Raw genomic sequence first — 72089 nt, 5'->3', positions numbered from 1 at the left:
GAGTGGCCCACCAGTTCTTGAGTAAAAGGACATCATGCTTTTGTGGTACCAAAAGAAGGCCAATGATAAAAGACCCAAAAGCAAGCCTTGAAAAGCAGTCTCTCTCTTGCCTGAGAGTTAGTCAGGCTGCCGGGGGTTTTCAGGAAATGCCAAGAAGACCCGAAGAGAACACAAGCCAACCGAGCAAGGGGGTAGGGTTGGAGACAGTGAAAGCTAAGTTGGGGTCAGATCGTGTCAGCATTCAAAGACATCTGTGGGTGTTTGGTCTGTATCCTGTAGGCAGTAAGAGGACTTCAAAGAATTCTGAGTGATGGTATGGCATGATCAAATCTGTGGTTGACTGCGATGTGGGAGAAAGAGTTGAAAAGTAAAAAGCGAGGGGCAAACAAGCCAGTGAAGTGGCTGCTGTAACGATGTTGGTAATGTGGGACAGACACATTATTTAGTGGACTGTAACCTTGATTTATTACCATTGATAATTAGCCTATAATTTTTTTAAAAAAGTATCAAGAAGTTTCACTGGTAATTGTTTTCTCAAGTGTCATTAGGGACATCAGACAAGTTTTATCCCTGGTCATGAGTTAATAGCCAATGATAATTCAGACATGGGTCAAAGATTTTGGTGCAAAATCTGAAGAATTTTGCTGCCAGCCAACCTCTCTCTGTGCCTTGCCCTTGGCCTCCAAATTTCATGGTCAGAGATGTCTTGGCAATGAGAAAGTCCCGAGTTAGGAAATGTTAGAGTTTAAAATACAACTATTGGTGTTTCACCTGAAGGCTGGGAAGTTTCACAGCAAGTGCTTTCCTTCTAAGGAATATTTATGGTTTCAAGGTTAGGAGTAAGAAAAATCTGAACACTTGGATGATGTAAATAGAGTATGGTATTGATAGATGAACACTGTGTTTAAGTGGTTACAAGGCCTATTGGGGCATATATTCCTTTCTACTTTAGTTATTTAGCAGATAATGATAGACTTTTATTAGGTTTTATGCAATGATCACCCAAAGGAGTATTAAGAGAAACATGATTCAAAGAATGATAGAACAGCATGTTGGAACAGACAATAGATATGACTTTGATATCACAAAGATCATGGATCTAGATAAGGCACTTAAATAATAATGAAGGCTTTAGATTCTCTTGTTGAACGATTCTGTTAAGCACTATAAAATCCCAGGATATTTTGGTCTTTACCATGTGAAGTTAGAAGAAATGGAATCAGAAACATCTAGGCTTTGCTTTTATACTTAAAATCATTGAAATTCTATCTTCTGAGAATAAAAAGATTTAGATTCAAGTGTTTAGAAGGACCAGTGTGTGTGTGTGTGTGTGGTGTGTGTGTGTGTGTGTATGTGTGTGTGAAATATTAGCTTTAGTTGGCAAAATACTGATCTTTGATGAGGGAGACCAAAATTGTTTCAAATTATATGTCACAGACCTCAATTGCTCTGCAGAACTATTTTCCAGTTTGGTGAGTTGTTTTATTCCTTGATTCCTGTTTATGCTTTTCCAATCCAGCAAGGGAAAATGAAATGGATCCTATTCAGCCAGAACCCCGTCCTGAAGTCTTATGAACTCAGTGGCTCATTAACAGTGCCCCAGCACAAAACAAACCAGTCTTTCTATTGGAAAATTTCTAAGCAGGCTTCATCTCCACTCTGTTCTATTAAGGGGACCCATAAGCATTTTCAAGGAGCATGGATTTTATGACTGCAGCTTGAATGCAGCTGTGTCTTTTCCAATCTACAGCCAAGAGACAAAATGCAACATGAGATTTTTAAACATTCCAAGGCCCATCTGCCATGTAACCCACTTATCTTTGTGGCTGCAAGTTCTTTATTGATCCAAAATGGTAAAGAAAAAAAAAAAAAAGCAACAAAGGGGTAAAATGTAGGGGGAGAGAAAAGCCATAAATCCATTCTTTTGTTGTTCTTCCAACAGCATCTGTGAGCAATTGTCACAATTACTAGTCAAACTGTATTTGACTTGTTGCCAACATGAATTTTCCAAAAACCCAATGTAAACAAACTCTGCAAGTACTTCCTCATTTGCCAAGCCAGTAATTATTTACTTTGTTTGGGCCTAGCATTAATGTCAGCTCAGCTTTACAGCCTGTAATGTGTTTGTTAATGAAACCGTGAGGTCTAAAGCTACATATTAACCTTGCCACCCTTCAATTTTGAGCTCAATAAAGTTGCACCATGGTTTTGTAAACTAGTGTTGGGGGACAGGCAAATGATTAATTATATTTTTCCTTTTTCTTTTATCCAGGCAAATTGTTAATCTTTAAACCTGCCTCTCATTTTAAAGTTAACAAACCCAAATCCAGCCACCGAGAGATATGATATCATGTCGACAAGTCACTGGGGCTCTTGTGATGCCATATTTGGAAGTCATCAGCGATGGCGTGTGCACTCATATTTAGTAACCTTGCGGGCGCTGTGCACTTCTTGAAAAGCAGAGAAAATTCCTCAGGGAGTTGGGGAATATCAATTTGGTAGGGAAGTGATGGAATGCATGGTTGGGACAGAGTATTCATTTTGTGGAGACTAAATGAAAGTCAGGTGGTTTGAGGATGTCTGAACAATTCGGCTAGCAAAAGAGATAAAAATTCCTGATCTGGGTGAGGAAGTAAAGAGGTTGGGGAGAAGGAGACTTAGCCTAAGGATATGATAGTTTTCTTCCAGACACAACAGAATCTGCCTTTGTCTCTGGTCTATTAGACATATATGGTGCAATGCTGGTGACTTAGAATGCAACAGAGGGCAGGTAAAAGCCCCATTCTCCTAGAACTCATATTCCAGTGGGAAATTACAATGCCAGATAATAAACAAAGAAATAGGCAAAATGGTCTCAGATCATGAGGACTTTACAAAGCCAGTGAGACAAAGGGATGGGACATGAAATCTCTGATGAAGGCACTTTTGATGGGTGGCTAGGGTAGGCCTCTAGGGGAGGGGGGGGCATCTGAGCTGAGACTTGAACAACAGGATAAAGCCCTATCAGAGTGTATGCGGACCAAAGTTTTCAGGAAGTAGCCAAGCAAGCACTAAGAAGGGGAGAAAAAGGCAATGTGGGTGCGCCCAGGAAGGAGGAAGAGGGGGTGAGGGGTCAGGGAGGAGATGGGCCTACGTATTGCTCTCCAACAACTCTGGATGTGAAAGGAGAGAAGTGATAGGGTTTTGGGGTGACACCTTCTCAGAAGATGAATTCTGTCGAAAACTAATTGGCAGTCTTGATTTGTTTTGAGGAGGGACAGACATGAAGGGTAAAGCATCTGGCTAATACTAGATAAAAATTCCCTGGAAAAAATATCACTTTTCATAAGCTCTTTCATGACCACCTCCTTTGAGTATTTGAAGGTTTAAAAGCCTCAGGAACTGTCTAGAAATTTGGCTTACAGATGAAATTTAGTTCTTCACTGTGGAGCTATGACTATTTGATTTACCTGACATGGAAATTGACTCCAGATAGAGGTGTCTGCTTTATCTAATGTAAAACTATAATGTTTGAGGAAGTTAGATGATTATTTTCCCCTTTATCTCCAGAGAAGGTGTGAATAAATCCCCCCAAAGGGATAATTTTGTTTAGCATCAGAAACTGATGGTTGTGTTTGATTATGTAGTTCTGAGCTCAGAATAGGCATTTTATGCAAAAATCAATATGAATTATGGAAAGAATCTAGCATTTTAGTTACACAGTGTAAGGGTTTTATAGTTAGCTACAGTGAGGAAGGAAACTACAGAAGGCAATTTCAAGACTCTTTGAGGAATCCTTTTTTTCTGGGGAAACACTTTACACTTAACAGTGTAAGTTGATGAAAAATGCACAAATTGGACATTCTCAAAATAAATGGTGAGAGAGAATGTAAAGAATCTTATGAATAATGTCAATTCCTTATGAAGAATTATATTTTAACTTACTTGTATGCCAAGAGTGCCTGCATTCATATCTTGTGGATTTAATTTAACATATTTATTTTGAGGTAATCTTAGCTTATGAGCTAAAATTTTCAACTTGTCATACCAAAAATATTTTTAAAACAACAACCCTCCAACCCTAGTATACATAAATCAGGAACAGAACCGAAATTCGTGGATAATTGGATTGAGCGCTGAGGCTTAAAGATGAAGGAGACAAAAGCATGTCCCAAAGCAGCATTTGATAGTCTTAGTCTTATCTGTGGATGTTTTACACCAGGCGTGGAGGCAGTATTTGTTTGCAATGATTTGTGCTATTTGTGGTGACATTTTATTTGAGCTAGTATTCTGTATCCAAGCCAAAACATTTACGTATAATGGCTTGTTTTTCCTCTCTCCCTTTGGTTCAAAAGAGATACTAAGGAACATTGCCTATTCTGATGACCATGTTGGCAAACCAAGAAGGTGGATTTTGATGCAGGGACACAGGCTGTAGAGCAAGGATGATAACAGAAGACAATGACATGTCACGGGGGCTCTGTGACAGCTGTAGCCTACTCGGGCAGAAACAGCGCTGTGGGCAACCTTTGCAGATGGAACGTACGGAACTCAGTAAACTCAAACTCACTGGATTTGGGAGTCACTGAAAACTGACTGCCTCCGTGCTGATACTTCTCATGTAAATCTTGAAAATCCCCACTGGTGTCTGAATGTTTTAAAAGCATTGTACATTGTGATAATGATCACTGGAAGATACACAGTGAGGCAGGCTCTTCCGTGCTGTTTACGGCTGGGCTCTGAAAGAGCCACTGCTTTCCCGTTAATGACCCTGAGCTACACGTGTTTTCATGCATATCACTGAGCCAGGCTCTACAGATGGGCACTGAGTAATGCTCAAGGCATTTCCCACTTTTTTCTTGTCCACAGCCCTTCCTATCTTTTTGTCCTCCCTCCTCCTCATTTCTAGCTGTTGTTTCTGAAAAGTTCTTTTCTAAGTCAGTGGTGACAATCAAGTTGAAACTAACATGAGGAGATGTTGTTAGGCTCAGTGGTCAAAGAATTAGTGTTTTTCTAAAAAATGTTAATTTATACTGATGATAATAAACAATTTTCTGTTTGTTTTTATAAATTTGTTTTTGAAATTTCTACCCATCTCTGTAAAGTTAAGAGTATGGACAAGAGAGAAAGGCTCAAACACAGAGAAATGGGAAATCATGGTGAAAAAAAAAAAATCTGTTCAACAAAAAGGCTTGCTTGTGTTCGAACCTTATTTATGGAAACCAATGACGGTACCCATATTTAAACTAGGTTAAGAGTCATCCCAGAATTATAACTGACTGTATGAAAGGCAATGGCTTGACTTAATTGGTGTTGCAAACTTGAAGAAACTCCTGGAGGTAATACAAACATTTCTTGTTTCTCTCTTTCTCTCTCTTTTAAAATTCTTGGGCCTATGTCTTTTATTAAGAAACCCACATGTCACACATGTGGTTTAATTACCTCAGATCAAAGTTACGGCATTCTCTATCTTGCTCACCACACGCCCTAGTTGTATGTTCTCCTTTCAACTGTCCATCTGCCAATCTATCAACTCACTTTCAGGAAGTGCCTACTTTGAGAGAAGTACGGCGGATATAAGAAAAAGTAAGACCCAGCCTCTACCTTCGGGGACTTACGACTTAGTGCACACTTGCATGTACTCACATATGTGCTCACACATACACTTGCACACACACATATATTGCTGAAGTGTTTTATCTGCCAAATGACAGCCTTGTTTATCTACTTGTCATCTGGTGGTCAGAGTGTGAAGAAAAACTTGTTTTCAGCCTTAGGCCCAGAAAGTAACAGATTTCTCTGACGAGATATAAAATAGTAATGAGGATTTGAGACAGAATTCCCTTTTCTCTTTCGAACAAACAGTATTGAACCTATTGAGTAAAAAAAAAAAGAAAAAAGAAAAAACAAGTTAGGTTTATATGTCTTCAATTATTCAGGTCTCAAAATAACACTTTTGTTTAAGTGCTAAATAGGTTATAATGTTTCATTTTGAATACAGACATAGACAGACTCCTTCCCAATACTGCTTCTCTAAAACCTTTAAAAAACGGAAGGAACCAAGGTATCTCAAATCCCACAGATATGTACACGGGTACGTGTGATTTTTCATAGTCTTTCTCTATATAGCTTCTGAATTGCAATTTTGAATAAAAAACCTAGCTGTTTTCAGTATTAGTAACCCAACATCCTAGATAAAAAATTCTTTTGCTCTTTTTGGAGAGAGGTGTCTTTACACAGAAATGTTTGAGAAGTACATTTGTTTACACCTTGAATTCTTACACATATTATTTGAAGATACTGGACTGAGTATAGTCTTTAGCTCACATCATGTCCATGCCTATTTACATAGATTCAATGGCTTCTCTGTGTATGTGCGTATTGCGGTGGGGGTTGCGGGCATTTGATTTTAAAAGTTTAAGTGTAGGGCGCCTGGGTGGCTCAGTGAGTTAAGCCTCTGCCTTCGGCTCAGGTCATGATCTCAGGGTCCTGGGATCGAGCCCCGCATCAGGCTGTCTGCCCAGCAAGGAGCCTGCTTCCCCCGCTCTCTTTGCCTGCCTGTCTGCCTACTTGTGATCTTTCTCTCTGTCAAATAAATAAAATCTTTAAATAAAATAAAAATACAAATGCTTGGGTTTATCCCAGCATTAAAAAAAAAAAAGTTTAAGCGTTAGTGGGGTGCCTGGGTGGTTCAGTCCTTTAAAGCATCTGACTTTGGCCCAGGTCATGATTCTGGGGTCCTGGGATCAGGCCACGCATGGAGCCCTTGATGAGTGGGGAGTCGTCTTCTCCCTTTCCCTCCGCCCCTCCCCCCGCTTGTGTGCGCGCGCTCTCTCTCTCTTTCTCTCTCTCCCACATAAATAAATAAATAAATAAATAAATAAATAAATAAATAAATCTTTAAAAAAAATTTTTAAAAAGGTATTATTTATTTATTTGACAGACATCACAAGTAGGCAGAGAGGCAGGGAGAGAGAGAGGGAGGAAGCAGGCTCCCTGCCGAGCAGAGAGCGCGATGCGGGGCTCTATCCCAGGACCCTTGAGATCATGACCTGAGCCTAAGGCAGAGGCTTTAACCCACTGAGCCACCAGGTGCCCCCAAATCTTTTAAAAACATTTTTTAAAAAGCTTAAGCATCAGCTCATGTCTGCAAGATGAATAACTTCATAATCATGTGTCTTATACTGCATTATAATTCTACTTTTACCATCAACATGACAGTGAGCTCATTGAGCACAAGGATTGTCCATCACTCATTACTATAGCATCTAACTCTGTGCCAAAACATAAGAAAACCTTGACTCAATAGGATCTGAAACTAAAATACGAAGGGCCACTCATGAAGGTGGCGACAAAGTGTAATTCTCAATGTAAACATATTTTTTTTTAAAGATTTTATTTATTTATTTGACAGACAGAGCTCACAAGTCGGCAGAGAGGCAGGCAGAGAGGGAGGAAGAGAAGCAGGCTCCCTGCCCAGCAGAGAGCCCGACGTGGGGCTCGATCCCTGGACCCTGAGACCACGACCTGAGCCAAAGGCAGAGGCTTCAACCCACTGAGCCACCCAGGCGCCCCTCAATGTAAACATATTTTTGAAATGCGAACACACTTTCAGTTCCTGAGAAGGAAACTCTCTCTGGGGAATAGCATCTACTGAACATACGGAACTTGAATATTTGCTACCATTTACTGAGCGCTTGAATTAGAGTCTGCATGCCAAGTGCTTACTTCTATCTCATTTAATCCTCTCGATGACTGGATAGGTGAAGGCAATTCCAGTAAAAGAAAAGAGCTCTGTGATAGCTAAATAGGAAGTATCCATGGGATCAAGGAACTTTCTCCTTCTTACTCTGTTACTGGTTTGTGTCTCTGGTAACAGAACAGTACCTGGCACCAGCGATGGATTTACCAGAAAGGAAGACTGTGCTTGGAGCTTGAGGGGAATTGAAATGTGTAAGAGAAGTTCTCTACTCTGGAGGCCTGGATAAAGCTTTCTGAACATATCTGACATTTAAAAGAGCATTTATAAGCTGGGGGAAAAAATTCATCAGGCTATTTGGGATTAAAGCCAGACGGCCATGGGCTGAGAATAAATTCAAGCTGCAGAATGTATAGCACATTCTTCCAAGAAGTTTGATGAAAAGAGTAAGAGAGAGGGCAGTCATCTAAGAGAAATCGGGGTTGAAAGGTTTTTCTTCTTATCCATTTTCTCAGTAAGGAAATTGAATTCTTCACTGGTAAACTGAGAGCAAAGAAATGATGGAGATAATACAGTAAAACTACAAGGGGGGTGGGTAGAAGCCAGTTATGGGAAGAAGCAAAAAGATGAGAACAAGATCACGGATATACAATTCTATTTCAACCTTTTTGAAAATTTAAATCTCCTTTCATTTTATATGTCTATTTATACCCTATGAGATATCCAGTGGAAGGGTTTGCTTAGACTTCTAATCCAACATTAAGTTTATTATTTATTATGATTCCAATGACTTCTGCAAGAGAGTTAGGATGCTTTTAAATAATATTTTATTAAAAATAATCACTGTTCCCCAAATCAAATAACTCAATTTAAAAAATGGGCAGAAGACATGAATGGACATTTCTCCAAAGAAGACATGTATGTATTTCATGTATGGCCAACAGATACATGAAAAGATGCTCAACATCATCAGGGAAATGTAAATCAAAACTACAATGAGATATCACCTCACACCTGTCAATGGCTAAAATCAATAATACAAGAAAGAAGTGTTGGTGAGGATGTGGAGAAAAAGAAACCCTCATGCACTACTGATGGGAATGCAAACTGGTGCAGCCACTATGGAAAATAGTGTGGAGGTTCCCCAAAAAGTTAAAAATAGAACTACCATACAATCCAGTAATGGCACTACTGGGGATTTACCCCCAAAATACAAAAACACTAATTCAAAGATATTCATGCACCCCCCTATGTTTACTGCAGCATTATTTACAATAGCTAAATTAGGCAGCACAAGTGGCATCAATACATGAATGGATAAAGAAGGTGATATATATATATATATATATATATATATAAAACCCAGCACCCTCATATGTGGAATTTAAGAAACAAAACAAATAAAGGAGAAAGAGAGACAAAGAAATGGACTCTTAACTATAGAGAACAAACTGATGTTTACCAGAGGGGAGGTCAGTGAAGGTTGGAGAAAATAGTGGTGTGGATTAAAGAATACACTTAACTTGATGAGCCCTAAGTCATGTATAGAATTGTTGAATCATTGTATTGCACACCTGAAATTAATGTAACACTGTATTTTAACTACACTGGAATTAAAATTAAAAACTTAATAAAAGGGGATGCCTTGGTAGCTCAGTCAGTTAAGTGTCTGCCTTTGGCTCAGGTCATGATCCCAGGATCCTGAGATCAAGTCCCACCTTGGGCTCCTTGCTCAGTGGGGAACCTGCTTTTCCCTCTTCCGCTCCCCCTGCTTGTGCTCTCTCTCTATCAAATAAATAAATAAAATCTTTAAAAAAATAAAAAATACAAACTTAATAAAAAAATTTTAAAAAAAGAGTCTCAGAGCAATATTAGCATAAAGTTTCCTCATATGCTAGGGGAATGAGCCAGGTTAGGTTAAGCAGCAAAATTCAGTATTGAATAAGGTCAAGAAGACCATTTGCCTCAAAACCTAATGTCCCCAAAGTGCATATGGATCATAGATTTAAATAAACTGCCGTATTTTGATAAGGCTGGAATCATAAGGGACGAACATGGCAGCGCACAGTTGTGGCCTGGGAGCGGAGACTGAGTTCCAGTCCCACCTCTGTCACCAAATAACTGTGTGACACAGAAAATCATTAACCTCTTGACTTTCATTGACTCATGTATTGGGTAGAGGCCATTGTCCCAGCTGATATCTGAGGTCATTTTGTAAATATTACAGGAGCACTGATGTGACTGGAAGTCAGAACAACAGTTTGATTTTATTTCTTGCATTCTTCAGCAGGCAAGCCGGGAAGCATCAGTCAAACCCCTTATCCATTCCGTTAGACCATCATTGCATAAGAGGGTAATATGCAGAGTCCAAAGAGGGTGTTTCTGTCTAGTGTGTTGGGTTCCTTCTAGCCCATTGAGGAGGATTTTGACACTGAACTATGAATGGGAAAACAACATAGCATGAATGATACACCAGAAATGCAGTTTCTTTCTGGGGAAAATTGGGTGTAGTCAAATCCCCCAGTTGCTAATGATGAGAATGGGCTGGATCCCGGGGAGAGGAATCTGGCCTCAGGGCCCTGCTTTCTGCCTTCTTATTTAGGAGAGCCCTGGAAATGTGCCCTGAGAGCTCCAACTGCAGGACAGAAGATAGCAAATCTGATGAGGCTTCTGCCTCACACTGTGGAGTCCTGCCCAGGTCCAGACCACAGGGAACAGCCAAAGCCACTATCTCTTGCTCTCAGTCCATCCCACCCATCCACAAATGTGCTGTAGAGAAACTCTGGCCTTGTGTGCAAGGACAACAGGGAGGAAAGATAGAGACTTTCTCAGACTTGTTGCCTAGACTCCTGAGTAAAAGTAAGGTGGGTAAGGATTTGCCCAATAGTGGAGTTTTGGTGTAGGGACACAAAAAAAAACCAGGACTAGAGAGGTGGATAAAAATAATAATAGGGACACCTGGGTGGCTCAGTTGGTTAAGCAGCTGCCTTCCGCTCAGGTCATGATCCCAGCGTCCTAGGATCGAGTCCCACATCGGGCTCCTTGCTCAGCGGGGAGCCTGCTTCTCCCTCTGCCTCTGCCTGCCATTCTGTCTGCCTGTGCTCGCTCTTCTCTCCCTCTCTCTCTCTGACAAATAAAAAAAAAAAGAAAGAAAAATTATAATAGTAATAATAATAATAATGCAATAATAATAATAATTGTTGATACAAGTAATACATGGTTCTTGCAGAAAATTTAGACAATATAGATGAGCCAAATAATTTTGTATTTTAAATTCATTCTAAATATATTCATTATTCTTGCTCAATAGGAATTATGATGATCATAATCACCACTGAACCAGTCTCTCTCCACCATTTATCTATATTTTGAAAAGTTCTATTCTTTTTTGTAAAACAAAAATGGTGTCATATATCAAACTATTCTAAATCTCTTCTAAAATCTGTTTCTTAAACAATATTTTTTAGCAACTTTTCATGTCATTCCACATAATTGTCTCATCATTTTACTTGCTGAAGAGAATTAAATTGTATGTATTTATTGTAATTTATTGAGTCATCTCTTACTGTTAGATTTTTCAGTGCTTTTAGATTTTCATATTGTGACCCACCATCCATGACTATCTTTAGAGTACCAGGAAGTAATTGTTAAGTCAGAATATGCGTCATTTTATGGCTTTTGTAAAGCTTTTTCTGATGGTTCTCCATAGAGGTTGTGCCAATTTACACAATCATCAAGAGAATATGGGAGCAGTTGTTGCCCACACCCTAGCTAATTCTTGGGCTTAGCATAAAAAAACCCTTTTGAATATCAAATTTTTTGATGCATTCTTCATTATAGTCCTACTTTGCACTTTTACTATAATATTTCTAGTGGCTCTTTGTCATTCCTTGCTCACTTACTTATATGGTTGTTTGATACATTTTGCATTAAGGTTAAATTTCTCAGTGTGTTGCAAGTACTTTTTAAATATTATATATTGAAATATGAACCATTTATTAGGCATTTATATTCGGTAAATATTTCCCCTTTTTGTCATTTGCAATTTACTCTATATGATTTAGGTCATGCATAAGTTTCAAAAATTTGATATATTAAGCCTTTTTCTTTATGGTTTCTACTTTTCCTGTGAGGCTAAAGGCTATAAATATTCACCTCATATGTTTATGGTTTCACTTCATATATTTGAATCTTTAAACCATTTGGGATTAATTTTGTTGTAGGGTATCAGATGTGCAGTTAGAATTTAAGATTATTTTTATGTTTGGCCAGTTGTCTAAACACTATTCATTGGATAATGAATTCTCTTCCTCACTGATTTAGGTGTCACTCTTACCATATATTAAGTTCTTATAAATACTGCATTTTAGGTCTAACTATTGTAATTTTCCTTCACTGATATGTCTGTCATCTCTTGTACTAATATTGCATTTTTATATTATTGTAGATTTATAATGTTACTGGATAAGACTCCCTCATCTTTTAAAATTTCAAAAAGTTTTGGCTCTTTTGACATATTCATTCCATCAGTAACCTCACAGTTGTTTCTGCAGTTAGGTCATACACTGGAATACTATTTAGCAATAAAAAGGAACAAAGTACAGGCTCATGCCATACCAAGGATGAACCTCAAAAACATTATGTTAGAGCCACCTGGGTGGCTCAGTGGGTTAAGCCTCTGCCTTTGACTCAGGTCATGGTCTCAGGGTCCTGGGATCGAGTCCTGCATCAGGCTCTCTGCTCAGCGGGAAGCCTGCTTCCTCCTCTCTCTGCCTGCCTCTCTGCCGACTTGTGATATCTCTCTGTCAAATAAACAAATAAAACCTTTTTTAAAAACAATTATGTTAAGTAAAAGAGCCAGACACAACTGTATGATTCCAGTTATATGATATGAATAGATAAGGCAAATTTAAAGAGATGGAAGGTAAATTAGGGGTTCTCTGGAGGTGAGGTGGGAAAGGAAATTAACTGCATGAGAGAAGTTTTTGGAGTGATGAAAGTATTTTCAAACTGATTTAGGCTGATGGCTTCACCATGCAGTGAGATTACTAAAAATCATTGGATTGTGTGCTTGAAATGAGTGAACCTTATGATATGCAAAATATATGTCATTAAAATTGTTATGAAAAAAGAATCCACTCTGAAAACTTCATCAAAAATTATTACTATGTTTTGTTTGGAATGGGACAATACTTATGTATTAGTTTCGAAACTGACATCTGGAAACATTGTTTTCTTTTCTAAATGATATTTATCTCTCAGGCAATATTTATATTATTTTCTTATAATTTTTCCATTAATCCCTTGAACCATCAGGTTTTTCATTTGTTTGTTTTACTTTTAGGTGGTTGTTGATGATATTACCCCTATTAAATAGAGTACCTGGTTATTAATAATATAGTAGGAGACTGCTTGATTTTTATGTATTTATTTTATAAATAGTCCCATTAATGAAATTACTTATTAGTGCTAACTTTCCAGAACACACTGAAAGGTGTGAGTTACATTAACAATCTGACTGACCTCTGGCCCAGAGACTTTAGAATGACAGCTTATAGATCTAGCCATGAGTTGCATAATTTCACTGTGAATTTTTCCCCAAAGTTGTTAGACAAAGGTTACTTGATCCTGGTGATTTATCAACATTCAGTCTGTCAATTTGGTTTAAATTTAGACTATCTACTACCAATATCAGCCCTTAAACCTCTGACCTACCAACTTGAAAATAGAGCTTTAGAGCAGGAAATTTTATAACAGCATGTTTAGTAAATTAACTATCTAATGTATAACGGTGATTAGAATTTCATTGAATTCAAGCATATGTCAAGAGATCATAATCAGCACACTGGCCATCAGGTAAATTAACAAACCATTTGGCTGGGAATAGTATGATTAGCACAGAGATAATCTACTCTGTTACTGATGGTTATTGGACATGAGACAGTTATCTGATATCTACATGTTTCAGTAAATACTGACCAAACCTTTGCCACTAAGAAAAAAAAAAATGAAGATTTTAGTTGCTCACACTTGGTTGCTGACATATTTTCTGTTTAAATGTACTTTACTGTACACTCTAATTACCAGATAAAGGTATAAGAGAAGTTAGAAAGGGTAAGTGGTGGTAAATTTACAAAAATGATTTAAAAAAAAGAGAGTCTATTATCTTGGATCTCACTTAGATGTATTAGGGAGTGCTTGAGAATGGAAGGGAATTTGGGCAAATTGTAAAGCTCTGGGGAGTGTAGCTTTAGAGAGATAAGGTTATGGGAAAGAGGGTCAGAATAGTGATCTTAACCTCAGCCTTCCTGGCACATCTAATATATTTAACCTAAAGAGTTTTAGTCTATGAATTAAGTAGGAAAAGTTTATATTGCTGTCATATTTTGGGCCCACTAGGCCATTACATTCTCCTGCTAGTATGCACATTTTTGTAGCGGTCAGAATTTTTATTCCAAGCAACAAACAGTGACCCCAGAATACTTGAGCAGAAAAGATATATATATATATATTTTTTTAAAGATTTTATTTATTTATTTGACAGAGAGATCACAAGTAGGCAGAGAGTCAGGCAGAGAGAGAGAGAGAGAGAGAGAGAGAGAGAGAGAAGCAGGCTCCCCACTGAGCAAAGAGCCCAATGCGGGGCTTGATCCCAGGACACTGAGATCATGACCTGAGCCGAAGGCAGCGGCTTAATCCACTGAGCCACCCAGGCGCCCCAGAAAAGATATATATTTAAAGGATATTGTAGCATGATAGTCCCGCTTGATTAAAGTTATAGTGACTTTCACTGACTTATCACTACGTGTTGTCATAAGAGAGGCATTTCTGAGATCTGCTCGTCCCATCCAAACACTTTCCATTGTATGGCAGTTACAGAACATTTCCCTTCATAGTTAGGATTATCATCCTAGCCAATATTGTAATCCTTAATGGTTGCTGTTTGCCTTTTGGCACGAAAGCTCCAAAATTGCTAGACTGCAGTCTTAGCTTATTATTTAGTTGCCGATGCTTCATGGCAGAAGCATATATCTCAGAGGTACTAAACCTCTAAGCCAGTAGAACCAAGAGTTGCAAGGATGGGGTAAAAGGTTTTTAATGAGTCGTCACTTGGGCAGGCAAGAGCCACAACTTTTATGTCCTTTGCTTGGTTTCCAGATGCTTGGATTTGGCTATCAATGAGACAGCATCATCTATTGTTTCTGTCTTGGAGCATGTATTTCTGTTCTGTGTAAGCAGTCTCTGTGCAATGAGACTGATGATGGAATGTAGCCTATGGTGCATCTTGTTTTGCTGCAAAGTTTGTTCCTTATTCGGGAGCAATATTGCGTAGCATACTATAAGGGAGTATAAGTATTCAGAAACTCCACAGATTCTACAGCTGGATAGAGCATGACAGCCTAGAAACACTCACATCCAGATTAAGTGTCTAATCTGTGTCACAGATTGGATTCTGTGGGAAGTAGGTTTTGAGACAAATTTGTATGTAGCATGTTTATTGAGGAGTGCTCTTGGGATCATCACCTATGGGAGATTGAAGGAATGAGATTGGAAGGGACAGGGTGAACAGCAAGGCAGCCACAGCAAAGTCCTTGGTCAATCCCTATAGGGAGTTCTGGAGTGGAAGTGGGGTCCTAGGTTTGTCCTGAGTTGGACAAACAGATGCACCTCAGTTTGTATCAAATGTAATCTCAATTCAATCCCGGTAGGACTGTTTTAATACTCAACAGCTAATTCTAAAATGCATATGGAAATATAAAGGGCTAAGAGTATAACAGAGATTTTGAAGAAGGGAAACAAGGTAGTAGTACTTGGTATTCTAGATATCAAGATTGAAAATAAATCTACACAAACTGTGAATTGGCCTAGCTAGAAAGAAGAGGTGGGAGAAGGATCCATGGGTGCACGGACACTTGATATGTGACAGATATAGCTTAGTAAGTCAGTGGAGAAATAAAGGCCTTTCCATAAATGGCACTTCAGGAATTGAGTAGCCACATAAAAAAATAAAATTGGACCCTTCCTCATATCATACACAAAAATAAACTTCCAATGCATTAGAGAACTAAATATGAACAATAAAACTGCACAACCTTTGAAGATGCTGTAAGAGAACGAATTGCACTGTTCAGATTGGTTGGTGAGCATATGAAGCAATAGGAACTCTCAGGCTGCTTGTCAGGGTGGAAATTGGATTCATCCAGTTTGGAATACAGTTTGGTAATATGTATTAAAGTTGATGGTAGGCATACTCTATAACCCAACAGGCCCACTGTTAGGAGCAACATTTGTAATAGCCAGAAAACCAGAAGCAAGCCCAGCTGTCCGTCAATAGTAGAGTAGTTAAAAGACTCATGGTTTAAGTTCATACTCTGGAATACTATACAGCAATGAAAATAAACTACAACTACATGCAACCTCATGGATTAATTTTAAAAACAGAATATTAAGCAAAAAGCAGCAAATACAAAAGACACTATACAGTATGAGTCCATGCACATCAGGTTCAAAAGCCAGGGTTGTGACTACTTCCAGGGGGGGAAAAAGAGTTTTGATTCCCAAGGGACATATGGATGTTTCTATGGTGTTTGTCATGTTCTCCCTCAACCTGTGTGGAGTTTATGTGTGTTTGCTTTAAAATTATTTGTTAACTTGTATAAATATTTTTGTACTTTTTCTTCTATGTAGGTTATATTTCACGCAAACACAAATTTGGAAAGCAAAGCACCAAAAAAGAGATGTTTGGGCACCGACTTGTGAGTTAACGTTCACTTGCACTTTTTCTGAGCTTTAAGGGAAGACAAAACGTATAGCAGTGGCCTTTTGACTCTGAAATCTCTCTAGGAAGTTGGCATCCCGGACAGTTACTCAACCTGAATTGTCCAAGCTGCCACAAGCTAGGAATGGACTTTATGATGCCTTGATTTCAGTAATTATGCATATTTATATCCTCAGCACCTAGCTCAGTGACCAGCATATAAACACTGCTTACAGTTATATTCTCAATGGATGATTACATAAATGAATGAGTGAAGGAACCGTGCCTGTTTCTGAAGCCTGCTGACTGATCGCAGAGCCTCCTTTCAGATTAACACCTTGTTAGAAAACTTTTGAAAATAAATATTAAGACATAATGACCTTCTAATCTTTGGACTTTGAAGTACCTTTCAGAATCATATATGGACCTTTAAGAAACAAGGGAAAACAGCCTCACCCAAGAACCACTGAATTTGTTTGTTGCGGTAGGACCCTACCTTTTAAGAAAGGTCCAAGAATATTTTAATACATTTCTCCGGTCAGACATGAGGTGTTAAGAATGGCAAATAACCAAGTCTGCTCATCTCAAAATCTCTGAATATTTGGGATTTCTTTTTTTCCTTTTTATGTGTATCTTCTGATAGATTTCTGTAAAATATACCACGGCAACTCACTTTCTACCTTTTGTCAGTTACAGACTTCCATTCAGAAGCCAAATGGCTCTCCATGGTAAGCAAATATGTAATTAAGATTTACTTTGGTTCAGTGAAAATACGCATTCTTTCTATGGAAGGCCCCAGGCTAGGTTCAGAGAAGGCAAGGTTAGATATGGTGGATTTCTTAGCAAATTTAGCCCAATTTAAGAGGCATGCTTTCAAATTTATTGAAGATGGTACGTAAGTGATATTCTGTGATGTCTTCTGCCTCAGGATTTGGGCAATTCATGCAGTTTACTTGAGCCTTGAAAGTGGATTTATAGGCGAGAAAAGGAAAGTGCTGAGAATTTTTTTTCGTTTAACATCCTCCCTTTGACCACATAATAGTCCAAAAACTCACACAAGCAATTCCATATGGAGATGAGGAATGTCTAGCCAAAACAAGTTGTTCAGCTTATTAGCCTTGGGCTGAATAAATTACTCAGAATATCTGGCGTGGTTACCCCATTTAAAAGGAAGGGTGGGATGGCTGTGTTTGCCTTTTCTTTCTCTCCCTAGAGTTTTAGATGAGAAAACAAACGGTTAGTGGGGCGACGCTGCGGGCCAGAAGCCCCGTGCTTGCCTGTTTTCTCGGAACATTTGAAAAGCCTCACAAGTGCAACAACGCTGATTTCTTTGCACTTGACTGGCTACAGAGAAGGGCACATTGCACAATTTTCACTGCCGTCTAGTTTCACATTCAATCCTTCTTGGGCAAGACTATCAAGTTGCTTTGGTGTGAATCTTGGCAGAAAAAACCTCTTCTCTCCAAGAATCTGAAATACTGTGAAAGGCAAAATAAATTGGCTCCAACTGTAAGCTCTATTGTACAGGAGATGCAAGAGAGCAGAAGGAGAATTAGAATACATTTTATTTTTGAGATCTTCTAGAGATTAAATTTAAAATTTTTTGTAAGGGGTAGGGAGTATAAAATTGCATTCAAATCTAATTGTAATGCATCTGAGGATTTTTTTTTTTTCCCTCTCAATCAGGCCTGTAGGAAACTCAGTTGATCCCTTTGTCTCTAGTTCAAGTATTAATTGGAACATCATGCAATTATTTTCCCTGCCCATTTTGGCATCATTCAGATTCACAAAATAAAGGACGAGTCATTTAGTATTGCTTTTTCCACCAACTCTAACTCGTTGTGCCCATATGTTTAATCTTTTTGCCTTTCTGTTTTTTTCTCTCTCTCTTTCTCTCTTTCTCTCCCTCTCCTTCTCTCTCTCCCTCCCTCCTGTCTTTCTTTTTAAAAAGCACAAACGTTCACTCTCAGATAGATGTTAAGAGAGACTTTGAGATTTAAAGATGTATAATATAAAACCCCTTTATAAAAGTAGTTCATAAAAGTGAATTTTCAAAAATTTCTAGATGACCATAGATTTCCATATTTCCTGCTTTTTTCTTTTTTAAGCTATTGGCTGTCTTTTGAGAGAGACCATCTAGTAAATAATTCTGATTTCTGCCGCTTGTTAACTTGGCGAACCCAGCATGACACCCAAATGGAAGACTGGTGGTAGAGCATGATAAGGTAAACTACACATTCACTAGCCTGCAATGTAATTTTATGTCACATCAATCCAACCCAACAAAACCCAAGAGACTGAGAGAAACTTGTAGGCAGCAGTTAAGAACGATTGTGGCAACCACCCACAACAGGGCTCATTTTGTGTGGTTGCAAAGCATTTTCATGGTATACAATTTGCCAATAATTGCCTTGATATTTTGACAGGTCCTGACTTGCATATTTGTAAATATTTGTGGTTGCTAAGTTACCAGCTATACTTACTTGAGTTTGTGGACCATGTCATTTTGTGGCAAAAAGAGATGTTTAGACTTCACAGCAAGGGACTTCCTACCTTCTAATGGATGCCTTCTTAGGAGTTTCCAATAGAAATCTTTTATACCATGGTGTGAACTGAAAACTTCCAATGCTTTTAATGGATGAACATTTCTGGCTTATTATGTTTTCTGTTGTTGTTATTATTGTTATTGTTTGTAATATACAGACTGTTTCTGTGGAACAAGATCAGATCATCTCTTATTCTTTCTTTCATTCATTAATTAATTTAAATGTAATTCTTTAATTTTTGCAAAACCCTATATTAGGTTCTTTGGGCAGTTTGAAGTGACCAAACTTCTCCAAAGAGCTAAGAGGGACGATAAAATCCATACAAATAAATCAAATACACGTATAACCTAATTGTTCTCAGTCCCCTCTGGCCAATGAGGCCTGAAATCTCTCACCTGCTCCCATGGGGATTCTAGACCAGCATTCTTTCAAGCATTTCTAGGAAAGCCAAAAGAGTGCTCCCCATGTATTCCCAAACTGCGTTGGCAGCTTTAATTAACTATGAGGCATCTATGAAAACTTTCCTTTTGTGCTAGTTTTCCTTTCTTCTTTTCCTGAAGCTCCTGGAGAAGTCTTTACATTCTTTGATTCCTCATTCAAGAATGTTATCTGCTTCTTGTGGTGATTAAGAGATGAACACATCAGGAAAAGCCCTGGACGTGGGCTTGTGTGTGTGGGTGTGTATCTGGTGGGGGAAGTTGGTATTAAAGAAAGGCAAATAAGATGATTTCAGATAGTGACAAGAGGTTCAAATAAGGATAAATAAGGACAAATAAGGATAAATGGGGCTGGTGGAGGTGTTAGAAAAGGTAGTCAGAGCAGGCTTTTGAGAGACGAGAAGTTGCTGATAGTGTCAGTGTCTTAAGAGAATGCCAGTTGCCTGATCCAGGGTAGCATGGGTACCTGTTTCTATCGCTGCTAATCCTCATATTGCTAGAATAGTCATGGATTGTGGACACACTCCCAATTTTTGCCACACTTTGTTATCCAAACTCCAAATAGCCCATTCATTTCTAATCTCATGATGTCTTTGATCAACATAACTCCTTCAGCTCTGGGTCCCTTTGGTGTCCTCATATGTTCTTCTTATTCCCAGATGCTAATCAGGCTCTGTGGGGACAAACACCCATACAATTTAGGGACCCCTTCGAGAGAGAGAAAACACAAGCACACAAAATTAGATACAGGGAATTGGAAAGGGACAGGATTACTCTTCTTTCTGTCCAAACACGAGCCCCCAGGCAGAGTAACCCATGCACATAGACCACCCAAGGGAGTCCTCTGCCCTTTATTTTGACATTTGCCATAATATGCACCTTAACTTGATGCCCCGCAGTACACAAATAGAAAGATTTCTTCACCATATGGTAGACAAGGGTGAGGTGAGATAGGAGTTTAGAAGAGGGAAAGATTGCATTGTGGTGGACACTTAATGCCAAAGGTGCTATCTGAGCTATATCTTGAAGGGTGAGTAAGATTTGCATGTTCAGAAAAGATAGAATGACTTTATGGAGTGCTTCTCTGTGAATGGTCCTTCCATCTTCTACATTACCCTTCTAAGAACATTGCAGGATGAGATGCTTCACTGTACAGATGATTAACTTAAAAGCCCCAAATTACATAAATATTGCATTGCGTAAGTCACTTAACTTGTTTAAGCCATGTTTCCTACTCAGGCCCATCTGAGTTCAATGCTTTTTCCATTGTCCCAGGCTGCCTCTCATTTTGAGTAAAGGCCTAGGATTGCAACAACCTAGGAACAAGCGTGGGGAACAAACAACAGAGGGGTTGACTGAATCTCGGGAAGTAGTGATAGACAGAATTTGGAAAAATTGTCCAGGATCAGGTTGTTGAGGGTTTAAATGTCATTTAGTGAGTGCTGTTTTATTTTCTGTTAATAATATAAATAAACAATATCACAACTAAGAGTCAAGTTCCATCAGCAGAAGCTCTTGTATGTGTGAATAGAGTAATGGTAAATCACTGTGAAAACACAGTTTGCACTCACTTCCATCAGGGCTCCTCACATACTATGATTTTAGGAATGCCGAAAAAAATAGCCTTCACAATTTTACCAATTTTTGAAATACCACACCTCAAGTTTCACCTTTGCCTGGCTGTTTAACTCTTGCCTCTGAAAGAGGCAAACCATGAATGTATTAGCCATTGTTAGCTTCTTCTCTGGGGGCAGCTTTAAAAAAAAAAACGAGGAAACCCAAAGGTAGAGGGTGAGGGGAACTTAACATCATGGAAGAAAGAAAACTTCAGGACACCTGGGTGGCTCAGTGGGTTAAGCCACTGCCTTTGGCTCAGGTCATGATCTCAGGGTCCTGAGATCGAGCCCCACATTGGGCTCTCTGCGCAGCAGGGAGCCTGCTTCCCCCCCACCCCGCCCCGCCTGCCTCTCTGCCTACTTGTGATCTCTCTATTTGTCAAATAAATAAATAAAATCTTAAAAAAAAAAAAAAAAGAAAGCGTCACAACTTTTTGTTGTATTTTGCCCTCCAATCCTTTGGATCAACCCATTCTTGCTCTACTCAAAGAAGACAGTCCAGAGCCAAAGCCACAGAGATAAATAGCGCTGAGTTTAGAGTAAGGAGCTACTACTTTGTTTTGTTGAAACCATCTCCAAAGCTTCTTTTCATTTAGGGCAAATCCTAGCACGGGGAAACTGTGGAAAACAAAGAGGAGGGAGAAGTCTGGTAAGTGGAGGATGACAGCAGAAGCCCTCCCAGCAACAGATCCTGTGGTCTCATTGCTGGTGGGCTGTCAGCATCTTCCCAGCTGTTTCCTAGCTCTTGCTGGGCGTGTCTGGGAAGCTTCATACACTTTGATTCAAATTGCATTTTGTTATTCTCCTTCAGAGCTTTCTCATCTGGGATCCCATGGGGGAACTGGCAGAGGCATGTGGTTCTACTTTTAAGACTACAATAGATGTTGAAAAAAATGTGAAAAGAAATGCAAAGACCAGGTCTTGTGGCAGAGAACCTTTGGCCTACTTGGTAACTTTAAATGGTGCCAAGCTCCATCTGGCTGCTCAGCCTTGATTTTGTTGTCAACTAAGAGTAAACAGCATTCCACAGAGTTGTGCAATCTCTTTTGAAACAAGGAAAATTGATTGGACTTCATGGAGTCACTAAAATTACAAAGAGGGTGGAGGTTCACAAAAGTATGCATAATTATACTTTAGTTACTCTAGAACATGACCTTCAGAGATCAAGGGCCACATCTTTGAATGGACCACTGAACCTAGTATAGCATCTTGATTTAAGTTTGTGGGGTGAGTACATAAATGATCAGATTCAAACCCTGATCGAAATGAGTTTTGGCATGGAGTTCTGCAGTGGTCTTAACTGTGTTGATGCAGATGTAAGAGTCTATCACATTGTTCATAAGATAAAGGCATACAACATAAAAAAAATCTTAACTGGAGCTTAATTCGGGGTTTTGATTGTAAGTCAAAAAGAAATCCACCCACTCCATCACTTCATGATGATTATTGTCAGACACTTGCCGTTACAAATGGAGTAAATATGGTGAAATGATCTGTGAATTTCATTTTTGCTACTTTGCCATTCAAAATGCTTTAGTGGCTTTCCACTGTCTCCTGGAAAACACCAAACACATGGGTTACTCCATCTTGGAGTAACTGCTTTTCATCTGAAGGGCGATGTTCATTCAGACAAACATGGGTTCAAATCCTATCTTCTCTTACTTCCCAACTATGTATACCTTGGCAATTTACTTATCTTCCTAAGCCTGTTTCATTGTCTAAAAAGTATTGGGGTGGGGAAGATCCATTCTTTATCAGGGATTTGATTTTGAAAGATTTCATATGACAAAGCCTAGAAGAAAAGGACCCAACTCAAATAATAAATTCAAAACTTATATCATAATCAGTATCAGCTCTGTTCATTTGACATTAACTACTGATTGTTTGAAAATTAGTTATTCTTCCATAATAATAGGAAATAAAAATGTCTACTATTTACTGAGGTATGTAGTAATGATCGCCACAAGTACTGGCTTTGCTGTTTACTAATCATATAACTGTATCTTTTTTTTAAATTTTTTTTAATTTTTTTAAAAGATTTTATTTATTTATTAGACAGAGATCACAAGTAGGCAGAGAGGCAGGCAGAGAGAGAGGAAGGGAAGCAGACCCCCTGCTGAGCAGAGAGCCCGATGCAGGACTCGATCCCACGACCCTGAGATCATGACCTGAGCCGAAGGCAGCGGCTTAACCCACTGAGCCACCCAGGCGCCCCATATAACTATATCTTTATTATTCCATGCATCTGTTCCTTTATTGACAAAATTAAGGTAAAAATATACCAGTTGTTTAAGTTCATGTAAGCTATCGGTTGCATGGGAAATATTTGATAAATGTTAGCTACTATTAACATATTTACTATACATCAAGCACTGTTTACCTTACCTCATTTAATTTCACAATGACCAATGAAATAGGCATTACTATTCCCACTTAAAGATTAAAACAAAGCAAAACTGTAATTTATGAAAGTTAAATAACTTGTTTAATGACACTATATTAAATGGTGGAACCAGGATTCAATCTCAAATGTATGATTTCAGTGCCCTAGAAGTTGTGCCTCCAGACTCCTGATTTTATTGGTCTGGAGTAGGGCCAAAGCATTGATACATATTAAAAATTCTCCTACTGATTCTATATATAGAGAGATGTTGTTGAGAAACACCAAACTTTTTGGCCCCTGCCTCCCCACCTTCCAAATGAATTAGAACCTCTAGGAGTAGAATCTGGAAAACTATATTTTTAACAACCACCCCGGGGTATTCTAATGATCAGACAGTTTTGGCTACCATTTCCCTATGCATGTTTTTCTCCCCTACCAGGTGATCAGTTGCTTAAGATCATGTATATTTGTCTTTCTTTGTCTCCATAGTGCTTATTTCAGTGTTGAATGTTTGAGAATATGGTAAGAAGGAGGTATCCAAGAAAAGCTTAGAGTTTGGCTTTAGAAATGGCTGAGAGGGTGACATAGATGTGGTGAACAGGTAACAATACTGAACCATTTCAAGGGAACTATATTCCTGGGCAGACTATTGTCCTTTTTACCATGTCCCCACATGGTATTTGCTTGATGTGTTTGGGTAGTGGGGCTCGGTGGTGGGAGGGAAATAGGCTCTCTGGTATCTCTTACAAAGACACTAAGCCCATCATGAGGGTTCTACTCTCCTGACCTCATCTAAAACTAATCACCTCCTAATTACATTTAAATACCATCACATTGGGAGTTAGGACTTTAATGTATATGAATTTTGAGGGGACACAATTCAGTCCATAGCAGAAATACTGTATTTTACTAGCATTTATTTTTTAAAACTTGTCAAAGCATACACTTAAATCTATGCATTTAACCATATATAAATTAACTTTGATATAACAAAATTATACCATCAAAACGTTCCCTTAAATCTAAGCATTCAACCATATATAAATTAACTTTGATATAACAAAATTATATGCATATTCAATATATATATACCTGCATAATTATGTATATATACATTCAAAATTACATACATGTTCAACTTTGTATTTATGTGTACTTTTATATATCTATATATGTATGTATATATATTATATATATATGTGTATGATATAGTCAAGGAATTAACAAAATGAAAATTTAGAACTAAGGAACTCACTCATCTTTAGGTTGAAAGAATCTGTCAAATGTAAAACAATGAATTAAATTGACTCACACATCTATACACATTTTGCCCACACCTCAAAATTTCAAGGACAAAGATAAAATTTCAAAAGTTCCCAAAGAGCTTTCATATCTCAAAGGAATGAAAATCAGATTAACATCAGGCACCACACTGGCAATGCTCGATGATGCTCAACCTAGAATTCTATACTTAGATGAACTAACATTCAAGTGTGTATGAAAAATGAATACACTTTTAGATGTCCAAGAACTTAGAAATTTTACCCCCCACAAACTCATTTTAAAAGAATTACTCAGGATGGTCTGCCACCCAAAAGGCAAACACTTTAATAAAAACAGGGCATCTACACACACACATACACACACACACACACACACACACACAGCCAATATATAAATGAACCTACATTTACTAGAAAATGTAAGGAAAATAGAAAAGTAAAACCTAGAATTAATGTGAAATACTTGTTAAGGCAGGTGGTATAATTGCGTATCTGGAAAATGAAATAAAGTCCATAACAGAGTTCAGTATAAGACTAATAACAATATCAATATCAAAACAAACAAACAACTCCAGTAACTTTCTTATATACCAGCAATAATCACCTAGAAAACAAAATGAAGAAACATCCTTTTTATAACATTAAATAAATAGAAATAAATTTAAGGTATGTTTAGTGTTTATACAAAGAGAACTAACTCAACTGAGGAACATGAACAAAAACATGAATAGAGAGATACCATTTTCTTACATAAGAGGAATCAACATTATCAACATGCAACTGCTGTCTATATTCACCAACAATTTCAACTATATTTCTCCTCCCCCCCCCAAAATGCCAATGACACAATGTCTTAGAAACTTTATTAAATCATCCTGATGTTCATATAGGGGAAAAAAAGTATAGACTGTATTATAAAATTCTTCAGAAGAATGAGTAATGGAAGAACTTAGCCTATCAAATATTAAGATGTGTTTAAAAATTAGAGTCATTGAAAAAATGTGTTGTTGCTAGAGAGATAAACATAACTATCAAGGGAACAAGACTTGTGGTATTTTAGATTATTTGGTGTTATAGGATGAACTGTGTCTCCCCCCACAAAAAAATTCATATATTGAAATATTCACCCCCCCAGTACCTCAAAATGTGAACTTATTTGGAAATAGGGTCATTGTAGATATAGTTAGTTGAGTTACGATGAGCTCATACTGGAGTACAATAAGCCCCTAATATGAATGTTATCCACATAAGAAAGAGGAATTTGGACACAGACACACACAGAAAGAAAACGATGAAGGCAGAGAGGGATGTGCTGCTTCTACAAGCCAAGGAATGTCAGAAAATCAACAGAAAGTAAGGGAGAGGCATGGAACAGACTTCCTCACAGCCCTCAGACTTCCTCACAGCCCTCAGAAGGAACCAACCTAGTTCCTTGATCTCAGACTTCAAGCTTCCAGAACCATGAGACAACACATTTCTGTTGTTTTGGCCAGCCACTTTGTGATCCTTTGTTATGGCAGCCTTACAAAACTAACAGAGTTGAAAAAGAATGGACTATCAATAAATGATGCAATAACTAACTAGTCATTTGGAGAAATAAATTGGATATTGCCTTGTTCCTCACACTGAATTCAATTACAGCTGTGATCAGTTTTTAATGTTTAAAAAGTATTGGAAGAAAATATTGATAAATGTACTTTATAATCTTAGAGGGAAGAATATTTTAGCCTTATACCAAATTCCAATAACTGTAAAAGACTAGTAGCTATCAAAATAGTAAAATTTTAAAATACTGATAATAGAAAGCATTGGCTAAAGTTTTAGCAAATTGTACTTCAATACACAGGAGATATTTTTCATCTAACAGAATATAAATTCCATATATAATATATAAGTAATTTAAATACATATATAAATATGATATATTATGTAATTACATATATCCTTTAGTTCAGTAAACACACACACATATGTATATATTCTTTAGCTCAGTAAAGCTATAAAGAATTTATTACAAAAACAATTGACTAAAGATCTAAGTGTATATATATATATATATATATATATATATATATATATATATACGGTATATATATATATATACATATGCAGCATTATTTATGAGAGGATAATTATAAATAAAGGCTCATCAGTTGAGATTGGTTAAATACATTATTTTCCATTTGCAAAATGGAAATGTCTTCATCCATTAAACATGTGATACCTTTTTGTTTAACATTATAGAAAGATCTCCATGACAAACTGTGAAATGAAAAAAGCAGGTTAAAAAGGGCATGTGAAGTATGATCTCACACGTGTACTACCCTAAACATACATGCACGTAGAAAAGTCTAGTCATCTGAAATCTAGAAAAATACTGAACAAAATTATAATATAGAACAGAATTATAGTAGCAATGGAATGTAGGGTGACTTGTAATTTTTGTACTTTTCTATATTTTTTGAAATTCCAACATGAGTGTTCATTAGTAATAATTTAAAGTTATATTCATTAGGAACTTGATTAGGAAAATAATTAAAATGTATCTTAAATAAGCAAAGATGCACACATCTTTGCATGCAAGGATGTTTGCTTATACTTTTGACAATTAGAAAACACCAGAATATGTAATAGAATTTGTTACAGAAATTATAGCTATCTCCAAGTGACAAAAAGAGTGTATATTGTATGATTACAATTTTTGGGAGACATATATATGTACAAATACTGAGAAAAATAGAAAGATATATAATAATATCTTGTGTTTTTTCTTCTGAAGGATAGAACAGTGTTACTGATATTTCTTTGAATTCTTTATAGTTGTTTGGACAGCCTTTTGTTGTCCCGAGGGCTATGTGTGTGTATTCAAACAAACACAGAATCTGTATATATTAACAAAAAAAACCAAGTCTGACATAAGTTCCTTTTTCCCCTCCCTTCCCAGATCTGTATTCCTTTTGCCACATGTTGCTCATGTAGAGACAGTCCTTTCTGGGGCTCCTCTAGTGAGAGCTCCGTAAGAGTGCCCTAGACTCCACAGAAATCAAAGTCGTGCACCATCCAGGAGACAGATAGCCATTTCCAAGAAAAGAAGCTCTATTTTCACCCTTCCTTACCCCTCCCTTTCTCTTTATTTTGGTACTTTTGGAGATTAGAGATTTTAATTGTATGACTTGTGAAATGCTGTTTTTCTTCCAACAGCTGTGTTTATGGTATATAATCTATTACCTGCCTATATGCCAACATTTAAAAGCATTCTGATGGATAATACTCAGCAAGGGATTAATCTTTTCCAGTGTCACCGTCTTGACCTGCAAATGTACATTAGTGGGGGGTATAATGCCTGCTCTGACATTTGTTTGCAATGTATCCAAATACATTCTGGAATGCAAGCACATTCAGGTTTCCTGGCATTGAGACAGACAAGCAAGTCAGCACTAAGACATATAGTTCCCATATGTCAGGGTTAAGGGAACTAGGACTTGCAGAGCCTTTCCACCCAGCTTTGCACTGCGTACTTTCACGTCGTCCCTCCCTCAACGTTTCCTCTGCTACACATCAACTGTACAACCCTAAATACAGCGAGGTCATAGGGTATAAGTAAGACGTCCTAGGACACGTTTGGGTCTCCTCTTGTGTGTTCTCTGCACATCATCTGGTCAGGATCAACCTAAAATATAGGTCAGCAGAGGATTGTCTTTGGGGACCTGCCCCACTTTGCACCCTGCAGCTTCTCTGAAATTTCAGTTTCCCGTCCTGGCTTTGCCATCTACTGTCTGTGTGAACTTGGATTGATTATTTAATATTTAAACGCTCTGTCATGGTTATCCTATTACCTATATCACAGGGATGGGGGAAAATAAAACAACTGTGTAGTATAGACCTGACACATAAGAATTATTCCACACAGAGACAAAAGAACACCTCCTGTTTTGAGACTGATTGTTTAGAGACATCTAGGAGTATTTTATTGGGTGTTTATGATTTCTCTGTTAAGATAAAACTATTCTAGAGAGGAGCAGTCCTGTAAGCTGGGAATAGCAGATGATTCAGGTTAATCAACAGTTCCTTGAAACTAATAAGGAAGGATCACAAAGTTAAGTGTAGAGGAGGACCAAGAAGCACTCGTTTTCACTAGGCAGGCGATCATCAGTTATCATTTAGCTTGGCTAATGTTTTCAGCAAAGTTTCTACTAATGATAAGCAATAAATTTCTCTGTAAAAACAGTTTATATACTATTTTATTTACAGGCCTTTAGTCTTGTGGCTCATAAGCAATTTTCATCTCTTTTTATTAAACAATTTGAAAGGAGAATAGGGCATAAACAATACCAAACATTTAGGTCAAACTGTAATCGTTTTTCCTATACTTAGTTTTGGAGTTTGAACTTAACCTTCCTAGTTAGGAAACAGAAAAGGGGAATGGAACAAGTATAAACATTGAGGTCATCCAGATCTTGGATCTGATCTTGCTTTATCACCTTATTAGGTGACTCTTTTGGGGTAAATCTTCCTGATCTGTTGCCTTGTCTGTTCAATAGGGATAGTTTTATCTGTTTCAGAGGATTGTAATAAATACTAGATGAGATAAGATTCATGTATCACAGAGTTTGATATGTTGGCAGGCAAAAATGATAGTCATTATTATCTAATTTTTTTGCTAGCTGTGGTCACATCATTCATACACTCCTCAGATATGTTTTGAGAGGGAGAAGGAACCCCAGCATGGGCCAGTCAGAGTGTGAGATCCACTCTAAAGGAGTGGTGTGAAGTAGTCATCTGTTCATTGAGGGACTAAAAAAAGATTGCCATTGTGAATAATTACAAAGGCTAAATATTATTTTTCTGCTTAGAGAGAATTTCAAATTTTGATTTATTTTTGAGAGGGACTAATATTTCAACACTGATCATTGAACACGAATACCACAGAACAGTAGGAACGCACCTTCAGTAAAACAAAGCTTGATTTAATGGCCCATTGCAATGAGGGAGAATGCACCACAGATGTCTAAGAGCAATGGATTAGGACGGATTCCCGGGACTGGAGGTGATTTGGGAGCAGGTTCAAGAAAGCAGGGTTTTGGATTGGATTGGATGCTGTTAAGAAGTGGTAATAGTTCTATATTTGGGTATTTTATTTTACAATTATCATGATTTTTAAGATTTTATTTATTTATTTGACAGAGAGAGAGAGAGAGAGAGAGAGCACAAGTAGGGGGAGCAACAGAGAAGAAGCAGAGGGAGAGGGAGAAGCAGATTCCCTGCTGAGAAAGAAGCCCCATGAGGGGCTCGATCCCAGGACCCTTTGATCATGACTGAAGACAGATGCTTAACCGACTGAGCCACCCAGGTATCCCTATGACTGGGTATTTTAATACCTGTATGGATGATAAAAGGCCTAATGCAAGTCTAAAGGGCAATCAATTGTATCAGCCTATAGAATAGGGAGATTCTCGGTTGTTTTTGTGGTTGAGGCTTGTGTGAGAAGTTTTCTTTCTGTCTCCATCTATTGCGGTCACAGAGTGGCCTTGTCTGAAGTCGGTGTTCTGTGAAATTGTTTATGTTCAACCGGAGAAGGCCACAGCCTGGCTCTGAGAGCCAGTCCAGCTCCTGGTGCCACTGAGACCTAACTGATGTACAGACCAGTTCCCAGCCGCCCGGCGCTGCCTTCCTCTCTCAGATTCTCATTCTCTTACAGATCAAGCAGGCATTCCTAAGCAGTTATTTCAAGTTTAACTGCCGACAAAATTGTACCAGCATCAGGATTTCCCCAACTTCATTCAGTATTGTATAATTAACTTAATATACTTAATTAACTTAATATTTTTCACCATTTCCATTCTAAATTAAATGAATATATTTTATAAAAAACTTTAAATCATTACTGTAAATGGACATTAATATTACTCAAAATAGGAGGTGGAAATAAGATGAAAGTAAATAAAATCATAAAATAAACAATATAATGAATTCTACATGAATGACTTTGTCTGTTGAAGGTTCAGAGGTTGAAGCCTGATCTCTCCTTATTTTACAGGAAGGCTTGAACTTACAGAGAGGTTTTAAAACTATAACCAAACTGAGAATTTATACTTGATATAATTTGGCAGCTTGAAAAATACACAAAAATGAAATAAATTTATTACTGTAACAGCTACAATTTAATACCAAGTCTACATGCTATCAAAAACAATCACACTTGCTACCTACTTTTTCATAATTGGATATTTCTTACATTTTGAGAAACACTAATGTGTACATTCTGGTCATCTGACTGGCTTCTTTAGTCTAAAATATACAACCATAAAAAAATTTGTCTTTGGTGATTCATAATAGTTGCCTTATCTAAAACAGAGTGACCTGAAATCAAACAGAATTGCTCCAATTCATTTTATTAACTGTTTAGCACAAGTTATTTTGCCCATTGAGAGAAGGACCTTGTATGCATGGAGATTTATGTAAAACTTGGTTTCTCATATATATATATATATATACACACACACACACACACATACATACACATACCACCTTATAAGTTCTCTTTGCTTACAATTGTCCATGCAGCAATGTCTAGAGGAGCAAAATCAAATAGTGCAAAAGAAAGGAAACTATGCCAAGACACAGGGTATTCGGGTCCCCCTCCTTCAATAACTATCGCTGGGACACTTGCTTTCATTTTTCTCATCACTCAAGCAAATAGAAAAAGCCGAACTCCTGTCATTGTTGCAAGGATGAAATAAAGTGATGAACTGAATAATAATATTAGTTACAAATAAAAATCAAGCGCCAGCCACTCTAGGCAGCCTGTGTTGCACTCACAGGTCTATAGCCTTAGAACTATTTTTCAATGAAAGATTCCACGTAGCACTTTGGACCACACAATGGTTAACCGGAGCATGTAACTTTTCATGATCATCTAAACTCTAGCTGTGGATTGTGGATCGAATGCTAAGTTGTTTTCCTATCTTTTGAACTTCGAAGGCCTTTTTCCAGATGGTGTCATGCGGCACACTGCTTGTGTTGTAGTTCCTGATGATTTTGAAAGCTCATTCCATCCGAGATGCTCACCACCCCACAAGGGACCCAGAATAGCCAGCCTTCCCATATGTTTCTCCATCCCTGCACTCTAAGTTCTTTTGCTGCCTCGCCTGCATAACAAATATAAATATGGTTCTGGACCTGGATTTCTCCCAGATGAGCAGACTTCAAAGCAAATGTGAGGTCTCCACCAGAAGACTTTTCCTTTGTCCATCTGTGTGCCCATTGCCAGCTACGTGTCTGGTTTTCTTAGCATTAGAATGACGAAAAGGGGTGGCAAAAAATAGGGAGAAAGTGGAGAGCCCGAAGAGGTTTGAGCTTGTTTGGATAGAGCTGGAAGTGAGTGGAGGAAGCAAGACAAAATTAAATTTTCCATCTGGAACAACAAATTAGGTTGAGAGTGACAAATTTAGTGCAAGTTGCAGGTTAGCAGCGACATGGCGTCAACACATATGCTGTAACTTTGCATGTCATTATTTAACATGCTAATATATCACTATTATATGCTCATTACTGGCAGCAGCATCACACCGAACAAGAGATCATTATTTACTTGAGGGCCATGTCAGTGACTGATGAGGATTGTATAATGCAGCAGCTACCCTAGGTTTTTCATGTTGGAAATGAAACAAGACTTACTATTTTATGCTTGTGTATAAGTTAAACTTGAGATATGATGGAGTGAGGTAGAATGGTCTTCCAGTTCTTTTGTGAGGGCTTTAATATCATTCCAGTCTGAGTACTAAAATTCATCTACATCACCCTTCCAGTTATGATTTTTCATTTTGTTTCCCCCTCTTCATTTTTCTTTTATTTTTAAATCCCTTTCCCACTTTTTGCCTTCTCTCTCATGTTCTTTTTTCTTTTTCCTTTATAGTCTCTTGCTCTTGGACTAAGGAGTATTCCCCTATAAGGGCTATATTTCTTTCCATTTTTAAACAACCTACAAGTATTCATTGACTATCTGTTAGGAGATCAGTGCTCCCCAGTTATGGGCTTTATTCATGGCCGTTGAACCTAAACTGTCTTCCTTCAGAGATTGTGCATAATGAAATCATGGGATGGATGGCTTGCTTTAATGTAATGGTGACTCTTGGTAGGAGGTATGACAAAGGGCAAAAAGTGAGAGCCAATAGAAGGAAAAGTTCACCAGACTGTGACCTTGTAAGTAGGGCTCATTAGCTTTCTTGTGTGCCATTTTGTAGCAAGGTGCCTGCATGTAGAAAGTGCTTAATAAATAATGCTTACAAAAAGAAAGCTATTTGCATTTTATGGAAGATGTTCACCCCCATTTTCTAGAATAAACAGATACATGAATGGGTTGAATAAATGACTGAAGTTTCTTCACATTTATTTTTTTACCCTTATTTAAGCCTTAACATCTTTTCCATTAAATTAGGTGAATTTGAGAAGAGTTAAAATTTGGTACTAACTACGTCAAAGCAGTCTTTCTCTTATCACTAGCCCTTATCTGATGGGGATATGAAGCAATCCATCACATTGCTTTGGGGAGTGAGTGCTGAAAGATTATCTTTGAGTATTAACAGTTTAGTTATTACCACAGACTTATAGAATCTATTATCCTCTTCTGCATCTTCTTGATCATATTTGGCTATGAGAAAAAAAAAGACTTGTCGAGAAAAATGTATTTTCTAGGACAGTATTTCTTTTTACAATTTGCATATTATCTTCCGTTAGAAGCACACAAGTTGCAGATTTGCTATAGGACTAAGGTCCGGTAGAGTTGGATGGAGGGTAGCCAGGACCATTTGGGACTATAACCTCAAAATCAGAGTCCTACAAGTTTCTCTTCAACCTGATATCTATAGATTCCTGTTAGGTCACTTAATGTTGGAAACTGAAGCTCAAGTAGAAAAATTCAATATGGCACGTAAAGTTGACATGCATTTGGAATGTTAACTTATTTATGTTTTTCCTTTTGTTGGTTGTTTTACTTTAACATGTTTTCAATTTAATACTCGTATGTAACCATTTATATATAGTATATTTTCTTGGCCTCATTACTGTGATCACCCTTACAGAAACATTTTTCAGTAGTTATTAATCTAAATGTTTATTGATATTACTGCTATCAAATCTTAATGGAAATACTTTATAATTTTATTTGAAAAAGCAATATGTGTCAAAAAGCAGATGATTAATGGCTTATAAACAAGTTAAAGAAATATATTGTTCATTTTGAAAAATGCAAATCCTATATGGCTCTCAATGGATTTACTGACAATACTTCCTGCTAAGATTTTACTACTGGAATAAAAACCTTTTTTTATTGTATTTAAGAATCTAGTCAACACTTAGGCTATATTTGAAAAAAAACAAACAAAACAAAACCACTTGCTTATTCAAATATTAAATTAAAATATTATACCTTTTCATCAGATGATAAGGAGGCAATATGTATTTTTCTTTAACTGACCCTGCCGAACACTATTAGGGCATGTTAATTCATTTCACAATATATGGACACACTGAGGATAGAGCTGATGGTAAAATCTGCCTATAGAAAGCTTGCCCTGCTAGTGAGGTACATCAGAGGTAAATATCTGTTCCCTACTTCTGCCATGGAGTCCTTGCCAACAGACCATATCAGATAGATCATCTACACTGCTCATTACTTATTTTATTCTTTTGAGGGATGATCGGGAGAATAGAGCTAAAGTAGTCATTAGATAAATTTGGGCTCATTTGTGATTTGTTTTCACATAACAACTTTAGTGAATCCAACCTTTCACCCCTATTTCCCCCAACCCTTTGGATTTGGCAATAAAACACATTTTGGCAGTAGTACTTCTTAGTCCTTTATTTCTCAACCTAACTGAAATTTAAAGAGAACACAGTACGTGTATTTTGACTTTACTTATACTTAATCCATCCATATGGTATTTTGTTAACATAAGTCAATGTCTAGAAATTCACTGGACTCTTCATTTTTAAATAAAGAAGAAACATTCCTTGGTCACAAATAAATTAAGTTGTCCTTAGAAAGTTAACTTTTACTCCAACTTAACTAACAATCATAGCAGATTCTAAATATGAAAGGTCTTGATTATACTTTTTCAATTGCAATAGATAGTAAAACAAGATTGTCTATCAAATGTGAAGCTCTAGGCTTCAGTTACTTTAAGTAGTATGTTTAATACCCTTCTGTATATGTGTGTGTATATATAATATATATTATACGTGTGTATATATATATATATATATATATAATATTACATATATTATATAATATAGGTTAACACTGATCATCCAAAAGCTATGTGTATCTTTGATGTAGACCAACTCTAACATGGAATTTTTGAATAGTTTCTTTAATACATTGAATTTAAATAGAGGAAATTTTCTTTAAAACTCACTAAGAGTGTATATCTGTCAGTATCTAATTAAAAAAAATAGAAATCACACTAACTTCTTCACTGGGGAGATTTACAATGGGCCTCAGTTACTCAGATTTTGGAAAGTAACAAAAGGAAAAAGGGACCACGAATGGAGCACAGAGGTAATGAGTGTAGGAAGAAGCTACTGATCCTAGTGCTGGGGGTAGTGGTCAGGGAGCAGATGGGGTTTTCAGAACCTTGAGGAAGTTGAGGAGCAGGGATGCTGTGGAGGAAGGGTCTTTATGTGGAGGAGTTTCTGCTCTCAACAGGGAGCACTGCCCACCTTGGCGACACGTAGGAGAAGCCTATAGATCTAGGGCGAAGTCACTGGGGGAGGGGAGTGCCCAGTACCTGTGTGGAGCTGGCAGATCTGAGGACGTGTTGTGCAGCTGCCTGGATCTCAAGCGGTCACCAGAATGAAGGGCCATTGCTCAGGGGACTCAGGGAGCTCCAACAGGAAAAGTAGAAAGATAAAGTCTCGTCCCCCATCCCCCTGTCTTCAAACACTCCTTCTGTGCCCGTTATTAACAAAACCTAACCAGTGAGATTTACAGAGTCTCAGTTTATAGGGTCCCAGAAGCGGTATCACAGAGCAGAGAGAGTTGCAGCTGACAACGACAAAATAACTGAAATGGGACAAGCATCTAAGAAACCTTAGCCTAGATCTGTTTTGTAAGGCAAAGAACTACTCTTCTTGAAAGCCTTGTGTGAGTTTCCTATTTTATTTTATTTTACTTGTTTTTCTTAAGATTCTATGTATTTATTTGTTTGAGAGACAGCGAAAGAGAGAGCGTGCAGGCAGGGGGAGCGGCAGAGGGAGAAGCAGGCTCTCCATAGTCAAGCAGGCTATGACCATTCATATGTGTAGGAAGAGCAGGGAGCCCGATGCGGGGCTCCATATCAGGACCCTGGGATCATGACCTGAGCCCAAGGTAGATGCTCAACTGACTGAGCCACCCAAGAGCCCCATAAGTTTCCTTAAAAAAAAAAAAAAAAATGTTTTCTTAGATTCACACACAATTTTGTGTCTTAAGGACATTCACTGAACACCAAATCCGTGTTTCTGCTTTTTGTACCCTTGCTACATTCTGGAACAGACTTCACTTCCAAGACATACATTCTTACGGACTCATCACTCTTAGTTTGACCATGGAAACGAAAGCACAGCATTGCCCCAAACTCATTCTGGATATGATCCAAATGTATTTTCAGCACTGATGAAGCATGGGTTCAGAAAGGCAAAGTATGGGTTTCCCAACAAAACCTGGTCCTCTAGGATTTTCAGAACTTACAAAGCCCAATCTCTTGCTAAGGCCATGGCATCCAGCCAAGGAACAAGCAGGACTCATACCTGGATGCCCCATGGAGTTTGTAGGGAGGCGATCTCATCTTTCATCTGTCTCCTTCCTTGGGCTCCAGGTAATTTGAGAATTGCTTCATTTGTTATTAAAGGAATTTCTTACTACTTTTCCCCATGTATGTTTTCCTGATATTTTGTACATATCTAATCCATTTTACTTAGTTAGTTGTCCAAAATACATTTGCCTTTTTGAAAGTCTCCTCGAGATCATCAAGGAAAAGTACCAAGTTCTGATTTTGTAAATTTCTGTTCTTTCGATAGTGCAGATGTGCGGATTCAAGAGCAAAATGGTAAACTAAAAATGGAACTACCCTGAGACAATGTCAAATGCTGTTAAGTAAATGGTAGAGACAGTTGGTGGGGACTGAAGGAAAGGTGATTAAAAATCATAAAGGGTGGGGCGGATGGGTAAAATGGATGAAGGGCAGTGGGAGATCGAGGCTTCCAGTTATGAAATGAATAAAACCACAGGGATGAAAGGTACAGCATCGGGAATACAGTCAGTGGTACTGTAATAGCGCTGTATGGTGACAGAGGGTGGCTGCATGTGTGGGGAGCGTAGCCTAATGGAGATTGGTTGTCTCTGTTAAGTTTATGTAAATTTATGTAAAATTTAATACCTAAAATTAAGGTAATGTCAACTATACTTCAATAAAAAAAATAATACTCTTAAACACAGATCCCAATTCTGCCACTTATTGGCCATAAGCCCTTGATAAAAATTCTCAACCTAACTGAGCCTGTTTCCCCATTAGGAATACCGTTAATATCTACTGTATTAAAGCACTGTAAAGACTGAAAGAGACTGCCTATGAAAAAAAACTTATTCAAGTACCTGGCATATAATAAATTCTTGAAAAATACTAAAGTGTGACAAATCCTAAACTCAAAACATTGTTCTTTGATTAAATGTGATGAAACCATTCTTATTCCCTCTTTGTCGTCTATGTAAAATGTCTAAGAACTGAAATTCAGTATTCTTTCTGCTATAAGCTCCCCAAAAGTTGCTCTTGTTCTTCGCAATTTTGACTTTTTATTTAAAGTGCTTTTTGAATTATTTTAAAGGCATTTTGGAGAATATTAGAATCTCTAGGTTTTTGTTTGTTTGTTTCTTTGTTTTTTTCTTTCCTCTATAAGAGAAATCTAGGATAGGTTGATGCTGGAGAGAAGGAAATCTGAAGGTCTGTGGGCTAAGACTTAACAAAGGCCATTGGCATTACACAATATCCTATGCATCTTTGGTCTCAGAGCAATGAGCTGATGCGTAAGAGCAAAGACCACATACTTTAGGGAACTTAGTCTAAACTACCTCTTCCCTTATTTGTTCATGAGCTGGTGGACAAGCTATTCCAAGCACTACAGAAACAATTGAAAATGAACCATGGCCATTCATATTATTTTGCTTCTTTTCTCTTTTGTGTTCCTTTGGAAACGTGAAGGGCACTTTTTTGTGTGTGTAGGAAGATTTGAAAGTTGAAATATTTAAAAGTGAACTAATTCAGAATTCTGTCATGCTCTTTGTTCTAGTTCTCCTTGCTCTGGGTCTAACCAAACAATTAGAGGCTCGTGGAGGAGAACCTGGTCCTTCTCCCTGGGTCTGTTGAACTACAGATACCCCCTTCCTGTAACCCCAGCATTTTTTTAAGGCAACTACACTCACAAGTCTCCTACCATGACTCAGCGTCATCACCCACGTGCTTTTTCCTGTGTGTAGACCTCCACGTCACTTGGGTTGGAGCCAGTTCTTCACGTCTGCCTCCTGCCCGAACCATAAGCAACCTGAAGACAGCTTCAGGTACACCTTAGTGAATTTACTACTTCAGCACCTGGCTGTGCCTACCACATGGAGGGTGCTCAGTAAAGGATATGTTAACAAGCAGAAGGGCACAGTCGATATGGCTGAGTGTGGAGTAAAGTCCAAGAAGGAACTGGAAAATGGGAAAGTAAGAAACATTGGAGTTGAAAAGAATATTGCATGGCTGGAAAAAAAAAAAAGATCCATAAGGCTAAGTTGGCTTTTGTTTTTTCTTAAAGATATTATTTATTTATTTTAGACACAGAGAAAGAGAGTGAGAGAGAGGAGGCGCATGGGTGGGTCAGTTGGTTAAGCGTCTGCCTTCAGCTCAAGTCATGGTCCCGGGGTCCTGAGATTGAGCCCCACATAGACTCTCTGCTCAGCTGGGAGCCTGCTTCTCTCTCTGCCCCTCTCCCCCACTCATGCCCTCCTAAGTTGGGTTTAAATAGAAATAGGCATTAGAATGTTAGTGACAGTAGGTTAATAGAATCTCAGTTTTTACTTAGACACCTTTTTTTTTCTGATCCTAACCATATTCAGTGCTGAAATATAGGTTAAGGTGATTACACAATTGTTCTAATAGGTCATGAAAGAAATGGGATGTTACTGAGAGCAATTAAGTCATCTTCAAGTTCAACCACATTTGCCGATTAAAATCTCTTAAGAGGGGGGCACCTGGGTTGGCTCAGTGGGTTAAAGCCTCTGCCTTCGGCTCAGGTCATGATCCCAGAGTCCTGGGATCGAGCCCCGCATCCGGCTCTCTGCTCAGCAGGGAGCTTGCTTCCCTTCCTCTCTCTGCCTGCCTCTCTGCCTACTTGTGATCTCTGTCTGTCAAATAAATAAATTAAAAAATCTTTAAAAAAATTAAAGAAAAATAAAATCTCTTAAGAGATAATAACGGAGTAAATACAAACATAAAGAGATTTTTAAAAATAAACATTTATACCCTATGCAACCTATGAAGTATGTACAGGCTCTGAACAATAAATGTGGCAACTGTAGGAAAAGAATTATCAAGTTTCATGTATAAAAAAACAGTTTGGAAAACGTTTGTAATATATTTTTTGTAATATTTCTAGTTTCTTGGCCAGACATACAAGATCCTTTATGATGTGCCCCCCCACTCCCATTCCTACCCATCTCTACAACCTCATTTCTTTCTACTCTCTTCCAGACTGCACCGAAGGTGTCACCAATCCTTTGTACTCTTTTACACACCTGTCCCACTCCACCTGCCATCCTTCCGCCTCTGCTCGAGTGTCAGCCCATCTGTGACGTTGTCCCTGCTTCTACCAGTGTGAGTAATTCCAGTGTCTGTGCTCTAGTGGTTGACCGTGTTCTTTAATTTACCCCTCTATCTCTGCCATACAAGAGTGCGTCCTGGAAATTAGAGGCCACGTTAGAGTCGCGTGACTATTTTTACCACCTAGGACCATGGCTCTTATAGAATATGTTTCCTTTTTAAGATTTTATTTATTTATTTGACAGAGAGAGAGACAGCAAGAGAGGGAACACAAGGAGGGGGAGTGGGAGAGGGAGAAGCAGGCTTCCTGCTGAGCAGGGAGCCCCATGCGGGGTTTGATCCCAGGACCCTGGGGCCATGACCTGAGCCTAAGGCAAACGCTTAATGACTGAGCCACCCAGGTGCCCCTAGAATATGTTTTCAGTGGATGAATTAATGCTAAGTGGGATCTCAGGAACTTCTGGAATAAAACATGAATTGAGGAAATGTGATTTCTAAAGATTTGGGTGTGAATGTGTTACATCCACTGCGGAAAGTAGTAACCCAGGAAAAAGAAGCAAGCAGCAGCAAATAGGCCCAGCCAAAAGCCAGAGCCTCTGAATCAGGGGGCAGACCTGGGCTGCGCTATGACCTTTGCCACAGTGTAAATCTCACGCGGTGATAAGCCCAAGAAGATGTACAACAGAGCTTTCACAAATCAACATTTTCTAGGTATATGAAAGATCCATTTGGAGTTCAGGCCCACCAGTTCAATACCTTTTCCCTCAATAACCATAGCAAGCAAAGGTATTTAACTTCATGAATTATAAAATGACAGGAAACATTTCTGTATTGGTTGTGGATTCAATCCCACAACAGGTTCAAAAGTTCAGAAGCAGCTAATGCCCAAATTTATCATAGTAAAGGTTACTACATGAGCAGCATTTTTAAATAATATATACTTTAAATTATTGAAGGTGAGCATCAACAGGTAAGAACAGGGTATTTCAAGCATTCTCTTGTTTTCTGAAATGCTTCAGCCCTTTTAAAATATTCCTCCGAGCAATATGTGATGAAACTATGTACGCTTTCGTATTAGCAGAGAGCTGCTTGGTACATTTTATCATAAACAGATGTTTTAGATCTCAGTTCCTTCAAGGATGATAATGACAATGGGACCCTTATTGAATGCTTTGTCTGTGCCTGGCACTGTAGAAACATTTCGTAAATAGTCATTTAACAGTCTTATAAAGTGATGAGAAAACTACAGATGAGGGAGCACCAAAGACAATCCATTCTTTATCTCCAAAGATTTCCTTATTCTGTTACCTTTGCTAGGGAAGTTGGTCCTCTTTCAATCCACTACTCTCTTCTTTTCTTTCAAGACAAATTGAAATCTCTTTCACGTGTTTTCCTGCCGTCTTTCCTGTTCTTCAGTGCCAATCTGGCTCCTTCTCTGTAATTACTCCCTTATTTATTCGTCTATCCATCCATCAGCCATCCTCCCACCTATCTATCTTTGTTAGATATTGCTATAACCAAAGGTATGGGAGTCCCCTGGAGACCTGGCATCCATTTATATACAGACTAGTATTTTCACTTTATGTAGTGGACTTCTGTCCTTAATTAGATCATAAACTGTTTGAGGGCAAGCACTGTGTCTGAAGGTATTTAATAAATGAACTCGGAACCTGTGTGTGTTGATAGATGGCAGGGGACTAGGTTCTAAAAGATACTTTGGGATAGGAAGTCCAAAAGAAACTAGACTAGGAGAAAGGAGTGGTCAGAGGATTTGGAGAACCAGGAAGATTTTCAACACTCTTCAGTGCTTCTGAGTGCTCTGTAAAGCTGGTGAACCAAACATAAAGGCGATTATGTTTGGTTAGAGTTAGTGGGGGACCGAGGCTCTCATGCATGATATGCAATGCTTCTATTGCCTGAAAAGAGACCAGTTGTGCTTAGAAAGTGGGATCAGTCGTGGGGATGGAAGTTAGTTTGCAGAGGGGTTGATAAGGACGTGAAGCCGTAGCTCTAGCTCTCATTCAAGTCTTTGGCAGCAGAAAATAGGAAGTTAGATGCTAATTGTAAAAGGACAAAGAATGAGGTTTTAATCTATAAGAACCTATACCATGTGTTAGAAAATAAAACGTTGCATTGAGAACGGGGTTGAAGAATTTCCACAGTTGGCAAGAAACTGTCCCCTCCTCCCGCTATGGGAAAAGAGAAAATAATCCAGTTCATTTCTCTGACCTTTAGGCAAATGTCAGGTCACTCTCTGGGCGAGGCTATTTAAATCTGTCCTTCTTTATTCCTAGCCGGCCAGACAGAGCATTTCCTAGCCCTGCTGATGAACAAGGTTCTCTGACAGATATTGACCAAATATAGTTGCTTTTTTCTTTCATCACCATTCAATTTGCTTAAATAAAATGTCCAGTGAAAAATGACTTCCTTGAACATGTCTATGCTGCATCCATCCTCTCCGTTATTTTTGGATGTCCCTCTGGAGTGATTTGGTTATATGCATGTAACTCCCCATTCGCCAAGTCTAATATGCAAGTCTTACATTTTTAAAATTGCCTGAGCAGTCTATGGACAGGACAGAAATGGTACAGGCTGTCCGTTTGTGACTTGAAATCTGATACTCTGAATCCAAAGGAATTACCCACCGTATCCATCTCTATTGCATTTCGTGTCTCCTTTTCCTCCCCGTCGTTCACCAGACAGTAATGTTCTCAGATCAAATATTCTCTATAAATTGAGAGAACATTTAGCTGATTTATGGGGCTTTTAGCTATTATATACTTACCTATTCAATAAAAGTAAGTACTTACATCACATGACACATATGCTACCTTCACAATATAAGATCTTTCCTTCAAGGGATTCAGGCATCAAATTGTAATGAGATTTCTTGTAGCTAATACATCACTTAAGGGCAAACTGACATTCTGAATCTATTTCTTTCTTTCTTTCTTTTTTTTCCCCCCTCCTTTTCATCAATGGAATGCAGGGTGCAGCATTCTTTGTAAGATTCTAAAAATTAGTAAGATTTTTTTCTTTTCTTTTTTTTTTAAAAATGTAAACCTGTTGACTAAAGAAAGTGGTCACAGGAATATTGGTTTTGCACTTAAGGGTGGAAAAGGGATTGCCTTGGTCTTTTATTCAACATTGCCAATTTCTAGGATCGGAAGCAGAGTAAATGCTGCCTTGGCATCCCTGCCATGGGAAAACCTTTAGGGCAAATACGTCTTATGCTGATCTTATATAACAATGAGTACCTAAAAAATGAACAAATCCTTACTTCACAAAGTACTTCATGTGTATAAGGAAATCTAGGACATAATCTAACAGTAAATTCCTTGAAATCTGCTGTAATCTAGGCTTTCTCAAGGTCGGCACCGTTGGCATTTTGGGCCAGATGATGCTTGGTTGTGGTGACTATCTAATGCATTATACATAGTTTAGCAGAATCCCTGGACTCTACTCCTCCCCCTGGTTGTGACAGCTAAAAATTGTCTCCAGACATTGCCAGTAGTCTCCTGGTCAGGGTGGGGCGGTTGCAAAATCACCCTCGGTTGAGAATCGCTGCTCTAACTGGACCAACCATCTATTGACTTTGGCTCCATGTGGATATGATTTAGCAAAATTCCTGCATGTTTGCATCTAAGAGTAGAAATTTACTCAGAAATTGACAGAACCATTTTTATGATTCTGGGAATGTGGGTTATCTTCCTTTTGTGTCCCATTATTACGCTATTTGGTGGTATGAATATTAATGAATTAGTAAATAGATGATAAGCACTTTAGTAAATAGATGATAAGTTAAAACTAGGAGTTTTAGCAAACCTAATGCCTACATTGTGGTTTAGAAAGTTTAAAGAATTACAGCAGATCTGAATCAAACGCGTGAAGTAAGCAAAGCTGGTTGCCAGGACTCGTCCCACCATATTCTTTTCTTTCTCTGGCTAGAGATTTCTCCGTCTCAGACCTAAGCAGTATTCATTATGCATCATCTCATTGCAACTATTATCTAAAGCTGAACTTAGTATCCTGATATATGTTGAATGTTGGTGTTTCCCCCAAATTAATTGGCCGCAGCAAGAAGACAGTTGCCTGTGAACTAGGAATGGGGGCTCTCATCAGACACCAGATCTACCAACACACCTTGATCTGGGTCTTTCCACCCTCCAGAACTGTGAGAAATGAATTTCAATTTTTTATATAAGCCACCCAGTCTATGGTATTTTGTTATAGCATCCCAAACGGACTAAGACATATCCTATTGCAAAACAAATTGTGTCTCCCATTTTGTCCATTTCTATTTATGGAGCCATTATTCTCTAGGTCTTATCTGACATGGCCATACCTCTCTCATATCCCAGAAATTTCCAAGCCCTATTGATTTATTTCCTTGTCAGTGCCACTCCGATTGAACACTTCCTTTCTACCTTTCTGTTCCCAGGATCAGCATCCTAGTGGTCACCTGGCTACATTACTGCCACACTCAAGAGCTCCTAGCCTCAGTCTCTCCCTGCCTCAAACTCTCCAGCATGCTGCTCTCTTAACACATGACTTTTAATACCATCTGCTATCCTCTTCAGGGACCTATATCATGTACCTCTTATTGAAACAAATACAAATTTCCTACCACTAAATTCTAAATTATCCCTCTGTTCGCTTCACTTTTCCATCTCAACACCCATCCCACCCCCGGTCAGACTAGATCCCTGGAATGGCCTGCCTTCCAAATGGGATGTCTGGAAATTAACTCTTTTCAAGAATAAGTTTGACAATCTAAGAATTGTTTAATTGTAAAGAGAAATAACAGAGATTGAGACACAAGAAGAGCCACAGATTTGCGTTTTATGGAGTAAAGGACATAACGTCCATGCACTACAGCTGTTGGCTGCTAAATAAACCCAGAGGACAGCTGAGATATCACTAATCAGTGAGGTCAGGAATACAACTCAAGAAGGGGTGGCCAGTGGGGGGGGGAGACAAGGAGGTGGATTAAGCCTTGACTCTAAGATGACTAGAAAAGAAACATCTTTTTCTAGCAAGGAACAATTAATGATAAAATGAGATCTCTACATATATTAAAGAGAATTAATTGATATTCTCTTGAATTGAGTTTAATACATTTTTGGTGGGAAATTATTTGTTATTTTGGCCATCTAATTTATTCCTACTTAATGTCTTTTAAAGAGCTTCATTTAAGGTATTATAACATTATAGTATAAGGAAATAGAAACACTTGAAAGACACTAAGTATACAAGATAGAATTTCTTTTGGTTGATTCTAGTAGGTTATTTGTTACATAATAAGTCTCTTGCATGATTAGTCTCAAAATGGTACAATTTGCTCGTTTTATAACATTATATTAGGCAATGTGGATAAAAGGACAATGACTGTAACACAATTTCCAGTCCCAAAGGAACTTAGAATCTAGTGGGTGTTTAAAACTACGTGACAATATGTATAACATAATAGGGAATGTAGTGCAAATGCTGCTGTAAATACTCTGAAAGGAGCTTCAGAGGAAGGGTACATCTAGTTTCCAAAATCAGAGAGAATTTCTGGGAAAGGAAACATTTGAGATGAGTCTTCAAAGAGGGGGCTAGAAGATAGAAAAAGGAGATGGATGGAAAGAAGTAATTTTAGGTGGGGAGAACACTTTAAGACTCTCCTGTCATACAAAGATATGACCATGGGAATAGAGTCTTGCTCAGTCAACAGCTACAGGTAGCTTAGGGAATCTCAACAAATTCCCTGAGCACTATCTGTGTACCAGGTGGGCTGGATAAAACTTGAGCTTGCCTTTAAGGACCAGAGAAGCTATTTGAGGCCAGACCATGAGGAGCTTGGAATCAGATTTCAGACAAACAGATTTGCACAATACACAACTTTATAATGTTTTAGACAGGGGTCTATGTTGCAATATGACTAGAAATATATTTTACCCAAATGATGCTCAAAGACAGATGAATACAGGAACCCACTCAGAGGAATATTTAGGATATTGTTATACTGGTCTAGGAAAAAGATAATATAAGAATGGAAAACAGACTTATAAATGAGAATTGCAGCAGGAAAGATCATCAAAATTTGGCAGTTGATTTGTTGACATACATGTGTTGGCAATGGTTTATCCCTTGTAGTCTCACAAGCTCAATTTATTTGTTTTTCAAAACATGGGAAAATATGATTAAATAGTTGTCTTCACCACATTCTATAAACACAATTATACTAAAAAAAGACTTGATGAGACCCGTGATGGATGTATTTCAGGAGCAGTATGGCTGGGTTTGATCTTTGGCTTGAGAAGAAACCTGAAGGATTAAAATAAAGATTTTCTGGCACTTAAAAAAAAAAAAAAAAAAAAAAAAAAAAAGCTTTGGAAGTAAGAGATTTTGTTTAAGTCGCAAACAAAGCAAGATGAAACAAAATTTAAAAGGCTGGTTTATCTAAACCAGTTACATTCCAGAAATTGAGTTGGTAGAATTGATATAAATTCTCCCTTACCTCCCAATCTTCATTTTAAGCACGCGTTCATGCAAACAATGAGGAGTTATAACTTTTTTAAAAAAATTAAAACTCAAATATTTTCAAGAGGAAATTAGCTTAAGAAATTTACCCTGGCAAATCACATCCTGTTGATTAAGTACCAAGAAATTTTTATTCTTCTCTTCTTACAGTGAAAAATAAACACAAATTTGCACTCTTAATTTCAACATTTAAAAAATGAGAAGGATAGCAGTAAGCATGCCAATGCAAATACTGTATCAATACAATACAAGCATACCAAATGCCAGCCAGCTTGGCGGAAACATCCTTTCAACAGCATTCTCAAGCCCAGTGCCAGCACAACTGCCATGAGAGCCCAGGGCGGAACTATCCAAACACACCCTCATCTGCGGTTTGCCGGGGTCTCAGGACACAAGGATCTGAACGAGCACTCTGCCAACTTTTCTGGAGAGGTTGCTCCTTCCATGGAAGGAAGGGTACAACCAGAGGACACTTACAAAATCATTGCAAAGGGAGGAATCTGTTCTCACGTGTGTCGTCTGGGGATACAAATGAGAAACCTGAGATACGACTAGTTTCCAGCTTTCTCATCTTCCCAGATAGATAGCCACTGCCAAATGAATCAGTCGATCCAATGGAGCAATTCATCTCGCCTGAGCTTGGCATCATGCAGATCAAATAGTGGTTGGAATGTTCTCCCTAGTTTTCATCTGGTTGGTTTAGTGTACTATAATCTAGTGAAAAATCACGGAGGCACAAACAAATACATTCATGTCTATGATGAATGATGTCTATGTTGATGTCTATTAAAGATGTCTGCCCATGCAAACTAGTTTTCCCAAATACAGAAAAGGAAAAGTTGAATTTAACCCAAAAGCTTTCTCTCCTGGTTCTAGGTGAGTCTACATTTGGGCCACATAAGAATGTTACCCGAATATTAGTTTTGACTCCAAATAACAATAATAAGAATTAAGACAAATCTTTTTTTGTAGGCAGGGAAGTGGTTAGAAAGCCATTGTCTTGGGACACCTGGGTGGCTCAGTCAGTTGAGCTCTGACTCTTGGTTTCTTCTCAGTTCATGATCACAGGGCTGTGAAATTGAGCTCTGTGCTCAGTGGGGAGTCAGCTTCTCTGCCCCTCTGTCCCTCTGTGCTCTCTCTCCCTCTAATAAACAGACTTAAAAAAAAAAAAAAGCCATTGTCTTATTATTTTTAGTAGAAAATTATCTGAAGGAAATTTCCAGAGCCAAATATGATATATTCAACATTGAATCCATACTACAGAATTATATGCAGTTCCTAAATTAAAATGTAAAATAAAGGCACAGGAAACTTTAGATTTTGAGAAATATCACCATGGGTTGAAATAAAAGGAACTAGAGTGGTCCTTTTGTACATTTGGCTGGTTAAGAGCATAGACGTGAAAAGCATGATAAGAATCATTTTGAGAAGTCCAGAAATAATTTTTGACTGATAAGCCAACCCATTTCTCTCTCCTCCAGAGACAGAAAAAGATGAAGTGTTTTTACTTTTATTGAGAGAAATTAAAATAAGATATAATAAACTTCTTTTTTTTTTAAAGATTTTATTTATTTATTTGACAGACAGAGATCACAAGTAGGCAGAGAGGCAGGCAGAGAGAGGGGGAAGCAGGCTCACTGCTGAGCAGAGAGCCCAATGCAGGGCTCGATCCCAGGACCCTGAGATCATGACCTGAGCCGAAGGCAGAGGCTTTAACCCACTGAGCCACCCAGGCACCCCAAGATATAATAAACTTCTGGACCAGAACTGTCCAAATACAACTTTCTGCAGGGAACTAGATCCGTATCTGTGCTGTTCAATATTAGCCACGGAACTAGATCCGTATCTGTGCTGTTCAATATTAGCCACTACCCATATTTTGCTGTGGAATAATTGAAATATGGCTAATGTGACTAGAGAACTAAATTTTTAAATTGATTTAATTTTACCTAATTTAAATTCAAATTTAAATCCCTACATGTGGCTTGGGGCTGCTGTATTGGACAATGCAGCTCCAGACCATGTCAGTTGTTACATATTAGCCTGTGGTTTTCAGCGAAGTAGGAGCATGTTGCCAAGCTCCTAAGACCCATCGGTCACCATCTTCCCTCTTGGGTTGGGCCTTCTCAACCTGAGCCTCATATCTGCTTTACTTATCAAAGGAGGATTTTATAAGTTAGAGTGAATTCTAGAATTTGAAAGCCTGAAACAGCTAAATATAGAATTCACTATCAGAAGTAAGACAAAAGGCTTTCATCACGTGTTCAAATGATGCATCATATGGGACGCCTGGGTGGCTCAGTTGGTTAAGCAGCTGCCTTCGGCTCAGGTCATGATCCCAGCGTCTTGGGATCGAGTCCCACATCGGGCTCCTTGCTCATCAGGGAGCCGCTTCTCCCTCTGCCTCTGCCTGCCATTCTGTCTGCCTGTGCTTGCTCTCTCTCCCTCTCTCTCTCTCTGACAAATAAATAAATAAAATCTTAAAAAAAAAAAAACAAATGATGCATCATAGGTTTATCTAACAATAATGCTAGAATAGGCTTTTTCATACACTACTAAAAATTTTAGAATTTGCTGGAACTCAAAAAGATTAGAAAAATGTAGGGACAATGTAGATTCTAAAAGAAGCTTAAAGATTTTTAAAGCTTAAGATTTTTAAAGATTTTTTAAAGCTTAAGAAGTACAAGTTGTAATTACAAAGCTATGTTGACACTCGGTTATCATTTGGCTAAGTAAAGAGCCTGAGAGAGATGAATATTATCCCAAACATATCTCTTGTGAATAAATACCACAGATCATAAGATACATTATCAACATTACAGTGTACAAGACAAATCAGTTTGTGTTTCAAAAGTTCCTTGGTCCCCAGTAAAATAAAATTTATAAACAGTAAATAGAACTCAGGATGCATTTTCCCACTGAAAACTTGAAATCAGATTCCAAGGTCACCATATTGGAAACTTAATTACTCTTTCAATAATATTATTAGGTCATACCAGGGCTGATATTCAGTGATATGAACTGATACAGCTATTCCAGTAGGTAGAACATTGAAATATTATTCTATACTTGCTAAATAGCTACTGCTTTGCCCTGACTTTCTACTGCTACTGCCCTGAAGACTCTCACACCTCCCACAATCCAGACACTAAAGGATTGAAGCCTGGACCACCGAGGGGCGCCTGACCTGCCTCGAGCTGACTTTTATTACAACTGATTGGTGCCTATGCTGTCCTGGTTACTAAGTAATTTCCCTATGATCGTCAGCTTGCTCTCCCTACAGTATTATAACTGATGGTTCCATGATTTCTGGAAAGCAGTAAGCTTTTAAAAGTGGGTAGTGAGGGTATAGGACTATATGGAAATTACCTGTTTCTCTCCCAGTTTCTGCGTCACGTGCAGAAGTGTGTCTGTCATGCTGTGTGTTCAAATACAGATGTACGCTCTCTGAAGTCCTGCTTCATGCGGCTGTCAGCCAACGATAAGCCCCTTTGCCCAACTGTGGGCAAAGTGGCCTCCCTCCCTAGCTCAGTGCCTGCTAACTAAAGCTCACCACTGGAAAGGTTTTATTAACCTAAATTACAGTGAATTATGAAGAGCAATTTAAAAATGGGGAAGCATATTTTCTCAAGACCTGTTTTCTAAGGAGTATTTTTGGTGGGATTAAGCAGTTTGGATGAGTTATTTGACATATGAAAATACTTTTTAAATTTTTAATACTGAAGGACTGGGGGAAGGGAAATCACTGGGACAAAAACTGATACATTTGAAGGATTTTTTTTTCTTCTTTTAAAATCTACATTGTCCCTACATTTTTCTAACCTTTTTGAGTTCCAGCAAATTCTAAAATTTTTAGTAGTGTATGAAAAAGCCTATTCTAGCATTATTGTTAGATAAACCTATGATGCATCATTTGAACAAGTGATGAAACCCTTTTGTCTTAGTTCTGATAGTGATAAATAGGGAACTAACCGTCTGTGATGTCATTGAACCATCAAGGGTATTTATATGAAGAATTAGATCCCATAACTAAAATGTTTTGAAATCTTAAGTTATTCTTCTGCTTCTCTGTTCCCTTCAAACTATAAAAAAATTGTATTGTATAATGTCAGTTCAATACTAAAGATAGATAGATAGATTAGAACTTTTTCTCTAGACTCTCATCACCATAAAAAATGTTATTGGGTGAAGATAGCTTATATATTAAATAGCAGTTGTCTCAAGAAATGGATTGTATTTCCTATTTCCCATTTTAGATAATGCTTTCACTTTTCTTACATATGATGTACATTTTCTTACATATGATGCACTTTTCTTACATATGATGCACTCTGGTGCAAAACTAATTAATCTGATTCAGATAAAGGTTTTCAAAAGAAAAAAAAAATGAACACTACTATAAATACCCCAAACCACTCTTGAATGAGATTTTCTACTGGGATACTATAAAATTTTTCTTCTTGCCCCTAAAAAGGATTATTATTATTTTTTTAATTGGAAAGAAAGAATCCCAAGTAACCAGGGAGGATACTAGATACAATATTTATCTTTTTCTTTTCTTTCCTTTTACTTTCAAGTAATTACTTTGCTTTATACCCTTGCCAACTGGACAAGGACCAAACTTTTTACACAGAGTCAGTCAAAACTAATCCATCTTCCCTATTGGAAAGGGTAATGGACTGCCCCCAACCACTACTCTTTCATAAGGCAAACACATTTGGAAAAACCTCTTTCACAAGACCACCATTAGTTATGAAGAATTGGCACCTCTCAAAGACTGTTCCATTTAATACCAGCCATCGGAAAGGGTAGAGCCAATTTTCAACCTGTCGCCAACAATCTATAACACGGCCACTGCGACAAGAAAGAAAAGAGAAGACTGTGCCTTTACTTACATATTTGTGAACAAAATCAGCAGAGAGCAAATATACATGGCAAGGCAGAACTTCTCCGCACCTCAAATGTCTGACATAAAATATGCTGGCTATCTTGCATCAGGAGCAAAAAGAAATCATTTGAAAATGAATCAGCTTCAACAAAATTGTCTCAGTCCCTGGAATTCTTTAGGTAACCTTTTTATCTCCGGGTTTTAGAAGATGACCTAAGTTATCATAGCATTCATACAAAGCATAAATTCAAGGTTTTTAGAAGCTGAACTTGGAGGTTCCAAATGGGGAAAAAAGTTACAGAATGAAAGGACCTGGATTTTAGGTCCAGAGTCATCCCTAACTAGAAGTGGGAGAGAAGCCTTTCATTTCTCAAGCCTCACTTTCTACATCTGCGATATGAGAACATTTACTCATCTTCCACAGAAAGGCTATTAGGAGATTTGGAGGAATTTATGTAGTGGCTGACTCTCAAATGGGCTACACATACTCCTGGGGCACACTTAGCAGTGTTGACAGGTCCTTGAAACCACAGAATAAAAACACTGCATCTCCCTAGAGCATCAGTTAGTATTATAAGATTTTGTAGGAGAGCTGAAATTGTTTTGAATTTGGCTTATTTTTTAATTAAAACAAACACAGCTATGCCATGGATTTTGCTTGAACTTTTAAGAGAAGTGGTCTCAGTAGTAATTCTGTCAAGTAAGAGAGCGTTCTCAAAAATATTTTTTATTCAATTTCTCTCTTTTACACAGAACTGCCAGTTTCTTCTTCTGTTTGGAATGTTGATTTTACCATCATCTTCTATATTTATGTACATATTTTTTTGATTAGGCCTATTGTCCAGTGAACAAGTAGATCTAAGAAGTTGAACTGAGTAATCCTCAAAAACAAAGGACTGACAAAGAGTTGCCGGCCGCGCTGGGCCCACATCCATGTTTCCGTAGCGCAGGATAGGCTCGGGCTGAGCAGCAGCTGGGGGCTGTTCTCCAGTTGGCCAAGCTCAGTTATCTCTCATATCACCCCTTCTGCCAATCACAAGTTTCTGAGCACATGTTCTTGCCTAAATGCAGCCTAACTTTTCTATTGGATGTAGAATATGTTTAACTAAGCATTATGAAGTCTTCAACCAAATAAACAGAAATTACGTAGACTGTGTTCTGTGTTGGAAAGGTGGTGTTATTTGCTTTGGAACTTCAAACTCTAGTGATAATGACTCTGCGGAGGAGAGAATAATTCCAGATGAGCTAAAACCTAGCTGTGCCGCTCCATTAATAATGCAAGTTCAGAACAAAACCTGTGGTCTCCATGAGCAGTGCAAAAAACTTCACAGATTGTGTTCTACAAGCTGATTACACTTTTTTTCTACTCTGGTGTTTCCTTCTACCCTGATTTCTTCACCATTTTTTATATTTTACCTTATAGTATGTGTGTGTGTGTGTGTGTGCGTGTGTGTGTCCTTGGTAGCAACACTGAGTACCAGAAACAAATATAGTTTTCTTTTCTATTTTGCCTATATAGACTGTAATATGATCACAGGAGACAAAGAACAACAGTACTATGAAATTCTTCATAGCAAGCTTCTCCACATTGTGATTTTACTCAAAATATTACAGAGTTTTTACAGTTTTAGCCTTCTTTTCCCCATAACCACATCATACATTCGTGTATGAGTTGAACCTACCTTTCAGAAACTTTGATGTGGTACATTTATCTGTTGGCTAAATACTACTGTAAAACATGAATTGTATTAGTTTCCCATTATTGTTTTGTGTAATCGTTGATAAACTTAGTGCCTAGGTGAGTCTTCTCAGGCTAGCCCCTCATTTCCTGATGCCCCCACCCCTCAGCCCATCCTAAAAGTGTCCTCCTGCTCTCCTTCACGCAGTCCCCCAATTGGAAGTCTCCTTTGGCCACAACAGGTAGTCATGATACTGGACACTTGGGAGAGTAAGAGACCTGATGGGAGCAGTGAGAGGAGAGGGATGTTGGGGGTGGGAGGAATTGATGGGCGAAGGGCATGGGGTGAATGTGCTGGCAGTTCTGCTAAATTTGTCTTGTTTAATGTACATTTTTAGTATAACTAATACATATGAATTCCTTTCCAATCATTTCCTTTGGTTAACAAGGGGCATGGGGATGGGTGGAGGTGGGAGGCAGAGACATGACCGGGAACCTGTGAAGCAGGGCTGGATTAGGACATTTTTTACTTTGTTCAACTTTTCCACAGAGAATAAGCCATCTCTGTCTCTGTCTCTTTCACACATGTAATTTTTTTTAAATTAGAGATATGTGTAATCAGTTTTACAACAGAACATCATTAAAGATATCTTAAAAGAGGATTAAAAAAAATCTTAAAAATAATTTAAAAAAAAAGAAAAAAGAGGTGGAAAACAGTGATATAGGCATAGGTTCTAAATACATGAAAGAATCTAGAAAGGTTCCAGGTGGGGAGGAAAACAAGCAGGGGCAGCTGGAAGTAATGAGCCAGGCAGGTTCACAGCTGTAGTAAGTTGGGTCATCAGCGACGTCTTAAATAAAAACCCTTCCACGGGGTTTGTTTTCCTCTGACTCTCCCGACCACTCGGTCGAAGGGCGGGTGCTGATGAATGTCGACTCCAACAGCAAAGGCTGGATTGACTGAGCTGCCACTAAGGTGAGTGTGGTCTGCCTCTTCCTTCCCTACCAGGAGGGGCATGGGGCCATTCTCCCACAGGAGCAGGCATGATGGGGCCGGGGGTTCTCAAGGAACTCCCTCTGTTTCAGAGGCAAGGAAACTGTGATTTGAATTCACTTTCAGGTCTCCTACAGTTAAACTCTCCGGCTCTCTGTTGTCACCAGGAAAGCAAAGAAACGCCATTTGAAGGTTAGTATCAGTAATAGTTCCTCCTTCTTGAGTTTCTGCATCATCTATGTCATCAGCAGGGTGTGACTCTGATCATCTATTTCTTCCATTATTTTTCTGGTTGCAAATGAGTTTCCTCCGATAATCCAACTCCCAATTTAAAAAAATAGTAATTCAAAATAAGTGAGAAGAAAAACTGGACCAAAAGCATAAATGAATTTAAAAGAGGAAACCCAGCTGGGAGCCATTTGGCTGGGATTCCTGTTTGTTGGGAACTCACCTTTGTAAAGTGACCATATATTTTATCCCCACTAACTGGCAGTATCAAGAAGAACCTGTTGCTCCTGGTTCTCTTGGCTGGGCTGCTTCTCATTGCAGACCTTAGTTTTGAGGCATCCCTTATTGAACAGCTGTAATTATGCCACTAAACGCCATACATAAAGTTGAAAAAGAATCCCAGGCATGTGACTACTGTCATTAACCAGTTGATATAACTCCAAGTTTTTCCGACCGGATCAGTCGTTGGTGGGGGGAAACATGGCTTTCTTTCACTGCAATTCTATTATGTAACTGTCTTCTGGAAACCTCCACGGAAGGGTGGCGAGCAGCTGTGAGCCAGAATTCAAGTGACGTGAAATTTCAAACCCAGGTGACCCCTGCTACATCAGTCCGTCCTTTGTGTGTGTGGTCTGAGGACTCTTTATGTTTGCAGGAGATTCACCTCCAAGGATCGATTCCCTGGGTTCTCACTGATCAGTTATTTCTTAGAATTCTGTGAGTTTCATTAAATGTTGAGCTGGCCACAGTCAAGGAATCGATCCCTGAGGTTAAAGTACTCTCACAACTTCACCACATTCAGATGTTTACCGGGGCCAGGTGAGAATGGAAGGATTGTTTGTTTGCTTTTGTTTTACTTTTTTCCTGCCCTCAAATTCTCTGTAACAGAAGTTCCAATGAATAGTAAGAGGTATTGGACCTTAATGAGGCAATTTCTTCTTGTATTGTTTTCCAATTGTTTCCACATACGTATGTCCTTTCTCATCAGTAAGTCTGGAGGTGAGGGAAAGGTAAGTCTGTTTATTTACTATCCATCCTTCATAGTACTTTGAGAGGATTTATTATACTTTTTTTAAAAATTGAGATACAAGTGACATATAACATGTTAGTTTCATGTGTATAGCAGAATAATTCAATGTTAGTGTATACAGTGAAATAATCACAATAAGTCTGTCACCACACATGGTTTATAGAATTATTTTCCTTATGATGAGAACTCTTAGTATCTATTCTTAGCAGCCATCAAGTATATGATAAAGTATTATTACTGTAGTCACTTGATGTACATTACATCCAATGACTTATTTTGTGCCTAGAAGTTTGTACTTTTTGATAACTTTCACCCATTTTGCTTCCCTGCTCCCCACCTCCGGCAACCACCAGTTTGTTCTTTGTATCTATGAGCTCAGTTTTCAGTGGTGGTAATGGCGATAGTTTTTTTTTAAATTTTTTTAATTGCATATATAAGTGGGATCATACAGTATTTGTCTAGCTTTGTCTGATTTATTTCACCTAGTATAATGCCATGAAGTTCTAGCCATATCATTGCAGATAGCGGGATTTCTTTTTGGTAGTTGAATATTATTCCTGTGTGTGTGTGTGTGTGTGTGTGTGTGTGTACACCACATTTTCCTTCTCCATTCATCCATCAGTGGTCACTTAGGTTGTTATCATATCTTGGCTATTGAAAATAATGTTGCAATAAATATGCGGTACATATATCTTTTCCACTTAGTGTTTTCATGCTCTTTGGATACCTGGAAGTAGACTAGCTAGATAATATGGTAATTCTAGTTTTAATTTTTGAGCAACTTCCATACTGGTTTCCATAGTGGCTGTATCAATTTACATTCCTACCAACAGTGCACATGGGTTCTCCTTTCTCTGCATCCTCATCAACACTTGTTATTTCTTATTCTCACACATTAGCATTTCGCTGATGTTCAGTGATGTTGAACATCTTTACATATACCTATCGGCCGTCTGTGCCTTTGGGAAAATGTCTATTCAGATCTTTCGCCCATTTGTTAATTGTTTTCTGCTCTTGAGTTGTATGCATTCTTAGTTTGGATATTAACCCCTTATCAGATATATAATTTATAAATATTTTCTCCAACTTAGTTATTAAGTTGCCTCTTCATTTTATGGATGGTTTCTTTTGTTGTGCAGTTTTTTAGTTTGAAGTAGTCCCACTTGGCTATTTTTCTTTTGCTCCCTTTGTTTTTGGTGTCCAGTCCAAAGGGGGGAAAAGTGATTGCCAAGACAAATATCAAGGAGCTTACTGCCTATGTTTTTTCCCTAGGATTTTAATGCTTTCAGGTCTAACATTCAAGCCTTTAATCCATTTTGGGTTAATTATTTGGTATGGTGTAAGAGGTCTAGTTTCATTCTTTTGCATGTGATTGCCCAGTTTTCCCCACACCATGTATTGAAGAGATGGTCTTTTCCCCCTGTATATATGCTCTTTTGTCATAAGTTAATTGACATAAGTTAATGTGTATTTATTCTGAATATACTCTTGGTTAATAGCTAAACTGTGTTTAATATTTAACTTAAGCTATTTTAATTTTTAAGTATTGATTAGTGCTCTTAACAGATTGTAACAGTTCTTATGAAATACTGTCTGCTTCATAAATAAGTAGATACAGTGAATGTGTGAGCTTTTGAAATCTGTTATCTATAGGCCATATTTGATATCCTAAGTTTATTGGATGGTCAATAGTTGGATAGTTCTAGAGCCAGAAGCCAGAATGTGCTTTTGATGGCATGGGACAGAAAGCCTTGGAAGCTGAAATAAAAAATCAGTGAGGGTAATACTGAGCAATCAGACAGAATTCTGTCTGGGTCCTGGAAAGTACATACCTTTGCTACTCCTACAGAATCTACCATGCTACTGGTCTAGTCTGGCTATCTGATTTCCTCCCTTAAACTTGATCTTCTCACTGTGTCTGCTTTGGTTCTACTACAGTCTGAATGTGTGTCTCCCTCAAAGTCCTATGGTGAAATCTTAATGCCCAGTGTGATGGTATTGGGAAGTGGGCCTTTGAAAGGCGCGGAAGTCCTGAGGTCGAGCCCTCCTGAATGGGATTAGTACTCTTTTGAAGAAGGCCCCATGAAGTTCCCTAGCCCCTTTTCTGCCATGTGAGGACACAGAAGTTGAGAAGTTTGCAGACTGCCACCCAAGAAAGGGACTTCACCAGAACCAGACTGTGCTGGTACTCTGATCCTAGATTTATAGCTTCCAGAACAAGCAGAGATAAGTTTTGTTGTACATAAGCCATTCAGACTGTGTTCTATTCAGGTAGCAGGCTGAACAGACTAATAGAGGCTTCTACTCCTAGCCTACCCCAGTTTAGACAGCTGCCAATCTTGACATCCAGTAACAGGTTCTTGGGTGCAGGCTCAAACTGTGACCTGTGTTTGCTCCCAGTTGGAAAGCATGCACTCCCTTCTTATACCAGTACAGGTTAAGATACTTGACTAGGATGGAAAGTCAAATATGATATAAAATGTTGTAAATTGGTAATTTAATTCTGTCTTTTATAATATACTTAAAATGGGTTTGGAAGTTCTAAGAGTGTAGAGGAATTGACCTTAGACTCAGTACCATTTATCATCATTATTATTTAAAATGCAGATTATTGGGGCACCTGGGTGGCTCAGTGGGTTAAGCCTCTGCCTTCCACTCAGGTCATGGTCTTAGGGTCCTGGGATCAAGCCCTGCATGGAGCTCTCTGCTCAACAGGGAGTGTGCTTCTCCCTCTCTCTCTCTGCCTGCTTCTCTGCCCTACTTGTGATCTCTTTCTCTCTCTTAAATAAATAAACAAAATCTTTAAAAAAAAAATAGAAGTCCCTTTGCTTAATCATTAAGTTCTAAATAGTATGGTATCTGCTGACTACATGAAGACTGGCTTACAAAATAAAAGAGGGACCAAATGGATAGTCAACTTTTAGTTTGTGTAAATGAGAGACTAATGGTGGAAGTGAACTCATTCCTTAGTGGGAAGGTAGGAGGGGAGCTTGGGATGCACCCAGGGTTTCTGACTGGACTCACTCCAACTTTTCTTCAAAGGAGGAGGAAACAGAACTTCAGGAGAAAGTGAGATTTATTTTACCTTTATTTCCTTAAATACACTTTTGTGCATTTTGTGAAGGATGGGGGAAGAGAAGGGTGTTGGTCTGGGATATTTAACCAAAAGAAAGTTCCTATATTACTATTTCCTTAGTGTTGAGTGCATACAAGAGTTGAAGTTCCACATTCAGACCGAAAGGGGAGGTTGCAGAATCAGCAGACATGGTAAGGGGCTGAAATTTTAGGAAAAAAAAGTAAGTTTTTTGAACTAGTTCCATATCTGCAATTTTTTTTTTTTTGGAAATTAATATTCTAAGGCAAAAGTAACAAATTTGAGGGATGACTTATGTAGTGCCAAGGCTTTTTTTTGACTGAGAAAGGTTAAATGTAACTCTTAAAGATGTATATTTAAATTATGCCAGATTAGAAATTAGAGAGTTCCTCCAGTGGCAAAGATGAATTTACCAAGGAGTAATTTGAACATTCCCTGGACACTTTCAGGAATAATTCCATTGCCCAGGAAGTGGGAGTGAAGGAGATAGAGAAGGCAGGACAAAATTAATGACCTCTGCAACTCCCAGATGTGTAGGACTCCATTTTCTTTCATATTTGGAGAACAACAAATACAGGTGAGATGAAGATAGTCAACATATGTATCTCCTTTACCTGGGGGCATCCTCCTCCGAGACTTCCCCAAAGATGTTGGCATTGCCACATGTGCAGCTGAAGCCGCCTCACCAACTGCAGCAAGAGTAACCAAAACCTCATGATGAGTGTTTCTGGTCAAAAGCAAGGTAGTCTATTCTAACTGGCCTCTGTCCTCGAGCACAATGAAGGAAAAAGTAAAATCTCTTTATTTTTATCATCTTGATATGTTCAAAGGGTTTTTCTTTCCATTTTCCAATTATGGTTAACTTGCATTTATTTTTTTTCCCATGTCCTTATTATATGTCATGATCATTAGGTCTCCCACCATGTATAAATCTGGCACATCAGACCACAATTTGCACTGTCAGCTCCTATGAGTGAAATCTATTGCACTTGCCGAGCTGTCCCGCTTTTGCCTTTGTAGCAACTTTTAGACCACAATAACCATCATCAGTTTAAAGCAGGCAGATCCATTACATTTCCTCTGTTCCTACAGCCCCACATTAAGCTAATATTATCTATTTCCCATGTGAAAAGAGTTCTTCCAGTCCTATCAATTATTAATTCCTTGCTTGCAGCTAATGTTTTCTTTGAATTATTTAAATGCATCTTCATTTATCAATAAACATAAAATGTTAAACAAAGAATACTGATGAAGGGCATTATTTAAGCTATAACATTTTATGAGATTATTTCAAGCGCCTTTTCTGATTTATTAACACAATATATTTTATAATTTTTCCATTTCTTAAAAAAAATTATTCTGGGTATCATCTAGAGGTTTGAAGATTTTTGTGAAGTGCTCTCTTCAACTTCTGTTATTTTTGATGTTTCTTTTAAAATATTCTTATGTGTGTGTGTATTATATATAGTATATATATATATATATATATAAAATCTGCATCTTTCTGTATATGCACACAAAGATACACACAAATGTGTATATATAAATATTTTTGTTTGCTAATACACATGTTCACAATTCCTAATATTCTTAAAGTATTAGACTAGTTAAATTTAAATTTCCTCTCCTAAATTCTATAGCATTATGTTCAGCAAACCATTTTTGTATGGGTTTACGAACACATATGCACAAACATGAGGTAGGCAAACAGGGAAAGAACAATGCCCTTTTAAAGAAAAAACTTTATCAATAAGGCAAATGAACAAAAAAATTGCCTATCATAACTGATTTTCTTTTTAAATCTTGGTAATAACACTTACGTGCACATGTCTATGCATACACACAAATTAATCCTATTTACCTATATTCTCTTTCATTTCCAAGTTTCATAACCCCAAATAAAATACAGACTATTGAGAAGTCCAGCTATGCTAGTCAGTTACCCTCTAAAAGACCGTGAAGGGGAGTATTCTGAAGTAAATATTCCAGGTGTGCCAAACTAGAAAAATTAAATCTCTGTGCTTACTTAAGGAAAAAAACACTTTAATTAATATAATTATCTAACCATGCCATCCTTTGGCCCTGTTCACTGACCTTTATTTTAAAGCAATGGTATCCTTCATTATGGAATTGGTATCCATGGATCTGGTCAGTTTTTTCTTGAATCTAGAGAGCTCCAGATTCTCTGTTGATCCAAATTACCCAAGAAAAATATGTTATAATAATGTGCTATGGTATGGTAAAATACAATAAAAGTTATAAAATTATCTTAAATACTCAACAGTATGCTTTGGAATAATCAAAATTGTTTACTTCATCGCCCCTGGAAAGAGTTCAAATAATTTAACACATTTTTTCCAGCAGTACAACTTTGAAGAAGGCAAAGATCTTAGAAGTCTGATAATCTAACCCTTACTCTATAAAAATAAAGAAACTGAGATTTAGAAATGTTATTGACTTGCCCATGGTCATAAAGCTTGTTATACTCACCACTTAAAGTTCATAAATAAATGTTGTTTTAACTGTTTGTTTTAGAGAAAAGAAAATTATACATTTCTTTCTTTCTTTTTATTATGTTCAGTTAGCTAACATGTAGTATCCTTCTGGAAAACAGTATTGAGGTTCTTAACACATTAAAAATAAAACTACTCTAGAGGCACCTGGGAGGTTCAGTGGGTTAAAGCCTCTGCCTTCGGCTCAGGTCATGATCCTGGGGGCCTGGGATGGAGCATTGCATCAGGCTCTCTGCTCAGCAAAGAGTCTGCTTCTTCCTCTCTCTCTGCCTGCCTCTCTGCCTGCTTGTGATCTCTGTCAAATAAATACATAAATAAAATGTTTAAAAAAAAAAATAGAACTACTTTTTGATCCAGCAATTGCACTACAAGTTATTTACCCCAAACATACAGATGTACTCAAAAATTATACATTTCATATGGTATATATGGTTTATCAAAATTGGTTTAGGTAAAATTCATGAATCTTTAAAATGACAATGGCAACAGAGTTCTCACTTAACATGTTAAGGCTGTGATTGTATAATTTTATTTTGCAAACAAAAATGTATCCAAATTCAAGTACTGGTAACAAATTGTTGCATCCATTGTGATTCTAAGTTTTTTTTTTTAATTGTAGGACATAAAGTTCTATAAATTATTAAGTGACACAAACTCTGGATGAGCCCTAGGCAAAATGTGAACTAAGGGATAGTTGCTTTGTTTTCTTTTTTTTCTAAACAGTGACTGATCCCTAAGGCAATAGCTGATAATTGTTTATACTTGTTACCTCAAATTTAAGGCATTTCAAATGCCAGGTGTCAGGCATTATCTTAGGCACTTTAAATAAGACGTTATAATTATTCCTAACCACAACCATGTCAGCAAGATCCTATCATTCTATCATTTCTATAGATATAGATAGGAGAACTATCTATAGATAGGAGAACCCTCAGTCAAAGAGGCGAAATGATTTTCTTTCTTTCTTTCTTTTTTTTTTTTTTTAAGATTTTTATTTATTTATTTGACAGACAGAGATCACAAGTAGGCAGAGAGACAGGCAGAGAGAGAGGAGGAAGCAGGCTCCCTGCTGAGGAGAGAGCCCGATGCGGGACTCGATCCCAGGACCCTGGGATCATAAACTGAGCCGAAGGCAGAGGCTTTAACCCACTGAGCCACCCAGGTGCCCGCAAAATAATTTTCTTGAGGAGAGTTAGCTGGTAGGAAAATCTTTAAGCTTGTATTTTCCCACTGAAAACCTTGAATTTTACCACATGAAAGCTTTTGAGAGCTACTGAAGAGGTTTTTGTGGTTTTATTTTTTAACAGCTTTAGTAAGATGTAATTGTCATGCAAAGAAATTTCACCTATTTGAAGTGCAAAATTCAAGTTTTGATCTACATACATACATATGACATGAGCATCGCAGTCAAAAACAGTAAAAATGATCACTATACAAATAAGCTATGGGTGAGTTTGGGCAGAACGGATATCTTAGCAATTGGATTTTCTTATGCATGAACAAATATATTTGTCTATGTAGGTCCTCTTTAATTTTTCTCAGCAGTGTTTTTGTAATTTTCAGGCTATAGATCATGCACATCTTTTGTCCAATTTACCCCAAAACTTAGTATTTTTGATGCTCCTGTAAATGGTATTTTAACTCCATTTCTAGTTGTTTGTTGCTAATACATAGAAGTAAAATTGATTCTTGAATATCTATCTTGTGAACTGTAACTTTGCTAAACTTGCTTATTAGTTCTAGTATTCTTCTTACAGATTTCGATGGATTTTCTACCTAGACGGTCATATCATCTGTGAATAAAGACAGTTACTTTTCCCTTTCCAATCTAGGTGGCTTTTCTTTTTCTTACCTTAGTGTACTAGCTTGAACCTCTAATGTTCTAGAGGCATAAAGAGATGAAAAACCTCCTCGTCTTGTTTCTGATCCTAGGGGGAAAACCTGTAGTTTCTCACCATTAAGTGTGATGTTGGCTATGGTATTTGTTTTTTTATGTCCTTTATCAGACTGAGGAAGGTACTTTCTATTCCTATTTTTGCTGGGAGTTTTTTGTTTGTTTTTGTTTTTGTTTTTTCATAAATGGATGTTGGATTTTTGTCAATGTTTTAATACCTATGAGGAAAATCCTCTGGGTATGATTTTTCACTTTTAGTCTGTTAATAGGGTGAATCATATTGATTTTTAGTGTTAAATCATTCTTGTATTCCTGAAATAAGCCCTACCTTGTATATTGCATTATCCTCTTCATATTCTTGGATTTATTAAAATTTGTGTTTAGAGTATTTTCAGATCTATGTAAATTTTAGATCTGCAATTTTAATGTATCTATATGTAAATGAGGAGTATTGGAAGATCGTTTTCTTGTAATGTCTCTGATTTTGATATTAGGGCAGTGTTAGATTCCTAGAATAAGTTAGGAAGTACTGCTTTTCCTTCAATTTTGTGGAAGAATTTGTGGAAGTTTTTTGTTTTGTTTTTACAGAAAAAAATCAATTTTTAAAAAATGGATATACAGGTACTTAGGTTAGCTTCCCCCCCCCCCCTTGTGTGAGTTAGGTAGTCTATATTTCTCAAGGAATTTGCTCATTTTCTCTAAGTTGTCAACTTTATTGGCATAGAATCAATCACAATATTCCTTCTTATCCTTTTAATATCTGTCAGATCTATAGTGAAGATGCCTCTCTTATTCTTAATATTGGTCATTTGTGTGTTCTCTTTTTCCTGTTCAGCCTGACTCAAAGTTTATCAATGTTATTGATCCCACAGAAAGAGAATTTGGTTTCATTGATATTTTTCTTTTCTATTTAAATTGATTTCTGCTTTGGTCTTTATTATCTCTTTTTTTCCCCCCTGCTCACTTTGGTTTAATTTGTTCTTTTTGTGATTCCTTAAGGTAAAAGATGTGGTCATTGATTTGAGGGCTTTCTTTTTTTAATATAGGCAGTTAGTGTTACATATTTCCCCCTTGGTACCTTTTAAATGCCATCCTGCACATTTTGACAATATTGTGCTTTTCATTTGGTTTAAAATACTTTGTCATTTGAGGCAGTTCATATACTATTTTGTTTGTCCAGACATAGGTAAATAGGTCTGGACCCGCGTGATGCCAGTGAAAAAGGAAGGAGGTTCACTAGGATCTGATGACTTCATTTGAGGGCCACAGGACAAGAAGGAAATAAAGTTAATGAGAATAAAGGGGTCTAGATGGAATGAATGATAGTTTTGGTTTTCATGTCAGCAAGTATCTAAGAACATTATTCAACATCCTTTCAGATATTCAGAACTAGTGCTTACGAGAGATAACAGAAATAAATTTTGGTGTGAGTTACCCACAAAGCGATGAAGGCAAAACAGTGGGTTAGGTAGCTAAAGAACACAGTACATAGAAATGATTAACCTGTATATGGGACTTACTCTGTGCCAGGCATTATTCTAAGTACTGTGCATACAGTAACTAAGGTGCTATTATTATTCGCATTTTACAGAAGAATAAAGAAAGACCCAAAGAAATACGATAGTTAAGTAATGGAACTGAGGTTTGAAGCTAAAGCATTCAAGTTCTGGCTGAGTTCATGCATTTACACTACACTGCTACTCCCCCCAGAATAACAATGAAAAATCTAGAACAAGTGCATAAACAATTATGGCAAGATAAGTTTTTAAGCTATTCACTTGTGTTTTGTTTTCACATTTGAGAGGGATCAGAAAGAAGCCGCACTGTCAGGCTTTGATTCCCTGTGCTATTGCCGTCAGGCTTTGATTCCCTGTGCTATTGCCTTTCTCTCAGAGAAAGTAGCTAAGGCCATTGTGTTTCTTTTTTTTAAGATTTTTTTTTTTTAATGTATTGATTTGACAGATGGAGACCACAAGTAGGCAGAGAGGCAAGCAGAGAGAGGAAGGGAAGCAGGCTCCCTGCTGAGCAGAGAGCCAGACGCGGGGCTCGATGCCAGGACCCTGGGATCATGACCTGAGCCAAAGGCAGAGGCTTTAACCCACTGAGCCACCCAGGTGTCCCAAGGCCTTTGTGTTTCTTACCTCTGCTGTGGTTGTATTCTAGGACCTAAAGCAGAAGTCAACTGAGCAAAGCTTCACTCCTGCTTTTTTCTGACCGTTTCAGCTCATCCACTCTAAGGATTATGTTTGGCTGAGGGACAGAGGCAAGATCTAGTTATGTTGGAGAAGAAAAGGGGCTGCGGAAGCAGTAGGAAAGAGTGTGGATATTCCCCAAGACCAAGAACTCAGTAAGGGAGAAGGCAGAACGTCAGAGAATGGTGGCCAGGTGATAAATGAAGAAAGGCAAGACTGAGGGCATGATTCTCTAAGCATCAGCAAGGAAGTCTTGGGCAGGCTTGGCAGAAGGAGCAGGACCACCTCCCATGAGAGCACATGGATGAGACAGTAGAAAAACCTAAGGTAGCCACGGGGAGTTAAAACCAGGGTCCTTATCCTGGCTGCCAACTTTTGGATACCACATAAGATTTCCAGATTTGAGGCCTCCCAAAAGGATGCAATTAAAGTTACCATGAACTCATTAGGATGGACACATGGGGTAAGATTTAGCTAAATTTGATTAGAAAGATAAGTAATTAAATATGTACTTTAACCCTGAATTTCCAGAGAAAGATATTACCTGATATTCATTTTAGGATCACATTCGTTCAATCCACCTTTTAAAAGTATGTTCAGAGGTCCTATTATGTGCCAGGCATTGTATAAGGAACTGGGATTACCAATAAATATGCATAAGATTTTCTTGTCATTGGAAGGTGGCAAGTTTGCAATAAGCAATAGAGCAGAGGTATGTGTGAGGCTTCAAGACAACCAAATAGATGGAGCACATTTCATGAAAGAAATGAAATTTGGGTATTAAAAGCAAAAAAGATAATGGAGTGGAGTAGGGTAAAAGGGGCAAGACTGTTTCAGAAAGAAGAAGCTCCCCTTGAAAGACCATGTAGGGACAGACAAAAAGCACTTCAGAGGAACACCAATCAGGCTGTCATGGGACAACCTTTGAAGCAGACAGATCCCATGTTGAATGTCTACTCTACCATGTTGGAAATCTGGAATGGAGTTCCTGAGCCAGGGGCTGTTGTAGTTTCATTTTAAATACTGGTTTAATGATAGCCTCTTCAAGGGGTTCTTGTGAAGATGAAAGGAGGTAACAAACACAAAACCCTAGCATAACCATTAGCCCTTTAAAAATATTTTGTTCCTGCCTTCCCAGCCTATTCTTCATATAAAATAATCTGCTCTAAGTCTGCATGTGACCAGAAGAAAATGAATTTTGGATGGCATGGAATGAACCTGGAAGTGTGTTTGGGGAATGGATTGGAAAAGGATCTGTGTAGTAGCTGAGAACTTCAGAGTTAATCTTCTATAGAGTCATTTAGAGAGGGGAGGATGTAATTGAGTGGGGAGAGCTTGGAGGGCAGGAGTGAATTAGGAGCTACTGTATAAGCTGGACAAAAGATAAGGTCTCAAACTAAGATAGAGACTCTGAAGGGGTAAAGAAGGGGAACTCTCAGCAGATAATTGGTAGGTTAAAGTGATAGCATTGAGCACAAGGTGACTGACCCAGTGTGGGGAGTGAAAGGAAGCCACCCCTCACTAGGATTTCCAGCCTTCAGTCACTGGGAGAGTGCTAATGTAACTGAATTCCATGAGGAATAGAGGAGAATATGTGTGAAGATATCCAGTTATTTTTTTAGAGGTGTCAAATTGGAAGAGCCTGAAGAAGATCCATGAAATTATAAACTTGTGGGAAGTTAGATGCATATATAATTGGAAATTAGGAGAGCACTGACCCAAAAGAGAAAAATGTTTCATCCCTTTCTTTGCTCCAAGTATATCAAAATCTATCGGAGGCATAGAAAGGGAAGAGGTCTGGCATTTATTAGCATGGCTTTATAACAACATTATCTATCACATCATTTATAACTACAAGACTTGGAGCTAATTATTTTTTTATTTTTATAGATGGAAAAATAATGGATTTTGTAGTAAGACACATCCCAAGATCTTCCTTCCAAATATATGCAAACATAATCAACAAAAGAAGGTTTTTTTTTTTTTTTCCTTTTCTTTTTTTTGGAAAGGATGAAATAAATGGGCAACAGAGATTTGGCTGAATTTTGAAAGGGTGACACTGGTGATTACTAAGGGAAAAAAACATGAGTAAATTGAAAAACAGTCAACAAATTGAAGTATACTTGAAAAACATGCAGAGACTAATGATGTGCCTAGTAGGACCAAAAACAACTTAAAAACAAAAAGCCTATGTTCAAACATGTTGCTAACATACATGGTCATATATTCAAATTATTTATTCATTTAGCTTTTTTTTTTTTTTTTTTTTTTTTACTTTTCTACTATGTGGCAGGTACTCTGTTAAGTGCTGAGGATAGGTAAATGAGTAAGAAACACACTTAAGTGTTGAGAAATTCATGGTTTAGTGGGAGGATGGTAAAACAAGTCATTTGAGCTACATGGCAAGTACCCCAGTAGACATGTGCCCGGAAATTTCAAAGCACACAGGAATGAGTGAGGGGAAGGAAATAAGGAGAGCTTCCTGGAGGAAGTGATGCTTGACTTGAACCTTAAAACATAAGGAAGAAGTGGTCTGAGGATGGGGAGGAAGGAAATTCTAGATAGAGAAATAGATATGAACAAAGCAAGAAGGTGATAAATAATGTGGCATGTGAAGAATTCTGAGCTAATACACTAGATGTGAACAGTAACAGATCAGTGGAGAGCATAAGCCATGAGAGGCAGATGTAAAGACTATTGGCTTCTACAACTTGTCTAAGGCTCTTCTCTAGCTTGAAGAGTTTGTGGGATCACCCAGATGTTGAGTTATTCCAGCAAGATGGTGGCCTGCACAAGGGCTAAGCCAGCAGGCATGGACCACACTTTGCTTGACTGTTGAAAACACTGCATCTGTTGAACTGAGATTGTTTTTCCCTCAAAGTCTTCAGAAAGGAGTCCCATTAAACATTTGAAGAGATTACATTAAAGTCATTCCAGAAAGGTTCTCAAATCCAAGATTAAATCATAGGCTTTATTGCCCTCCTTGTTCATCCCTCTCAAACTCCTTTCAAAAACTGACAGGCACCATTAGAAATTAGATTCCATTCCCAGAAACCTGCCTCTGCTGCCACTCCTGCCCCAGCAGTTTCAGCAATACGTATTTCCTGGAAGAACATTTCACTGTCAGAAGTGCTGACTGACTCAGACAACCCTTGGGCCAACCAGGAAATTTATGGGTGAGCCCTAAATATAATTCTCCCTAGTTCTGTACGCAAGTAGAAAGCATGTCCGAGCTTTCCTTCTTCCTTTAAAATCTTTAAAAAGCACTTGTTAGGTAACTAAGTTAGAAAACAAAATCTATACCATGTTTTTATTCGAGTGAAATTCTTATTGAAGTCTACATTATAGTCACATTAATATCACATTAGCTCCTAGTGATTAATATTACTGCAATGAATGAATTAATAATGATTGACCACTCAGGTTTTCCCTCCCCCTACCATGACATGAAGAGGATCCAGGGCATTGATTATCACAAATATAATGGATTGATTCATCATTTATGGGAAAAGAGTTTCTCTTCCCATAAAGCTTAGCTGCCCCCCCACCCCAACCAAGATGTATTATCTTTGGCAACAACTCAAAACCATCCACAGATTATTCTCTGCAGCCAACAATTCTAATTAAGGATGGTGATTTGAATACCAGCCTTGAGGAATATGTCTCACATAAATGAACTGCCTTATAGAAGCTGTACCCAGAAAGGAAGATCCTTTCCTCAGCCTTCCTTTGAATGATAACCATTGGATAGCATTGTTGCCTTCTGAATAGGATAATCAGTTACCCTGTTGGCTTAATTGTAGGGGAAATATTATCTATTGTATTACCTACTGGAAGCCTCAAAACCCATTTAGGAAGTGATATCTTTATATACTTGATCTTATGGCTTCTCATCTTTCAGCAGGTATACATTTACTGAATTACCTGTCCAGTTTATTCCTTGGTCTCCTTCGTGGGCTTTATAGTCAACATCCCTGTTGAGGAGCATTATGCTTTTTGTCCTGCTAATTGAAAAATATCCCTGTACCACAGTCTTTCATGATAAAAAGCCTAGTCTTCAAAATTGTTCTCACACTAGGACCTGTCTTTTGATAGGCTGCTATGGGTTGAAACTTTTACTTTTATCCAGCATTGCTGCAGCAATGTAACCCAATCACATTTTTAATTCCATTTTTAAAGTGTCGGAACTTTTCCTTCCCATTGATAATATATCCATATCCAATAAAATGATTCTGACCTCAAAATTCTCAAAATTCTACATGTAGGCTATACACTCAGGATGATGAGGTCTATTTATTGCGACACTTCACACTGTCATATTTTAAGTGTCCTCCAGTCTACTAATGAGCACTTGTGGTTTCGTAATGAAATGGCTACTATTTCTTTCCTAGAAGTTGTGGGTAAATGAGCTATGAAAGTGGCTGTGTTTTATTAACACATGAGTGTGAAACAGCAAAAATTCAGTGTAGCACATACCAGTTCATTTTGACAAGCAATTATAGAGGACCTACTGTGTGCTAGGCTGTCCTAGGCTGTCTGCACTGTCCAGGGCAATGGAGTATGCAAAAACAAAAGACCATATCCTTGTTTTCAAAGGAAGACTAACATAAAAAAAAATAATTTCAATGTAATATGACACGTAGAGTATTTTTATCTATGTTGATATACAACTAAAGTAAGCTTAATAAAAAAAATTCACAAGGAAGGTGATAGCTAAAAAGGACTTAGGCTACTAGGGGACCGATGATTAGTCTCATTTTCTTCCTACTCAGGAAATAAAGAAACTATAGAACTTGTGCTATCACTAACAGTCTTTAATTCTCTTGTCCAGAATTTTGTGATTTGTATAAATGCTTTTGGCTTTAATAATTTCTTGAAGTCCTTTTATTTAATATAGAACTCCACCAAGAAAATCCATATAATCTACATTTTGGTTCTATAACATCAGAAAATCTTCCACTGTCTGTGAGCTATCCATAGCCCTAAACTGGAAAAATTAATTATTAACAAGGGGAAGTATGTGAAAGGCATTCTATGTATACTGATAGTATCTAAACTAAAGATGTGTGTGATGAGAAATGAGGTAAAACACATCTTGCTTGGGCTTTTTGTAATTTACCTAGCCATTAAAGGTTAAAACAAAGCATGCAAATTTGCTTTGAAGAGCAAGTTTATGATCAAGTCAAGGGAGAGAGTTTGCTAGTAATTACATGGTATGCTACAGGAGAATTATTACTTATGTCATCTGGCTTTTATAACCCAGAGTTGGATGCATGATTCTCGTTTTTGTTTATAAACTTATTTTTAGATTCACCAATATATAATGATATATTGTTTCACATAATATTTTTAAAAAGCTGATGGAAAAATTTATTTCATTGTACTTGAGATATGCAAAGCATGATGGTTGCATATGCCATCTTTTTAAATGTAAAAATCTTAATGAGAATATACATGGTTCTTTGGAAGAAATATTGGAAGTAAAGAATGATATTGATTATTACTATCTCTTCATCTCCTGTTGTAGTGAGATAATATTTCATTTCCGAAACAGAGCTAAAGGCTTATTAATATTGAAATGGAAGAGTGAAAGAGAGGGAGAGAGAGATAAGGTAATTTGGAGGCCAAGGAACTATACAGGTTCATGATTTCTGTTGGATCTGCTTATGATTTATTTATATTTGAAGGGGACAAGTGCAGTTGATCTGTGCTCTAAAATTCACCACCCCAAATGCACACTCATTAAAATCCCTTAGTTTTGGGGTGTCTGGGTGGCTCAATTGGTTAAGTGTCCAACTCTTGATTTCAGCTGGGTTTATGATCTCAGGGTGATGAGATCAAGCCCTATGGAAGGCTCCATGCTGGGCATGGGATTCTCTCCCTCTCCCTCTGCTCTCCCCACTTGCACTATCTAAAACACACACATATGCACACACAAACACATAACACACACAAACAAAAGTCTTCGTTTTTATTTTTCTATTTTTCATGTTTTTTTGCCTCTTCTCCTTCCAATGGCCTCTCCTTCAGTCTCCTGTCAGATAGTCATCCTAAAGCTTTGATCTATTTGTATAACTACCTGCCTCAAAAAACCTTACTAATCCCCCATTGCTTACCATATTAAATGCGGGTTCCTCACCCAATCTTTAGACTTCTGGACCAAAGTTCCAACCAGACTGATTTTCCAACATGTAACTGATGTTCCTCCCTTAATAAATGGTTTGTTTTCCCACTGAATATGCCCAATAGTCTTATCCTCGAAATTTGTGTTCATGCCCTTTTTTCTGTATGGAGCATTCTTCTCACTTTCCAATTTCTCCTTGTGGAAATTCTACCCATTTTCAAGCCTATCCTTAAGCGTCCTCTGTTCCACAAGCCCTACCTAGATCACTTTTTTGTTTTATTTTGTTTCTTCTCATTTGTACTCCCAGGGTACATACGCAGTACTTCTCCCATGGCGTTTATTTTCATGCATACATTGATTCTGTTCTAAAAAGAAAGGGAAATGTGCCAAGCAATAAGGAATTAAAGATAAGCCACAGACTCTAACTCAAGTTGTTCACAATTGCCTGAAAAAGGTTAAGATAAGCACACAGATGCTCTCAATACAGGATGATGTGTATTGTGTTAAGTCCAGAATACTGGAGGAGAAATAGGGAAGAAAGAAAGAAAACCAAATCTTAGACCAGAAGATTTGGGGAAGACTTCTTGAAGCAAATGGCATGAGTGGGAACTTAAAATTTGTATAGAAAATCACCAGGCTAGGAGGAAAGGGGGAATTCTAAGATAAGTTAGTGCAGAGGCCGGGGAGGTAGAGCAGTAGGAAGGTGAGTTGTGCTGCTCCAAAAGTATGGACTGTGAAATAGTCTTGATGTTAAAGAGTCAGTTGTTCATTGTTCAATTGTTGATAATTTGACATCGGCTGTGCTGGGAGTATTTCTATCATGGATAGAAGCAAACATTTATACATTAGGACTTTGGGTTTGTTTTAAGAAAGCAAGTTAACTAGGAGACCACTGAATGTGAACATGGGTGGTCCAGAGAATTGCAAGTAGTTTATTGTTCTATTCCAGCCATTTGCATACCAAAAGTGACCCATGGACTAGATTGTAAGACTCCTGAAGGAAGGAATGGTGCTTTACTGACCTTGATGACCTCTGGCTATGCCTTCAAACCAAAGTAGGTAGGCAGTAGACTCAGGCCATCAATTGGAATCTAGATTAGAGAAGAATCACTTCAGACATGAAACTGTGCTGCTTACAATTTTGGTTGAAGGCATTTGCATTGAACTGCTTAAGTGTGCTTTTTCTCTTAATGAAAATAAGCATTTCTTGAAACAGTGGAGTACAGCATCTGTTACCTGCTTGGAAAAAGTCAGGGAATTAAAATGGTATTTATACAATAGTTTAGTTTTTATTTCCATCTATTTAACAAAATTTTTGATCATTCTTTTTTTAAAAACAGTTAAGAGTAAGAATAGTAGTTGTTCAAATTAAGAAATGTTATGTCATTGAGAAA

The sequence above is a fragment of the Enhydra lutris genome, unplaced genomic scaffold (genome assembly GCF_002288905.1).
Source record: "Enhydra lutris kenyoni isolate GAN:26980312 unplaced genomic scaffold, ASM228890v2 scaffoldscaffold4, whole genome shotgun sequence".
NCBI classification, from domain to species: Eukaryota; Metazoa; Chordata; class Mammalia; order Carnivora; family Mustelidae; genus Enhydra; species Enhydra lutris.
Note: the sequence above shows the minus strand (reverse complement) of the source record.